Source organism: Oryza glaberrima, chromosome 4 (genome assembly GCF_000147395.1).
Source record: "Oryza glaberrima chromosome 4, OglaRS2, whole genome shotgun sequence".
Lineage (NCBI taxonomy): Eukaryota > Viridiplantae > Streptophyta > Magnoliopsida > Poales > Poaceae > Oryza > Oryza glaberrima.
In genome coordinates, this window is record NC_068329.1 from 11,857,839 (window position 1) to 11,929,927 (window position 72,089).

At 40.9% G+C, this 72,089-nt stretch overlaps 4 protein-coding genes, 2 long non-coding RNA genes and 2 pseudogenes across 7 annotated transcripts; 5 read left to right on the forward strand and 3 right to left on the reverse strand.

The window, feature by feature from the left end:
* Nucleotides 1-7,113: 7,113 nt before the first annotated feature.
* Nucleotides 7,114-9,464, forward strand: LOC127769415 (putative wall-associated receptor kinase-like 16). Its single transcript, XM_052295000.1, has 3 exons — nt 7,114-7,514; nt 7,981-8,130; nt 8,215-9,464. The coding sequence occupies exons 1-3, from the start codon at nt 7,235-7,237 to the stop codon at nt 9,462-9,464; spliced, it is 1,680 nt and encodes a 559-aa protein (XP_052150960.1). The 5' UTR covers nt 7,114-7,234.
* LOC127769416 (uncharacterized) lies at nt 7,367-10,605 on the reverse strand. 2 transcript variants are annotated; one of them, XR_008016787.1, is made up of 3 exons: nt 10,109-10,605; nt 7,968-8,367; nt 7,367-7,511 (listed from the first exon to the last, which is right to left on the reverse strand). It is a non-coding gene; the product is annotated as an uncharacterized LOC127769416 (long non-coding RNA). The 2 variants fall into 2 exon arrangements; XR_008016786.1 differs by having other exon boundaries at nt 7,968-9,225.
* Nucleotides 10,606-15,407: 4,802 nt separating this feature from the next.
* On the forward strand, nt 15,408-21,507 carry LOC127770770 (wall-associated receptor kinase 1-like). The gene is made up of 6 exons (XM_052296577.1): nt 15,408-15,486; nt 15,732-15,747; nt 15,881-16,818; nt 17,380-17,853; nt 19,158-19,307; nt 19,392-21,507. The coding sequence occupies exons 1-6, from the start codon at nt 15,408-15,410 to the stop codon at nt 20,639-20,641; spliced, it is 2,907 nt and encodes a 968-aa protein (XP_052152537.1). The 3' UTR covers nt 20,642-21,507.
* Nucleotides 21,508-25,616: 4,109 nt separating this feature from the next.
* Nucleotides 25,617-41,259, forward strand: LOC127770771 (wall-associated receptor kinase 5-like; annotated as a pseudogene).
* A 4,046-nt stretch (nt 41,260-45,305) lies between these two features.
* Nucleotides 45,306-50,147, forward strand: LOC127771138 (wall-associated receptor kinase 1-like; annotated as a pseudogene).
* On the reverse strand, nt 49,662-51,411 carry LOC127771139 (uncharacterized). The gene is made up of 3 exons (XR_008017092.1): nt 51,153-51,411; nt 50,955-51,064; nt 49,662-49,908 (listed from the first exon to the last, which is right to left on the reverse strand). It is a non-coding gene; the product is annotated as an uncharacterized LOC127771139 (long non-coding RNA).
* A 13,317-nt stretch (nt 51,412-64,728) lies between these two features.
* Nucleotides 64,729-65,915, reverse strand: LOC127772219 (23 kDa jasmonate-induced protein-like). Its single transcript, XM_052298229.1, has 2 exons — nt 65,431-65,915; nt 64,729-65,158 (listed from the first exon to the last, which is right to left on the reverse strand). Exons 1-2 carry the CDS (start codon nt 65,884-65,886, stop codon nt 64,958-64,960), a joined length of 657 nt encoding a protein of 218 aa, XP_052154189.1. The 5' UTR covers nt 65,887-65,915; the 3' UTR covers nt 64,729-64,957.
* Nucleotides 65,916-66,388: 473 nt separating this feature from the next.
* On the forward strand, nt 66,389-67,551 carry LOC127772117 (23 kDa jasmonate-induced protein-like). Its single transcript, XM_052298103.1, has 2 exons — nt 66,389-66,885; nt 67,136-67,551. The coding sequence occupies exons 1-2, from the start codon at nt 66,436-66,438 to the stop codon at nt 67,316-67,318; spliced, it is 633 nt and encodes a 210-aa protein (XP_052154063.1). The 5' UTR covers nt 66,389-66,435; the 3' UTR covers nt 67,319-67,551.
* Nucleotides 67,552-72,089: the final 4,538 nt, after the last annotated feature.

A 72,089-nucleotide genomic window follows, 5' to 3' on the forward strand; every position in this document is an offset into this window, starting at 1 on the left:
TGGTTGGCTCTCGCGTTCTGTGGGTTACACCGCTTCGCCGGCAGATATGACGCCGATCGCGTCGTCCCAGCGGTGCGAGCGAACGAGCTCGTGGAAGAGGAGGTCGAGGCGGCGGCGGTTGACCAAGAGGGTGGGGAGCTCCGCCAGTGCGGTTTTCTGAGGCTAGGTTGGGGTGGCCGGGAGACGAAGTCTCTTACGCGGCGGTGGACGGGGCATGTAGGCAGCCGAGACTGCGGCGGCGGCGGTGGCTCCATCGGGTTCTCGCTTGACGGTGATGACGGGTCAGGGAGACGGCGGTCGCGCTATGGGCGTGCGGCAGCGGCGGCGCACCACCTGACCGCCTGGCCGCCGCTCGCCCCGCTCCATCGGCCGAAGAGAGAGAAGGGATAGAGAGAAGAGGGGAGAGAGGATAGAGAGAGGAGGGAGGAGGGAGGATGACATGTGGGGCCCATGGGGTCCCACCATTTTTTTTATTATTTTGTGTGTGGAACTGACATGTGGGTCTCGTGGGTTTTATTATTTTTTCGGATCGAATTGCCACGTCAGATGAAGATCAAGTCAAATTAGCCACGTAGGCGCCACGTCAACCAAAACCGCCCTTAAAACAGCCGAGGGACCTCATCTGCACCGGTTTTGATAGTTGAGGGACCCGTTGTGTCTGGTTTTCCAATTGAGGGACGAAAATCGGATTCTTTAACAAGTTAAGGGATCTCAAATGAATTTATTCCCAGAATGAATAGCTACTAAGTAATTTGCGAGCGCGGCCACGGTGACGGCGGCGGCGACAGAGGAATGCTGCGGTGCAACAAGCGTTGCCATGCTCCTCCGCGCCCTGGTGTGTGGAGTCGCCGACTCTCCTCTGCATTTGATCAAGGAAAATATTCAGCTAGGATCGTGTCATGATGTAATTTATATATAATCACATTTTGTCGCCCTGAAGAATCTGAAGATTGGAAGCTTCATCAGCATTTGCCATGGCCCATAATCCATTCAAGCATAGAAGCAGTTGCTATGAAGTCAGTGCTTGGATAGGCTGTTCTGAATTTTTATTTTTCCATGATAGCTTCTAGAAATTGCAATAGCATATATCTATTGATTTTTGGTGCTTAACTTTATATCTGTAAGTCAGCCAAGAACAACTATCTATTAGAGAGACAGGATGTTTCGTGGAGGGGATGTCTGCAAGTGATCTGAATCATATAATTGGTGCATTTCACAGAGTTAGTTTAGTCTCTAATTGGAGATCAGGACTTCTACTGAGATTTTGGAGGAAAATTATTAGTGTTTATGAAAACTCTAAGCTTCATATTGTTAATGGAGTATAACACTACTAAAAAACGATTTTTCCTGGCGTCACACTAGAATTTTCGTTAGCGGCCATATGCTAAAACGACCAGAAAAAATATAAGGAGAGGTGGAGGGCTATGGACCACCAGCGAAAATCGGTTTTCGCTGGCGGACACGCTAAGAGGTCCGCCATAAAAAATAACCCTATTTTTCGATGTGGACCTCTTAAGTGATCCAAAATCCCTTTCTCCCTCTTCTCTCTCTGCCTTCTCCCTCTCCTCTCGATTCACAGCACGGAGCGGCGCGGGGGAGGGGGTGGCTCGGCGGCAGTGCTCGGCCGTAGCGGTGCAGGGGAGGGGGTGGCTCCAGCGGTGCGGGGAAGGGGGTGGCTCGGCAGCGGCGCGGGGTGGCGGTGCTTGGTCGCAGCGGCGCGCGAGGTGGTGGTGCTCAACAGCGGCAGCGGTGCACACCTGGCGCAGAAGTGGCGGCGACAACGGCGGGGAAGGGGTGGCGGCCGGTTGCAGCAAAGGATGGGGGCGTCGCGGCTCCGAGACGTCTCAGCGAGGGCGACGACTCGTGTTCTCCGCCTCCTCCAAGGCAGATCTGGCATCCATCGACTCCACCAACGACGATGGCGACGACGACAATGATGAGGAGGACCCGGTAGCAGGACTCAAGGCGGACCGCCAGATCTGGCTTGGCGGCGTTCAAAGGAGACGGCGGCCCTCTGTGGCTAGGGTTGCGGCCGGCTCGGCTCAACGACGGTGGTGGCAGCCCTCGGCTCGACGCTACGTCGAGTCCTCCATGGATTAGGGATTTTGGGTTTTTTTTTTCAGGAATGTAAAATGTGGATTTGGGATGTGAATTGGGGAGTAGATTTTGAAATGAGAACATGTAGTTTGAAATGTGATTTGGGATGTGAATTGTGGATTTGGGATGTGAATTGGGGAATGTGATTTTTATTTTTTTTTCTCCAAAATTATTTTCGCTGGCGGGTCTTCTTACTTGCTGCCAGCGAAACCAGTTTTTTGCTGGCGGCCTCCACCGCCAGTGAAAATATGTTTTCGCTGGCGGTCCACATCAGGCAGCCGCCAGCTAAAATAATCTTCGCTGGCGGTTGCCTTACGTGGACCATCAGCGAAAATTGAACTTCTCTAGCCGTTTTTCACCGCCAGCGAAAATGCTTCATCTTCACTGGTTTTTGCTTTGTGGCGGCTCCAAATACCACCAGTGAAAATAAAAAATGGCCACCACGAAAGATAGTTTTTTATAGTGTAACTTTACAGTATACTCCTACAGTCCTGCTATTACTCTCGGTAGTAGAGCATCATCACTGGAATCTGAATTTGTCTAAGGTTGTGAGTTATGACTTTCTTACGAATGGGGTTGTGCGTGCAGTCGTTGTGTTGCTGCCGCCAACGACATGGCGACTTGGCGAGGCAACTTAATAAGACTAGACTACGTATTGGCACAACATATAAGAAGTGTGTTTTTTTTTAAAGTAGAAGTGGTAAGAGTATTACCGAATATATTAAGAAGTATTATCCGTACAGCAATCTATCAGCACAAAATCAGCGGAGATTCGACGGCTGTCGCAACAGACAAATCAGATATTTCAGATAATTCTCTGATCAATTTTTCGCAGGGAGGGAGTGAAACGATTAATTATCAGGAGGCCTCACTGGCGAGCATGATTGCCTTGACATCGTTGCGATCCATCGCCTCTGCATACTTCTCCTTGAGCCCCTGTATGACTGCACAACGCACGGGGAGCAAAATCCAAACCCGAGCACGGAATCAGTGACCAACAACATAAATACTAATAAACTTAGGTTTGCACGCCAGGTATATAAATGGCTCAAAGTTTAACATTATACTACAAGTTTATCAGATTTGAGTAAGAGCTACTAGCACGGTTGCTATCCTAGCTAAATGTACAAAGAACAATACCGCATGCAGCTTACTGATCGCATAGCTGTTTTGAGAAAATTAGCAATTTGCCTCAACATTAACATACCAGCTTCAGATATTATTCTGCGTTATCTTGAACCAATCCATACATCAGTTTTGCACACCTAGGCCCTCCCGAATTGGCATTTCCTCAAGCAGGATGCCAGCGAGAAAATATATGCAGGTACCCGCATACCTGGGCATGCTTGATGTAGGTGGCAGTCTTGTCCCAGGTGATGGCCTCAAGGGAAGCGAGGGCGAGGGCAAGGGTGATGTCTTGCACTTGTTGCTCTATACAGCAGAGTTTGGAGAATGGAGTTGTCGAGCTGTGAAGTCCATGAAGCCAGAGGTTCCAGATTTGGTCTGTACAGAAAGATTCATCTCAACACAGTGCAAATTAAGAGAGAAAAATACATCATGACAGATTACCTGTTCAAGTGGGGAGGCAGTGTCCGTTGTGTTCAGGAAGAAGGCACGACTGGCTTCGTCTATGGTATGCCATCAAGAACTGATACATGATGTGATACTCCGTAGATCTTAAGTGGAAATAGCTAGAAGGATGCAAAGGTCATCTCTCGCAATTGCTTATTGAAGCGTATATTGAGGGTGTGTTTAGTTCACGCCAAAATTAAAAGTTTGGTTGAAATTGGAACGATGTGATGGAAAAGTTTGAAGTTTGTGTGTAGGAAAGTTTTTATTTGATGGAAAAGTTGAAAGTTTGAAGAAAAAATTTGAAACTAAACAGGGCCTAAATGGGAAATGCAATCTGAATCATATTTTCTATACAGTGCACTCCAAGTAAGAGGGTGAAACTGTAAGTAAAGACTATTTGAGTTTTCCCTCGGGAGAAAATGCAAGCATATACCCACAGATCAACAATCATGGATTCCTAAATTACCACTCTAAATTGACACTTGCCATCTTCTGTACCCCTTTGTTCCATGGATGGCTACAGTATCACAAACATACGAGCATCCCCCACGTCATCAGATCTTAAGAAAGAAAACTTTTGATGTGAACATACGAGCAGTAGGAAAAGGATCATAGTCAGTTAAACATATTATCCATGCACTACCATATCCTGCTACGTCTCTCCCCATTGGTCAAACATCCAATCTAAGCTAGACATATTCTTCGGAGTTAAGAACCAGCAAGTTTGCAGTAAAAAGGAAAAATTTTAAATGGGTACCATTTGTCAGTTAAAATGATGCCACGCCATTTCCATGTGGCATGCCACATCAGCGCCACATAGGATTCTAGAGGAGTTGTGTCGATTGGGATCTTAGATGATACACTTTGATAAGTTCTAGGATCTGGATATGCATTTTGAGAGTTTAGGGACCTAAATAACACAACCTTATAAATTTAAGGACCGTCTATGCACTTTACTTTTTTTTTTTAAAAAAAAGGAAGGCATTAAGGCCAAGCAAAACGAAGGGAACTCTTATTGCCCTAGATCAAATTGGTCTAAGCAGACTGTTCTCCCTTATGCCAAGCTTCTTGCAGTACTTCGTATTTGATCATGTGAACTATTTGACGATGTCGGCCGTTTTGGTTGGTTTTATTATCAGCAGAGATACAAAGCAAAAAAGGAGATGAAAATTGAAGTGACAAACTGCAGTGAGTTGGATTCTATGCCTCCGATATATATATTGACTGACCAAGAATACGTCAATAATTGCTGGTTCTAATTGGCTACTTTTGGCAAAAGTTAAGGAGATGCCGGCCTCGGGTACCAACAACCGCAATTTTTTGTTCAGACAAGGGAAAATTCGAAATTAATGTTCTGTTGTGTGGCTATTTCGACGAATTCACACTATCCAATCATGTGCTGGTCATATGTTATCTTAACCACTCTTTGAAAGAACTGGGATTTCCCACAATCATCTACTTTCTCGATCAGTCAATGATTCAGAGTTTATTTGTGACCTCGTTTTCCCACTTTCGTGGAGTGCTAATACATGATTGGATAGCATGAATTCTTTGAAATACGGTGTCTTGATTTGTACTTTATGCTCTTATAATTAAGTAATACGTATCAAGTAGAGATACGTACTGCCTCGTTGATTTGCCTAAAAAACGGCACTGATTGAAGTTCTCTTTGAATAATACGGAAGCAACAAATTCCATCCATTGGACCAGTTGTAAAAGTAGAATTACTACATAATTGGGGGATTGCTTTATCTCAAGTAAAGTTATACACTTATGTGAAACATAGACGCTTATTTTAGAAACACGCTACAAATTCAAGTATCCTCTCTTGCTAGTAAGAAAGTTACAGTCCACTAAATTCTAAATCTTAACATGTAAAGATGACATATCATCATCCACTAACAATCATTATATTTAAACATCATGCAAACATTTTATATTATTTATAATTTTATAATTTATTAAATTTTAGAGCTAATGCAAGCATGCTAAATCATCATCCCACATAGTTCACATAATATTTCAACATATATCTTTATTATGTTTTATAATATCATATATACATATATAGTTCATCCTAACTTAGTTAATATTATTTATCTCTTCTCTCGTTAAGACATATCACCTTAATTGTTTTTAGTGCTTAAATGATTAATATATGGTCTAAACTATCTCCCTACTTTTCCTCTCTTAAAAATTATATTACCTTACTTTTACATTTAAATTATCATTCTATATACTATTTAAATTTAAATTATTATAAACTACGTTAACTTACGTAATCTTATGTTGTCTAGCTATCTTACACATTTTTTTTATTTATTGTTATCATATTAAACTCCTACAGCAACGCGCAGGGCTTCATCTAGTATATATACACACACGTAAACTCACTCATATGAATAAACAAACGCAAAGTTTACTCCTATAAGCACATCCAAGAGATAGGGTGATATATATAGAGATTGGCAGTCATCACAGGTGCCTCTTTGTCATTTGGTACGTCGTCTATCACCAAAAGAATAATTAGCCGTAAATACAATTACACGTACCAAATTTGAACCCGAGTAGGCATGTTTCACAACAAGAATAATTAGTCCTTCGGAGGTGTTTAATAAGGGTAGTGTGTGCGTTTGTGTTTAAATGGGTGAGTGTGTAAGTGTGTATGCGAACGCTTATGTTTGTATTTGTATTTAAAAAATAAAAGTTTCACTTTGCTATATAAAATGTGGCTAATTTTTTTTATCACCCAGCTTTTGGCATGCTTGGCGAAGGAAATGTGACCAGAAACGTTATTATACGAACCAAAGAAGCCTGCATGATACATCCTCCATCCATATTGAGTTTGGTATGCACGCACTACATCTAATTCCAGCTATCATGCATGAACTCGCAATCACCTGGACGGCTGGACGGGTTATTTTACTTAGGTGTTGCACTTGCATCTCCTTTGTTCTGGAAGCCGGTAAATTGGCTTTGTAGGCCTTATGTTATTAAAGTTAAATTCTTATCATAGTCCTCTATGTGACTTGATTAGCCATCGGCCATGATTTCAGAACCTCTTGATCTAATGCTGTATGGATTTTACATCTATCATTAATTTAGTTGCTTTTAGGTAAACCGTGTCCTTGCACGCGTTTGATCACGCGGTTCATGGCATTTTTGTTTCACAGGTGGGTCACTCATCAACGTTGTGGGTGTTGACTAAGCAAATGAGCACAATTATATATGAACATCTGCCTGGAAAAAAAACGTGCAGAAATGGTGTAGACTGTAGAGGAACTCATGATTGCTAACCATTGTGGCTATTTTAACTTGGTATTTTTTTTCTAAGACTGCATGGGACCAACCTTACTACCTACCTTCACCTTTATACTGGTACATTAATAAGGTTGTCATTATACACCTCACAATGGAATAAATTCAGTCTTCCACTAAGCAGCACAACAGGTATAAAGTCACTCATCGACATCATCTTGGCCACCGAAGCCAAAGAGGTACCAGAAATCAAGCTTGAAATCAAGTTTCTGAGCACTGAAGATTGAAGAACTTGTGGAGTTTGGAGATGAGGATCTCTGATGCAGCACTTCCTCTGCTCCTACTTGTGTTTGCTGTGGCCACTCTCGTGCAAGCTTACCATGGAAACATGACCCTTCCATCCACCGCCACGCTTGCTGGTTGCAAAAGAAGCTGCGGTGATCTGACCTTCGACTATCCCTTCGGCACTGGATCATCACATTGCTTCAGGCAGCCCGACTTCGAGCTCATATGCGACGACACCACATGGCCACCGAGGTTGTTATTCAGGAATGGCACCACTGAGATCGTCGATTCCCCTGTTGCTGGTAAGATATCATATACTATTGATTCAATTCAGGATCCAACACTAACTTCAGATAAGAGATAATAAGCTATTGGGATGCCAACCTAAAAATTTATTGAGTTCAGATTTTAGTACTTCTGATAACAGATAACCCCCGCCTTTTATAGGAATAAACATGTTTAACACAAGGTAGGCCTGGGTTACATTGGTTATCGTTCCGAATGTAGGCCTGGGTTTCAAGGAAACCCCTATGTCCAAGATGGTTGTCAAGGTTATAATCTCTCTCTTTCTCAGACAGGAATTTGTTGCCTTTTCCAATAGTACAGGATTTCAATTCAGTGAAAGTAAACATGCATTCTCTATTCCCACTTACAATTCATATTGACTAGCCAATTCATATTGACTAGCCACTAGGACAGAAGACATGACATTGAGAAAGTTATCAATATTGTTTCAAAAACAGCTCTGATCTTACCAAGATGTTGCAGATATTGATGAATGCTTGACACCGGGAAAATGTAAAGGGGTATGCCAAAATACCATAGGAAGTCACCGTTGCATGGCCTGCCCTGATAGAACACAATATGATACCACAACAATGCAGTGCACCTCAACAAAAAGACAAAATCTTATATTAGGTGAGTCCTATACACTATTGATCTCAAAATACATATGAATAGAGCAGAACAGGGCTACCTGACTAATGAGCATATTAACTGCAGGTACTGTCATTGGGCTTAGCTGTGGCTTTGGCATCCTATTTGTCAGCTTAAGTACAATGGTTTTCATTCGAAGATGGAAAAACGACATACAAAAGCAACTACGAAGGAAACATTTTAGAAAGAACCAAGGCCTTCTCCTGGAACAACTGATATCTACACATGAAAACGCAAGTGAAAAAACAAAGATTTTCTCTTTAGATGAGCTAGAAAAGGCAACTAATAACTTTGACCCTACACGTATCCTTGGTCATGGAGGGCATGGTATGGTGTACAAAGGCATTTTATCAGATCAACGCGTGGTTGCAATAAAAAGGTCTAAGCACATTAAGGAAGGTGAGATCAGCCAATTTATTAATGAGGTAGCTATTCTCTCCCAAATAAATCACCGAAATATAGTAAAACTATTTGGATGTTGTCTTGAAACCGAGGTCCCACTATTGGTATATGACTTCATTCCCAACGGCTCATTATTTGATATCCTACATTCTGGTTCAACCAGCCATTTTTCTTTGTCATGGGATGATTGTCTAAGAATTGCCGTGGAAGCTGCAGGAGCACTCTATTACCTCCATTCCGCAGCTTCAGTATCGGTCTTTCATCGTGATGTGAAATCCTCCAATATACTTTTAGATGCAAACTACACTGCTAAAGTATCAGACTTTGGTGCTTCAAGATTGGTTCCAATTGACCAAACTCACATTATCACGAATGTTCAAGGCACATTTGGTTACCTAGATCCGGAGTATTACCATACCGGGCAGCTGAACGAGAAGAGTGATGTATATAGTTTCGGTGTGGTACTTGTGGAACTACTACTCAGGAGAGAACCTATTTTCACAACGGTGACAGGATCAAGGCAGAACTTGTCCAACTACTTTCTTTGGGAGCTGAAGGCAAGGCCAATCAAAGAGATAGTTGCAGCTCAAGTTCATGAAGAAGCTACTGAGGAAGAGATAAAATGTGTTGGTTCTCTTGCAGCAATGTGCTTAAGGCTCCGAGGTGAAGATAGACCTACAATGAAGCAAGTTGAAATGGCTTTACAGTTCTTGCGAACAAAAAGGTCTATGTCATGCCATGGTGCACCAGAAAATAGTGATGAGATGCAACCATTGCTACACAGAAGGTCTGAAGTTAGTTGTGAGTCATTGGCTATTAACTTGGGTGTCAATGCTAATCCTGAGACTGGAAATAGCCACAAATGCTATAGCTTGGAGCAAGAGCTCATTTCATCTATTGGACTGCCACGCTAAGTCGCTAAGAGCTGCTTTATACATAATCTGAAATCCAACCTGATTTGCGAAGGAAACAATGGATGTTTTTCAATTATAAACAGTTCTCAAATATGTGCATCAACTTCTGAATCAATGTGGCCAAGCATTTTTATTAGATTATAATCCCAATAAAGGATTTACATCTTATTTACGGAGTATCATATATGCACAGTAAACCACTTACGCTTTTGGTGTATTAGATCATAACATGCATGTACTTCTTTCTAGAGAAGATTGCATTTTATTTTATCATGTATGCTACAAAAGTTTCGTCCCCACAGGCAAATTGAGTGATGCATGCATCTATGTGTGAAATGGTTGGAAAATACTACTAAAAGTACTATATGAAATGAATTCAACACAAGAGTCTGGGTAACACTACTTATGCAGCTCTGCCACAGCTATCTGCAGGCTCCTTCAAGGTCTGACATTTTCTACCTCTAGCAATCTCCTCATTCTTATCTACATTTTCCACGATTTGAAACATCATACGATTACTAAAATTGACGAAATAACCAACGAACACTCTCCATTTGATTATTAGGTTCCATAAGAGATCAACAACTACATACGCCAGACCAATGTAAAGTAGACGGACAACTAATCAGAGAGGGTCAGCATACCTTGAAGTAAACAAGAAAATCCCATTCAGAAGGAACGCTGTGCATGATGGTGGCATGGAAGCAACCATTCCTCAATCCGGCAATAAGAGAATGTTCCCAAAAAAATCCATCCTCATTTCCCCACCAGCAGAAGGATGGGGGAACCGAATAAGGCACAGCAGGACGATCCGAGGGATCCTCGCAGCAGCCTGGGAGACATGAGGGCGAGCGATGGAGAGCGCATGGATGAGCAAAGGGCAGAGCGGCCACGCCCACATACTGGAATCGGATGATTTAGCAGGTGAAAGGGAGGGGAGGGAAGAGCGGTGGTGGGTGGTAGCCCATGGAGATGGTGGCCGACCTCATGGCGGCGGAGCTCGGGAGGCGGCGCCGTTCCGCCGGTGACCACGAGGGGAGCCCAGGGTCGGAGGAAGACGAAGGGCACCGGGTGGGCCGTGGGCCGAGGCCTAAGAGTCTGGTGTATCGCGAGAGAATGAGGTGGGCTGGATGGCAGTAGAGGGACCCAGATGAATACTAACTTTGAGATATTTAAGTGTGTGTTTGGTTCACGGTAAGGTTGGATGGGATATGGCGTCCATATTTTATTCGATATGGCGGTCTAGTTTTTTTGTTTGGTTGTGTGAATATAGCGATCCATTTTTTTGTTTGGTTATAGAGACGAAGGTGGATTTGGTGATCCAATTTTTTGTTTGGTTTGAGAGAGTAGTGTGGATCTGTAAGTGTGGTCACCTCTCACTTGAGATAGTGAATATATCCCCCATCAAATTAATACATAATACAATTTTACACCACTACCTCCATTATAAATACACATAGAGAAAAGAAAAAAAAAAGACAAAAAAAAGCAGGGCCAGATCTGGGGCTCGCCGCCTCCGCCTCCTCCTCCCGCCGGCCGTCGCTCGCCTCCTCCCACTGCCGCTTCCTCCTCCCGCCGACGCGGCGCTTGCAGCCCGCATCATCGTCGTCGTCGTCGTCATCGCCGGGTTCTCATCGTCGTCACGGCGGTGCTCATCTCCCGCTCCGGATCTCCAAGCTCGCCGCCATTCCCTGTTCCCGCCGACGCGACTCTCGCCACCGCGCCCTTCTACCGCCAACGCGACGCTCGCCGCTGCTCCCTTCTACCATCGACGCGGCGCTCACCAGCCGCAACGCCTCATCGCCATCGCCGTCGTCATCACTGGGCACGCATTGGCGTCGTCGTCACTTCTCTCTCCATAGACGTGACGCGACCGCTCATCCAGCTCGTCTGTCGCTCGGGCGGCTGCATCCGGCCGAGTCGGCCGGATTCCCCTATCTAGCATCTGAGGGGAAAATTCCCCTCCGGACCGTCCCATCCAGTCTTTGCCCAGCAACCAAACACCCACCAAAAACAGGCCACCATGTCCTATCCACCCAAATCCTCCCATCCAAACACACCCTAAGTAATGTTTCTTTTGGATGGAATAAGTTCACTCTAGGTTCCTTAACAGGACATCGAGTTTCAATTGTGTCCTTGAACCGCAACACTAGATATAATGTACCTCTCAACTCGCAAAACCAGTACAAACAAGTTCCCAAGGTGGATTTTGATGGTGGTTTCGGCTGATGTGACACCTACGTGGCTAGTTTGACTTGGTTTACATGTGACATGGCGTTTAATGTAGCACAAGCATGAAGCAAAAGTTAGCAATTTAAAATATAAAAAAATATATGGTCCCACATGCCAGTCAAACCAAAAGATTAAAAAATAGTAGAACCCACATGTAAGTGGCCCTCACTTCCTCCACCTGACCCTCTCTCTTCTCTATCTCCTTCGGGCGGTTGCACTTCCTTCCCCCAGAATGCGGGCGGCGGTGGATATCGAGCTTGAGCGTCGGCACCGTCTCCCTCCGGTGCAACCCTCCATGTGAGTGAGAGCCTGTCAACCCATTCGCAAGAGGTGGCAATGATGGTGGGTGGCCAGCAAGAAGGAGGTCACAGTTGTCCTTGGTAGCAGTGGAGGATAGGACACAAACGAGGGAAAGGGACAGGTTTGGGCTGCTTCTTCGTCAAGCTTGAGTTGTGCCACCTTGTTGCAATGTCGCTAAGGTCGAGCTACGACACCAGATTCAAGGGAGTGAGCGTCTTCGCCAATGTCGACGCTCCAACGTCTCTCCCTAAATCCTTCTCCCCTTTTCTTCAAATCGAGACGCCTCAATGATGCTTCTCCTTCTCCGGCTTCCACATGAGGGTCTTTGGGCTACTGTCACGGACAATCACCTCGTGGCTGGAGGAAGCGTCGATGAGAGAGTAGCTGAGGGGAGTCTAGCTAGGCAGAGCTTGCGGAGGAGAAGGGAGGCGCCACATAGGCTGAACCGGAGCAGGGACGACCGAATCGGTGGAAGAGTAGCTCCTCTCTTCTTTTTCCTCCTCCTCATCCTCCTCCCTGTCTCTGCACCGCAGGTTACGAGGAGGCGCTATTGCGGCATGCGGAGGAGCGTGACTTGATGGTGCGCATGCGGCACCGCATCCATGCCCATTTTGGGAACACCATACCAGCACCCTCGTCCTCGATTAGTTAGAGTGGCTTGGCCTCACGACCTATGCGGTCGCTGGCTCCGGCATCATCACTGACGTTAGCTAGCAGCTGGCTGGAGGGGGAGAAGCCGAGATTGTGAAAGGAGTGGAGTATGGCTAGGAGAAGCCTACTTAGATGCGGGCCCATGCTTTTCATTTGTTTTCCTGTGACTGAAATGCTGGTCCTGGTATGTTTTTTCTAATTGTTGTGCCACGTCAGATGAAAACCAAGTTAAACTAGCCATGTAGGTGTCACATCAGCCGAAACCGCCATCCAAATCACCTTGGGACCTCGTTTGTATTGGTTTTACGAGTTGAGAAGCGTGCTATGTCTGGTATTGCGGCTCAAGGATGCAATTCAGACTCGACGTAAAGTTGAAGGACCCTGACTGAACTTATTCCTTCTTCGAATTTTGTCTATTGCAGAATATTTGAAGGATTTGAATTGGGAATTGAATTCAGTTTTGAAATATGAATTCATAGGAAACAAGAGAATTTGATGAGGGAGCTTCATTACGAAATTTTTGGATCGATTTGGCATTATTGATTCCTAGCCTAGGGCACACAATGAATTAAGAATAGGAAAAAGTCCAAATACCCCCTAAACTTTAGATGGAAGTCCGTCTAGCACCCTGAACTTTAGAACCGGACATCCAACCCCTTAAATTTTGCAAACCGTTCATATTACTCGCTAAGGTGGTTTTGGATTGTGGTTTTGCAAAATTTAAAAGCTTAAACGAACAACTTTAAATAACTAATATAATATATTTGCATATCATCAGTTGTAAGCCATCAATTTATACATATACAATGATATCATACTATATTATTATGTTGGTCTTTATTATTAAGTGAGAGTTAACAACTAGTAAAAAGAAAGTTTTAACGGGGATTTTAATATATATGTCCAATGTATATGCCTTGTGATCGAACTTATCCAATATATATACAAATTAGATAAAAACAGCTATACAAAACCATCTTAGGGGGTAATATGAATAGTTTTGCAAAGTTTATGGGGTTGGATGTTCGGTTTTAAAGATTAGGGTGCTAGATGGACTTCTATCTAAAATTTAGAGGGGTATTTGGACTTTTTTCTTAAGAATGAACCAATTTTTGCAATTGAACCTTCTGTTTTTTATTGTTTATTTAACTATTATATACCCTGGAAACCCCGTGTTATTACACGGATGCTGCATGAAGACCTACCACTTAGTTAATAAATAAAAACCCTAGCAAATCTGCACACCAATATGCAGACATATTTTGATAATTTTGCTCTTGCAAAGTAACTAAACACCACACGTCAAGCGCGCACACCTGGAAACTTTGCTTCGCCATTGTTTTGATTACTTTCTGAAAACATATGTTTCGGCCTTGCTGCAATTATAATATCTTGGTTCACAAAAGAAGGGAGAGTTTTAGCTTAAATAATTAAGTTGGTTTGGGCACACATCAAGACAGCATTTTTTTTTTCATACTCTTTGTGTTGGATGGATGCAAAGTAATTGATGCATGTCAACAAAAAGTTTCTTCGAAAAAAAAAAGGTTGGAACAGGATCAATTCAGCCGGATGATCTAGTTACCGTAGGTTCTCAACCAGTGGTTAAACAGTGTGCACGCGTTGAAAGAGTCCAAATAAATACTCTATCCGTTTCAAAATATAAGAGATTTTGGGTGAATGTGATATATTCTGTGACTATAAATTTAGACTCCACCCACGGAGTCACGGAGGGAGTACTACGGATAATATGTCCACATAGACCATATTCCATGTGTAATACACCACTGACAAACTCCAGTTTCAGTACATCCTATTGGATAACTCGTTCTTTTTATTTTATATCATCACCATACAATCTCAGTTGCAACCTTCCTTTGTAACTTATTTTCCAGGAAAGTTAGAACTTTATTACAATCACTTAATGAGCACAAAATGTTGAATAGCCAAAGGGGCAGGGCATTCACCAGCCAAACCTCTGAGCCAGTGCATCAACAGGGGAACCGCTCCCATCAACTGCTTTCCATCGTTTGCACTGTTCAATTATCATAGCTGCTAGAGACAGGCCTTCACAGGTAACAAGCAGTGAACTCTCTTCCTCCACGGGATGAGCAATGCAGGAGTAATCTACTAGGGCCGAGTTTAGTTCCAAAATTTTTCTTCAAACTTCCAACTTTTCCATCACATCAAAACTTTCCTACACACAAACTTTCAACTTTTCCGTCACATCGTTCCAATTTCAACCAAACTTTCAATTTTGGCGTGAACTAAACACACCCTAGTTTCCAGGAAGACAATTTCACACTGCAGTCACTATCCTGCAGTATGACATGAATCCAATAACAAGCTTGCTATCTACATTTACCATTGGTGTTCCTTCCAGGCGACTTCCACGAGTTCGGAAATTTTATGTGTCTGTGAGCAATAGACGACACATATATAAAATTGCTAAGGTTGCTGTTCTATTAATGACTTTGTAAAAACTGCTAAAAGAATATTCTACAACATATTTCGGTAATCTAAACTAATCTTCAAATGTAAACATGTGTCTAGTGTTCTTTTTACCTGTCAAAATCATGTGCATGAACACTAGATCAGATGACTCCCACAATCAAACTATTCAACTCCCTGCTCCATGGGTTAGAAACTCAGAATACTTACTTTGCAGCTGGTTGGCACTTGGTTCCCAACACTGTCAGCATCCAACGGTGACATGGTGGAAAATGCGCTTGCCGTGTTCATTAGTTTGCTTTGGACGACTGAATGGCTTATATAGTAAGAATATTGACTGACCAGGAGACAGTTACTGGCTTCAATTGGCTACTTTCAGTGTTGGACAAAGGTGAGAAGATGCTTCCAATATAGAGCCATATATTTCCCAGTCAGTCAACGGTTGTGATTGAAAGAATGGATGCCAGGTGGAAAGAGACAGCAAAATTTTGGTTCACATGTAAAATTAATAGTGGAACTGATTGAAGTGACATACCTGATACCGATCCTCGTCGCTGTAAGTAGTCTTGCAGTAATCTTGACAATTTTCTTTAAAGACTTAGTATTGACAATCACTGCCTGTTTTACATTTCCCAGTGGCCGCTGTGGCCCCGTCCAGACTCCAGATGCTTATAAAGCAGCAAGACCATGACCAGATATGGATGAAAACCCATTGTTTATTCATTCGCAATGCTTCTCCGGTTCTCCCACATATTTCCACAGCTCAAGCTCTGAAACTTCTCTAGGGCAACAACGCTAAGCACTATCAAGATGATTGACATGAGCCCCTTCAGTTCAGTGGTTCCTCTGCTCCTATTCGTCTTGTTTTCTGCGGTGAATCCAACTGTGAGATCATCCAGCGTGCCAGGAAATCAAGGTATCAACAGCACCATTCTTCCTTCTGCGGCCACTCTGGATGGCTGCCCACGGAGCTGCGGCAACCTGAGCTTCGACTACCCATTTGGCATCGGTTCTGGCTGCTTCAGGAACCCAGACTTCAGCCTCACCTGTGACAACACCTCACAACCACCTAGGCTCTTCCTCCAGGGCAGCACCACAGAGGTTGTTGATGATATTGATCCTATTACATATGGTACCCCCTACTTCATGAGTGTCGATGTCGATTTTTCCCAAGCCATCTCCATGAGACCAGGTGCCAACACTTACAACATGTCATGGAATGCCCCTGGGAGATCTTTTGCTCTTGACTATGCTGTTCTAAACATCACGGGCTGTGACTTTGATATATACCTGATTGATCAAGACAGAAATAGAGGTGTTAGGCTTTGTACAGTTACATGCCCTGACAAAGAAATCACGGAGAAGGTGGCCAGACAGAACTGCAATGGTACAGGCTGTTGCACCATCGAGTTAGATACTAGACTCAGCGCCTTCCAATTCAAATTTGTCCACCACGGAAGAGGTGAGCTCGAGGCACGCACTAACAAAAGCTCCCTATGGGACAGGATCAACATTACAACTGTCGATGCAAGCCTTTTGTGGAGTATTGTGGATCAACCAACATGCGCCAGCACGAGGGATAATAGGACGAACTATGCATGCATCAGCAGCTACAGCAAGTGCTATGATAACCATATAACACCTGATCTTGGTTATCTATGTGGATGTGATAGTGGATATTCAGGGAACCCATACGTACGCAATGGTTGCCAACGTGATAACGGTAATTTACCCCACTTTGAAAACTATATGCAGCTGCACAAAAAAAAAAAACTTTATGCACATGAATAAATGTTCTTTTTTGTTGAAAAATAAACGTTAAATGTTCTTTTTTGTTGAAAAAAGTGTTCTTGTTTTTCTTTGGTTTTAGGTAAAGTTTTGATTAAGCATGGGGAGAGCTAGATCTAATTCAAAATGTTCTCCTGTAAAACAAAAAGATCTTGACAAAATTATATATTTAGTTATTTACAGCACATTAAAACATGTACCGACAAAAACTTGTGCATAACTACACCTAAGACAACTTCCTTTGTTCTTTTATGCAATACGCATAACCATATTTTACACCTTTTTCTGTGCACAAACTATAACATATTGTACAAGATTAGTTTTACCCAAAACTTAGGTATAGCTACACTCGTTGTATTCTTAGAAAGCCTGTAATCAGAAATATACACATAATTTTGTTATATCGACAATACAAGATAAACCATTTTCTTAGCTGATAGGACATTACCTATTCAAACAAATTTACTTACAAGCATGTTAATTTCATATAAAATAGGATATATTCCAGCTCAACAGAAGGCAAACTGCTCCCGATCCTGTGGGAACATCAGTGTTCCATTTCCTTTTGGCTTAGAAGAAGGTTGCTTTGCAAGGAAGCTATTTCAGCTCAACTGCACAAATGCATCATCCTCTAGCCTCCAATTTGATGATGAACATCAGGTGGCATATATAAATATCAGTGAGGGTCTTGTGGGCATTAGATATACATCTTGGTATGAACAGCTGGAATTTAAAGTGTATGTACCTAAGCAACCAGATCTCTATGTTGGTTCTGGCGAATCATCCTCTGTGAAATGGGCTGTTGCCAATCTAACGTGCCTAGAGGCAAAGCAGAACTACTCTGGATATGCATGTGTTAGCATCAATAGCACATGCTTGGGTGTAAACTCTACAGATGGTTACATTGGTTATAGATGCCAATGCTTGCCTGGCTTTCAAGGAAATCCATACGTCCAAAATGGCTGTGAAGGTACTCTCTCTCACACACACTCCAGTATTTACATTTAACTGACTAATATGTGTGCTTATAAAACTAAGAATGGATCTGCTCATCTAAAATTTTTAAAGGGACTTCAATAGTGGTACTGGTACAGAAAAAATAACACAAATTTCATGCCTTTATGGTAGATCTTGATTATAACAGTTTTGGGTATGCTATTTGGATATATTTTACATTGTACTGACAAGTAGTCCTAGGCAGCAGAAGCACCTAAGCGAGGCCAAGGCCATAAGGATTCCCAGCTTGGCTATATTCATGCATGAAACTTTTATGTTTTCTAATAACTTATACATTAAAATATTATTCTGGAAACAGTGTTTTTCCTAGAAAATATATTCAACATTCTAATTCAGATCCACGATCATTGCAGAAAAATACCGAGAGAAATTCCAATTCTTACGAACCCCTGTACAGACATGAATACTATGAAAACTTGTAGCACACATCCCTCTGCATTTTACAAACTGTAGTTAATAGCATTATACTGCTGTTTTTTTAGTACAATTCTCTGTCGCTTAAGATTCTGTTCCCACATAAAAGCAGAACATCTTTTTTTTGGTCCATATTTTCCAGGAACAAACAACAAAACTACATTCTGTCAAGCATTTTATCTAAAGTTCACTTGAAATAGCAAAAATATGATTTTTTTTTATCCTCCTCTCCAATTAGGGAACTCATAACTCTCTTGAGGTAATCTAGGAATGTTTTACTAGTCATCAACCCGTGCTCCTACATGGCTAGGAGTACTAAATATCACCTACTCCTACATGATATGTTTGAAGTTGTATTTCTGTCAGTATTTCCAACATTAAGGAACATATACATTCTTCAATCATGTTAAGTAAAATGCCTTGATCTACGGGACTTAAAAGCTGTAGCTATTTTCTATTATTTTTTGAAAAAAAACTGGAACTATTTTTAGGGGCATAGGCTGGGTTCCAATAAAACACCATAGTTGGTCTACATAATCTGTTTCATTGTTGCATGTGTTCTTTAAATAAATACTAATTTCTAATCCTACATTCCTACTGGAGTCCAAACGCATGCAAACAATGGTCTTTGCTGTCAGGATTCCAATTGGGTCAAATATGTATACACTTGGATTCAACCTATCATAAAGATATTTTCCTTTTAGACTAAAGTGAGAATCTCTGTATTTTTCACCTCACTAAGGTGAGCGCTTCAAGGAGGGCCTAGAAAGAAATATGTCTCCAACGCAGCTGTATCATGTTCCAAATTAACATCTGCCCCATCTTACTGAACTGTGGTTGCAGATATTGATGAGTGCAACACCCTGGGCATCTGTAAAGGAGTATGCCATAATACCATCGGAAAATACTATTGCACTGATTGTCCGTATAAAACACAGTATGATAGTATACAAATGAAGTGCACTTCAACAGGAAAGCAAAATATTCTGCTAGGTGAGTACTATGCGAATGTTAATTTGACAATGAATATGAATAAGATAATTCATAGCCAATTAAGGGGCATACTGCATAATACAGGTATCATTATTGGGCTTAGTGTTGGTTTTGCCATTCTACTTGTCAGCTTAAGTGCAACATTTATCAGCCGTAGATGGAAAAGGGACATCCAAAAGCAACTACGTAGGAAGCATTTCCAAAAGAACCAAGGCCTTCTCCTAGAACAACTTATACTATCAGATCAAAATGCAACTGACAAGACAACGATTTTCTCTTTAGAGGAGCTAGAGAAGGCAACAAACAACTTTGATTCTACACGTATCCTTGGTCGTGGAGGGCATGGCATGGTGTACAAAGGTATTTTATCTGACCAACGTGTGGTTGCAATAAAGAGGTCTAAGCACATTGAAGAAGGTGAGATCAGCCAATTTATTAATGAGGTAGCTATTCTCTCTCAAATAAATCACCGGAATATAGTAAAATTATTTGGATGCTGTCTAGAAACCGAGGTGCCACTGTTGGTATACGACTTTATTCCCAATGGTTCATTATTTGGTATTCTACATTCTGGTTCAAGCAGTGATTTCTCTTTGTCATGGGATGACTGTCTAAGAATTGCAGTTGAAGCTGCAGGAGCTCTCTGTTATCTCCATTCGGCAGCTTCAGTATCAGTCTTCCATCGTGATGTCAAGTCCTCTAATATACTTCTAGACGCAAACTACACTGCTAAGGTTTCAGACTTTGGTGCTTCGAGATTAGTTCCCATTGACCAAACTCATGTCGTAACAAATGTACAAGGCACATTTGGCTACTTAGATCCAGAGTATTACCATACCGGGCAGCTGAATGAGAAAAGTGATGTATATAGTTTCGGTGTGGTACTTGTGGAACTACTACTCAGAAGAGAACCTATTTTTACAACAGTGTCAGGATCAAAGCAAAACTTGTCCAACTACTTTCTCTGGGAGATAAAGGTGAAGCCAATCAGAGAGATAGTTGCAGCCTACGTTCATGAGGAAGCTACAGAGGATGAGATTAACAGTGTTGCTTCTCTTGCAGAGAAGTGCTTGATGCTCCGAAGTGAAGATAGGCCAACAATGAAGCAAGTTGAAATGACTTTACAGTTCTTGCGAACAAAAAAATTGAACTCATGCCATGCAACTCCAGAAAATGATGCGGAGATGCAACAGTTGCTACAAAGAAGGTCAGAAGCTAGTCGCGAGCAATTGGCTATTGACTTGGGTCACAGTGCTAATTCTGGGTCTCGAAATAGTCAGAAATGCTATAGCTTGGAGCAAGAGTTCATTTCATCTGTTGGGGTGCCACGCTAAGTTGATAAGAGCTGCTTTACAATTAATCTGAAATTCACAATGAGTCGTGGGCAAAAAGGATTGGATGTTTTCCCAATTCTTAGCAGGCCTCAAATTTGCACATCTACTACTCAAGCAATTGGGTCTACCATATTTATTAAATAATATCCCATGCAAGTATTCCTTATCTCCTTTTTGCAGAGTATCATTCACAGTAATGTACATATACAGTTATACTGATATTGTATTTGATCACTACATGCATATTTATCATACTGGTTACGAAAGTTTTGTTCCCATGGATAATAAATTAATTGATGTATGTATCTAGGTGAGAAATGGTTGGAAAATACTACTAAAAGTATTATATAAATGCAACACAAGAGTCAGGGTAACACTACTTATGCAGTTCTGCAACTACTATCTGCAGGCTCCGTCAAGGTCTGACACTTTCTACCTCTAGCAATCTTCTCATTCTCATCTACCTTTACCATGATTTGAAACATTATATGGTTATTAAAGCTGACAAAATAATCAATGAGCATACTCTATGTGATTATTAGGTGACATCTGAGATCAGTAACTAAATATGCTGCACAGATATATGTGGGTTTGTTTGGATCTTGCCATTTTGAACCTTACCAAATTTTTGGACAAGCCAAAATTTTGGCAATGCGTGGGCGCACGTTTGGTTTGTGGAAAAAAATTAGTAATGCTACACGTATTGTATTGTTTGTCCTTGCCAAAATATTGGTAACACCAAATTCTTTTGCCACAAATCAAATGCATGACCATTGTATTCCATTGCCCTTTTGTTTAGTGTGGTTCGTTTGGGATATGAACCAAACAAGCCCATATAGTAGATATAATCAGTTAATAAGAGAGGATCAGCATACCCTGATGAAAAAAGGCCGATTCCACACAGAAGGAACCCTATCCATGACGGTGGCATTGGCAGCAACCATCCGTCCTCGATCTGGCAATAATCAAATCTGCAACTGCGACTCACAAGAGCAGAGGGAAAAGAAAGGAAATTGGAAAGGAGTAATTAGACAAGGAGGAACCACAAAGAAATAGTGGACAAGAATCCACATCCACAACCGGACGGTGGAACAGGAGAAGGGACAATACCTGTACAAATCCAGGCCAGTAGGGATTGCTCGGCAGAGCGGTAGAGGAGAAGCTGCTCGCGAGTCGCGACAATCCGCCGGGCTTTGGGCTACCGGCCACCGAGAGATCTTGCAGATGAAAGGCCGGCGGTGATGGAGGAGAGAGGAGGCATTTTCCAGCGGACGACCGGGTGATGGAAAAGTCCGTGCGAAAAGAAAAAAAAAAGACGATTTCGATTAATATAAGAGAAGATTTATTTTAAATAGTACAGTTCATAATCGTGTAATCCAAGTTACAGAAAACCACACATAGTTTAACGCTTGACACTTAATTATATATTTTTGATATTAAAATTTCACAAAATCACACTGTTGACGAGATGACATGGTTCTTTATCTACTTATATTTACGATGTGGGTGTGACATCTTGAATATTCTTATCTATGATAAAGCCCTCAAGTCCACACCCTAGGATAAACAAGCACGTTATCTTGTGGGTAAATCCGTTCATTGATAGTATAGTTTTCGAATTTCAATCCAAAATATGTGTAGTTAAGTGTCAAGTCTCAAAGTGTGTATGGTTTTATAGTTTTATGTCACTTGGACCTTTGGTGAATTTTTTTTTAGTAAATTTCACAAAACTACATATACTTTGACCAAAATATCGCAAAACTACAGATTTAACATGATGTATCACAAAACTACAAATTTAACACTAATTTTATCACAAAACTACATATTTAAGGTAAAATATCATAAAACTATAGATTTAGTAACAAATATCACAAACATACAGGTTTAATGTCAATTTAACTTGGATATTTATAACTCAAACATTACATTAGTGCAAAGGATTTAAATCCTAAAATATGTAGTTTTGTGATAATTTTATTCTAAAATATGTAGTTTTATGATAGTTAATCTTAAACCTGTAGTTTTGTGATAAATTTGTTGCGAAATCTGTAGTTCTATGATATACGACCTTAAATCTGTAGTTTTGCGATAATTTGGTTAAAGTATCTGTAGATTTATGAAATTTACTCATTTTTTTAAAGAAATAAAAGAAAAGTGATCAAATGCTATTAACCGAATGAAATATGCTAAAAAATCATTTTATCGAATACACTCGATTAGGTTGCTAGATTACGTAGATTTTGTCACAACACAATTCTCCCAATATTTGAACAGTGATGCCTATTATAATTTTATTTTTTTCGTCTCCTATATATCGGTTCTCTACTTTTTACGGTCTTCCTATTTAATCTCTACTATTATAAAAATTGAAGATATTTTTGTCGATATTTTGGTACGTCATCCGTGTTTGAGTCAGTTTTTAAATTCGTTCCCTTTTGAAAATATAAATCTGTGTTTGAGTCGGATTTTAAGTTCGTTTGCTTTTGGAAATACAAAAGAAGTCATATAAGATATATCTTTAAAAAAACTTGCATACTAACTTGAGATGAATATCGAACTCCTAATTAATTGCAGCTCATTATTTTTTAGAAAAAAAAATCTAAGCGAATTCCCACAGTGGATTTCACCCTAGCCAAACCGTATAACAATAATAAATAATAAAATTAAAATAATATTAACCCGTTACAACGCACAGGTATCTTTTCTAGTTTACATAAAAAATTGCAATCCGTCACTTATTTTACCGTTAAGATAATTATAACGCACCTTTGTGTTGTTGACATTCTTTACATGTTCTGGTTTAATGGCTCTGACAGCAATGGTGAGAAATACCATGAACTTCATGCAATCATAATTAGACAACTATAAATCTTTCATCGACACTAGTCGTATAATGTATAACCTCATGAAAGCACTTGCAAAATGCCATCTTCTCACATATTAGGATGAAACTAGCTAAGGGAGGTAGATTCTTTAAAAGTAAATTGCGTTTATGGCCACATTTTATCACCAAAGTTTCACTTTGGACTACCCTTTAAACCATCTTTTTACTTTGGACTAGATTAATTTGCCTTTATTTCACTTTGAACCACCCCAAAAACTTTTTCGAGCACATAAATGACTTTAACCACATCGGCACCCGTAAACCGATAATCTTCCCGATTTACATGTAGACTATTCTTCGCAAGATTAGAGGGTAGAATGGTAGATACAACTAGAAAAGTAACTTGGGGTAGTCCAAACCGTAACAAAGATAATCTTACCTAGTCTAAAGTGAAAATATTAGTTAGAGGGTGGCCCAAAGTGAAACTTTGGTAATAAAAGGTGGACCAAAGTGCAATTAACTCATTTTTCAATTATCTCCTTCTTAATGCATGGTGAAGTTCTTCCGTGATTCTCGTCCTATCTTCCTATATAGTTGGTACCCACTAAAAGGCATTTACTCCTATAAAACAAGGCATGCAAGAAGTCACATCATCAATAATTTTAAGCCATCAGATCACATTAGCACAATGATAACAACTGTTGAATCAAGAAGCTACTTATTCATCCAATTCAATCATTTATTAGTTATCCAATCACCTCCTTTTGCTCCACCTCATAGTCACACATAGCACTATTATATATTTTATACATAACATCATGTTTTCCTAATACAACTCAAATTATTGTTTAAGATGCAGATTTTGTTTTATTATGTATGATTAGATAGCATATAATTATTAGGTACCGTAACCTGAATCAATTTTCAAAAAAAGCTTGAATGAAGCATAGAGATGCAAATTGTCTAACTACAACGATATGCATATTGCGTATGAAAATAATATTCATATATTATAACAATACACAATAACGCTTGGAAAAATAAAGCATGAATTGTATTGTAGTAAAGTAAGGTATATATAAAGCCACATTATCATATATTTTGTATATACATAGAGCTGCACTTAACCATTTAAAACTACGGTTTTGTTTGGCGATAAAACTACGTACAAAACCCACGGCAAGACGTGGGGTGCCAACTAGTATTCTGTAGATCAATGCCTTGATTCATCTCCGTTTATGGCTGTGTGGGCACAACAATTTCGGTCGTATGTGTAGTAAAGCTGCATTGATTTTTTAATGTCCATCATATCCTGCATATAAATGGCCGAATGGACCGTCCGGCCCAGCACAGCCCAAGCACGACCAGGCTCGGGCCACGATCAGTCGGGCTGACCTACATGTTGGGCTGGGCCAGGCCCGTCCATAGGTTTCACCAACGGCCCAGGCATAGCCCAATAAGCATGCCGGATCAACCCGAAGGCACGAAAGTTCATCGTGCTCTATTTACTACTACTATCTCATTTAACGGTAGTAGAAATGTGGACTGATATTGTCGTCATTTAGTAGTGACTATTTTTTTCTTTTTTTGGCTTTCTCGATGGAATATGAGCATGTCAACGGAATGAATGACCACAGATCGATCTAGAAAAACGTAAATAACAAAGTTACCTATTATCACTATTAATAAATTACTAATTTACCCTTAATTCTACTAGCAGTATTAGTATAATACTACTAGTAGAGAGCATCAGAGCATCGCTCATTAATTCTACTCATAGTATAATACTACTAGTAGGTCAGCCTGGGCCTAGGCCTTGTGACCGACAATAGTGAGCCGGCGGGTATTCTCTGCGACGGTGATGTCTTGAAGCTTGGTTGATCCTTATAAATCAAATTGTTGATGGTGATGATTCCGATTTAGAGAAAGAACATACTCTTTCTGGTCATATCTCTCAGAACCAAAGTCGTCAAAGAATTTGTCATTGGAAAATCCGCCTCTTCAACTCGACTTGTCGAAGCCTTGAAGCACCAAGTTTCCCTACTTGGCATACCACTGTCGACAGTTATATCCGCCTATGGCATTCGTAGAATATGGAAATCGTTGGTGCCGAGGTATAGCGAGATTGAGATAAAAGAGATGGGAGACATGGATTGTTATACAGGTTCGGACAACTTAACTGACAGGTAATAGCCCTACTCATACTGGCCGAAGCCGATATTGCCTTTATATATCAGTATCACACAAGTAGAATATTTTGGATGACCTACTCTAGTCTCTGCTTCCTTGAATATGAACTCGGCAAGATTGAAGTTGTCTTGTATTGGCTTGTTTTTGGCTCCTGTGTTGACGTGTCACCTCTCCTCCTGGAGGGGTGTTGACGCGAAAAACACACACTGCCCTAAGAGATCTGCTTAGCTCCAGTGCAGGACCAAATCTTGGTGAGGTGTGAGCGTGCTAGTCAATTTAATCTTGCAACTGACAAGATATATAAATAATAGATCAATGAGCCGATCGGCTGACAAGCCAATAGATTAAATCCAGCCGATGCCAATTCCAGCCAATAGCGATAGGGTTTTGAGCTATCGGCTATAATTCTGATGTAGGTTCTGACGCTTGATGTAAATAACAATATAAAGGCAATTGACTGATGATAATGCAAAAAAGCAACAATATAATCCAATAGAAACCAATCGGCTAGCAATGATATGATAGAACAAGCATTGATATGAAGGTTAAAGAATACATCGGCTGGAGGTCCGATGTCATAAAATCCACAAGATTAGATTAAACGGTGAAATCTCTGTTATCATCGGCTAAATCCAACTTATATGCAATCCTTGTAAGCCGATGCAATGTCTAGATACCTCATCGGCTGAAACCCCGATGAAACCCTTATTGGCAGTCAACTAGTAGGCTAGGGATTATGGTTCTAAGCACGACTTAGTAGATCAAACTTAACTGATGCAGCACTAAGTATGAAAAGAAACACAATATCTAGATAATCAAGCCATTGACTGATTTTTAGGGTGGTATGGCTTAGCTAATCTAATCTAGTAAAACAATTTAGCCGATACCGGTAGAAACCCTAAAGCGAGAGGCAACCGATAAAGCTAAATTGAGATACTAAGACATATGATAAATAGCCAGGCAAATATATCAACCAAACCAGAGCAATCCAAGATGTCAAATGTACTAATGCAGCCTTGAACGACGCCGACATAGAAGATACAACAGCCTGGAGCGGCGGAACATTGGACTTACCCCTTCGCCGGAGATCAAAAAGCGATGCAACCCTGCGTCAGGTGGCAAATCACGCCGGATGATAAAATAAAGTAGAAAAGGTAAAAGGTGGCGATACGCCGAATTGTATTGATCGTCATCCCTTGTTTACAAGGTGTCGGGCCATATTTATACCCGAAGTACATAACATGTCCTTGTTGGACATGACTCTATCTCTATTACAAGTTACTCTTTAAAATATGAACAAGTCCCGTAGGCAAACTCTTACCAAAAATATCTATAAGGAAACTAACAAAATATCCTAATTAATAGATAACTTGCCATGCCCCATTCTCTTTGAAATCGGTCACTTCTGGATAAGCTTCCTTTAATAGATTAATTTCCTTAACCGAATATAGCAGGAATCTGACTATTGGCGATGTGATAATTCTTAGGGGCTTACCAAATTTCACTGTTAACAAGGGGTCTTGCATTTATACCCTCTGGTATCCCTTTGTCTAAGTAGAACCAGGGAACCAAGTATGGAAACAATCTGAGTAATCTTTATCGTGCCCAGTAGGACTTTGTTTCTCTTTTCTTATCCGGAACACCTTTTGTATATAAGACTTGACTCCGTATAAGACTTGGTATATAGTGGGCTCCACCAATCCTAACATAGAATTATTAGGTATGCCTTATCTATAACACTGACCGAATGTGGCAATCCTCCCTCAACCCCCACCTCTTCTCCTAACTGACTAACGGCGGTGTTGGCAACGAGATGACAATGTTGGTGGCGATGTGGTGGTCTATGCTGATGGGGGGAGAGGTTGCAGTGCTCACTGAAGTGGTGCTAATGGTGATAGTTCTCCTCCACAACGACGAGCTACGGCACTGCCGTAGAATGCACTTGCCTCTTCCTGTGGATGGGACCTTCTGCATGGTGTCCCCCTAAAGGTGGGGTATTGGTGCGGTGATTATGTGTTGAAGGGGTTTTAAATGGTGGTGGCTGTTGGGAGCGATCGGGATGTGGCATGGAAGGGCAAGAGGTTCTCCAGGAGAAAGCCCAACCTGCTTTAGGGCCGTCAAGTATGGTGCTTTTGGGGCCGCAACCTCCTTGGAGGCAGTGTCATGGAATCTTCTTCCTTCACAGGGAAATTTTTTATATGGAAACTTTGTCCTGGTTTCCTAGGACTGACGATGGCGGCACATTTGGCATCACAACCTCATTGAAGACGTTGTTTGAAGGTCCTTTCCTACTGATCTCTACTCCGGACGGTTTGTCCTCTTGCGGTAGTGCTTGTGTCCACTAAAATGGCCATGTTGACTGGTCTGCGTGGGGAAAGCAGATCCATCCTTCTTTCTCACCCTCACTCTCACTCCTACCCAAAAGCATGGATGGATTTGAGTGCAGTGGGATGTTGGGCTCCTATCTGTCTCTCAGCAGTAGGCCATGTGTCGTAGACATGCAACGTGGCGTGTTGTTTTTCTTTCTTCATGATTATAGCCTTTTAGGCCATAGTCTTATAAACTTTTGTTTCCTATATTAATAACTTCGTAATGGATCATTTTAATAAAAAGACATAGCCAATCCGTATTTTTAAGTAGGTAAAGACAAGACATTATTCACGAGTTTGATTTGCATGTCTGAAGTGCGCCCTTGTTCATATTGACTATCGGTGAGATCAGTTCTTTGCCTTGGAATAGAAATATGTATTGACTAAACAAATCGCAGGTTCTAAACTTCTAATGATATACGTTGGACCAAAGGTGAGAAGGTGGCAGATAGTTAAGGTGGAAATGGCCATCACACATTTTCGTTCGATGCAAGTTTATTAATTTCCAACTGACGGCTGGAGAGATGCATTCTTTATTAAGAGAAAATGAAAAACGAAAGCCAGTAGGGCCACGCTTACAGTTCGTATAACCATTATTTTCTTTTAAAAACGCACTACAAACAAAGTCACCCACATTACACGAGAGCATTCACCCATATGAACATATTTTTTTTACCTATAAAAGACAATATGCATTAGCACCTTCGAAAGGCTGCTTATCATATCTTGAAGGCTAGCAACACAGGATACCCACCCCTATAAATACGGAAAAGCTAACTCACGCGTACACGCGAGTTAAGCAAGTCGCGTGCACGCAAGAGTTTTACGGGAGGGAACAGGTATATGGGAATAAAACATTTTTTTACGTATTTTTTCTTCCTTTTTGTTTGCTTTATTTTTTTAAGTTAGGCCACATCTTTTTTTCTTTTCCTTTTCTTTTGCACGTTTTGGGTTTTTAAGTTATTTTATATTTTGTGTTATTACTTTGAACTCAAATTTTTAAACTTTTAACTCATATTTGAAAACTTCCATCTTAAAATTTAAAACTTTTAACTCAAATTTAAAACTTTCAACTCATACTTAAAATTTTTTACCTATTTTTAAACTTTCAACTTAAATTTATAAACATTTAACCCGAAATTCAAAACTTTCAGCTTAAAAATTCAAAAATTTCATTTCAATTTTTTTTAACTTTCAAATCCAATTTCAAAACTTTCAACTAAAAAATTCAAAAATTTTAATTCCAAATTTTAAAACTTTCAACTCCAAAATTCAAAACTTTTAAGTCGTATACAAAATTTAAATTTTTAAGTATAAAAAATGTCACGATCGGTGCCTATTGTGAGGCAATGAGAGGATTTTTTTTATTGGTAACGCATAACAGAAAGCAGGGAAAACAAGTGGAAACTGATTCCCTCGCGTGCGACTTGATCTTCTGGCGCATGCGTGCGAGTTAGTAGCACCCCTATAAATGCACACAAACAAATCAAACACATAATGGTACTTTTGTTAAGGAGATGCCGGTCTCGGGTACGCGTATTATTTTTCAGATAACGAAAGTTCGAAATTAATGGTTCTGTTCAGATTATAAAATATACGTGTGGCTGTTTGGACGAATTCACACTATTCAATCGTGTGTTGGTCATATGTAATCTTAACCATTCTTTGGAAGAACTGGGATTCCCACAATCGTCTACTTTCTCGGTCCGTCAATGATTCGGTGTTTATTTGTGACCTCGTTTTCCCTCTTTCCTGGAGTGCCAATACATGATTGGATATATAGCACGAATTCTTTGAAATACGTTGTCCTGATTTGTACTTTATGCTCTTGTAAGCAATCTATTCTTTTTATAAAGTTAGATCTTTAGAGTTTAATATGCAACCATATCACATCATCACCCACTAGCATTAATTATATATTTAACCTTATACAAGTATGTAGCATCATCAAAAATGTATTTAGTTTTAGAAATCAACGTGCAAGCATATTCAATCATAACTTTTCATAATATTTAACATATTATCAATATGTTCCATATTAAAATGTGTGTATCATTTGTTTGTTTCATGATATATACTGATAAATATGATGTTTTATTATTATCTTTCTTTTTTACTTCTAACTCGATTGTTAAAAAATATATATTAAAAATTGTTTAGTAATTTTCGCAGCAAAACATAAGGAATCACCTTGTTTCTTGATTTTTCTAAAATATGGCACTGATTGAAGTTATCTTTGAATAATACGGAAGCAACAATTCCATCCACTGGACCTGCAGGTTGTAAAAGCCGAATTACTACATAATTGGGGATTGTTTTATCTCAAGTAAAGTGATACACTTATGTGAATATGGACGCTTATTTCACATGCACACTACAAACGCAAGCGCTCATACACACACTATACAAATGCAAGTGCTCATGCACACACGCACACGTACACTCACTAATATAACGCACCCACGCATGCACACCCTCTCCATATGAGAACATCCGAAAAATTGGGACGACATATTTTAAGATTAATAAAGTTGCGACACACCTCGCTGTCGACGAATATATCACCTATCACTAGAAAAATAATTAGCCGTAAATATATGCATCCTTGTCAAGTTTGAACCTGAGTTGGTAGGTTCCCCATAAAAAAACATAATTAACCAATTGAACTACGCTCATGCATTTTGCTGAACATGAACGTGTGATATATACACATCATTCACTTTCTATTGGCAAATGCATACTCGCTGGTCGCTACACAAAAATTGTGTTTCAAGACATGTCAGCAAGATTTTTAAAATTAGAAATATTCCACCAAGATCAAAGCTTGTAGCCAGCATGACAATATTTCTCTTTTATGTGAAGTGAGCATAACTCAACTAGTTAGGTTACTTGCGATGAAACTTGCCTATCTAGGTTCAAATCCTAGACTCAGCTCGGGTGTTGGCTAATTATTCTTTTGTGATAGTGTTGTCTTCTTCAATTTCAAGATACGTGGCCTAGTCTTTCGGAGATGTTTATAGGGATAGAGTGTGCGTGTATTTTTATATGGGTGAGTGTGCAAATGTGTATGTAAGTGGTTGCGATTATATTTGTGGTAAAAAATGGAAGTTTCACTTTGCTATATAGAGTCTTGCTAAGTTTTTTTTGTCATCCCAGCTTTTGGCATGCTTGGAGAAGGAAATGTGACAGGAAACCTTATTATACGAACCAAACAAGCATATATGCATCCATCCATGTTGAGTTTGGTATGCACGCATTACGTCTAAGTCCAGCTATCATTCATGAACTCGCAATCACCTTAACGGGTTATAGGTTATTTTACTTTGGTGTTGCATCTCGCCATCTCCTTTGTTCTGGCCTTATGTTATTAAAGTTAAATTCTTGTTATAGTCCTCTGTGAGTTGATTAGCCATCAGCTATAATTTCAGAACCTCATGATCTAATGTTGTATGAATTTTTTATATCTATCATCAATTTAGTTGCTTTTAGGTAAACCGTGTCATGACACGCGGTTCATGGCTTTTTTTGTTTCACAGGTGAGCCATCAACGTTGTGGGTGGTGGCTAAGCAAATGAGCGCAATCAGATATGAACATCTGCCCGGAAAAAAAACGTGCAGAAATGGTGTAGAGGAACTCATGATTGCTAACCATTGTGGCTATCTTAACTTGGTTTTTCATATGACTGCATGGGACCAACCTTACTACCTACCCTAACCTTTATACTAGTAGTACATTAATAAGGTTGTCATTATACACCTCACAATGGAATAAATTCAGTCTTCCACTAAGCAGCACAACAGGTATAAAGTCACTCATCGACATCGTCTTGGCCACCGGAGCCAAAGAGGACTGAAGATTGAAGAACTTGTGAAGTTTGGAGATGAGGATCTCTGATGCAGCACTTCCTCTGCTCCTACTTGCCTTTGCTGTGGCCACTATCGTGCAAGCTTACCATGGAAACATGACCCTTCCATCAGCTGCCACGCTTGCTGGTTGCAAAAGAAGCTGCGGCAATCTGACCTTCGACTATCCCTTCGGCACTGGATCATCACATTGCTTCAGGCAGCCCGACTTCGAGCTCATATGCGACGACACCACGCGACCACCGAGGTTGTTTTTCGGGAATAGCACCACTGAGATCGTCGAATCCCCTGATTCTGGTAAGATATACAATTAATTCAATCAGGGTCCAATATTAAATTTGGATAAGAGATAATAAGCTACTGGGATGCCAAGTCAAAAAAAATGAGTTTAGATTTTAATAGTTGTGATAACAGATAACCCCTGACTTATATAGGAATAAACATTGTTTAACAAAAGGTCCTTTGTGTGAGAATATTTATTAGTGAAATTTACCTCCAGTTATTGAAGGTGTTATTAAATGCTGGCTTTGTTATTTATATTGAAATTGTCTGACTGCTCTTCTGAAAACAAAAATGAACAACAATTGAATATTAGGAGCAATACGGATTGTCCTCCCCTGTGATCATTATGCCTATACCAGTACCCATTAATTTTTTGTTTGTAACTTCCTCTCCATTGATTTCTTTGTCTCCAGTGTTTATCAACGTTGCTTTTTCCCATACCATCTCTATGGAATCTAATGTAAGTATGTACAATATGTCATGGGACACACCTGGGAAATCTTTCGCCCTTGACTATGCCTTAATGAACATCACCGGCTGCAACTTCGATACGTATAGGGTATTGCATGATCATGAGGGAGATATGCCTGCGAAGCTTTGCTCCGTTACTTGTCCGAAGGAAGGAATCACAGAGGCCGTTGCCAGGCAGACCTGCAACGGCACAGGATGTTGCTCTATAAGTGTTGAAATTGCTGCTAACAGCCTCCAGCTTATGTTTGTCCGCCATGGCAAGGGTGATTACGAACCTGATACACACTCTAACCGAAGTTCCCTGTGGAACACAATCAATATAACAACTGTCCGAGCAATCATTTTATGGAGAATCCTGGATCAGCTGACTTGTGCCAGCGCCATGGATAACAGGACCCACAATGCCTGTGTTAGCAGGAACAGCACATGCATCGATGACCTCTTCATACCGGCCGTTGGTTACATTTGCTCATGTGATGGTGGGTACCAAGGCAATCCATACATACTTGATGGCTGCTTCCGTGACACAGGTAATTTAATTTACTGCAGAAACTACAGAACGATTCTCGATCCGATTTTCCTTTATCAGAATTAAATTAAAATGACATTATAAAAGGAGGGGACTAGGAGATTCTTCTGGAATGTAGTAAAAGATTGTGATCAAACTCAAGTATGTAACCATAAAAACTATCCAAAATTGAAAGCATATAGAAAATAACACATAATCTGAGAAAAATCAGGGGGCAACATGTACTATTCCCTAAAGCTAAATATTGTACTCAGCCAATCACATTTTGTAAGTAGTTCTAGCAATTTAGTTTTACTTCACAACAAGTTAATTTTTGTTTTCTAGGTAGATTTCTAATTGTTTTCCCATACATATTTTTCCATTTGGTAGCATTGTGATTATCAGCTCTTTGCTTTTATGAGATATTCTACCAGGAGTTAATCAATTTAATTACTACACTGTATATTTCGATACTTCCATAACAGCTAGAATGACATAGAGAATTAAGGGCCTAATATTTTAGGCATTTTATCTTACGTGACACATTGTAGCTAGCTAAAGTCTCAGCCCTATGTAACACCCAAGATATAAGTACTAGCAACTGTTAGCATAATCCTTGCTACTGTAGGTTCCTTAGCTAGTAAGAATGTACAGCTGCTTAACAGCTGGTAGTAGTAGTAAATTTAGACTTTACTTTAGCTGTAAACAGCAAGATGAATAGTATGTCGGTTACTGTAGCGTACTGTAGCACCGACTTAAAGTCCTATAAAAGGACATGTACCCCTCTTGAGTTAGTAAGCTTTTCAGCTCATTTTCAGTTTCAATTTCAGCTAGACTATTGAGTGTAGTTCAGAAGTGATCCTACCAACAATTGGTATCAGAGCTCAGGTTAAAGAAGTGTGAGAGAGAGATGGAGGGAGTACCAGCTGCTGGAGCCAATGCTTCCAGGTCGCCACAACACCGAGGCCGCCGTCACTCGTTATCGCCAACACCACGGCGAGGACGAGGTCGAGGCGCTGCTGTTCGAGAGGTTGTTGTGCAGCGGACTGTCAGGGAGGTTGGCGGCGCTGCTGCTTTCCCCACCCTCACGCGAACCAACTTCACCGAGTGGTCGCTGCTGATGAAGGTGATGTTGCAAGCCCGTGGCCTTTGGGACGCGGTGGAGCATGGTGAATGCGATGAGCAAGAGGACAGGATGGCAATGGAGGCCATCCTACGCGCTGTCCCCTGCTCGCCACCAAGGACTCCGCGAAGGACGCCTGGGATGCCATCAAAGTGATGCGCGTCGGCGTGGACCGCGTGAGGAAGGCGAAGGCGCAACAGCTGCGCCGGGAGTATGAATCCATCTCGTTCCATGATGGTGAATCGATCGACGACTTCGCTCTACGGCTCACAAGCCTAGTGTCTCCGCTTGGGACATTAGGAGAACGAATCGAGGAGCAGAACGTCATCGAGAAGTTCTTGCGCGTCGTCCCAAAGCGATTTTCCCAAATCGCTGTGTCGATTGAGACCCTGTTGGATCTCTCGACACTCACCATCGAGGACGTCACTGGGCGTCTCAAGGTGGCGGAGGAACGGCGACCAGCTCCAACGTCGACGACTACTCCAGCCGGAGGCCAGCTCCTCACGGAGGAGCAGTGGCTCGCACGGCAGAAGGAGCGACAAAAAGGGGAGGGATCCTCCAAGCAGTCGCAAGATGGAGCTCGTCAGCGACCTCGTTCCCATCGCAAGAAAAGAGGTTTTGGTGGCGGCGTAGGAGGCGAGAAAGGGAACACCAATCGGGACACGGCACCAAACAGATGCCACAATTGTGGCCGTCTTGGCCATTGGGCCAAGGACTGTCGCCAGCCCAAGAAAGAAGCCGCTCACCTAGCCCAAGGTGATGACGATGACGACGTCCTGCTGCTTTCGCGGGCATGCGAGCTTGAAGATGACGATGCCACTTTGTTGATGGCCCATGCTTGCGAGCTCAATGATGGCCTCATCATCGCACCATCTCCTGTCTCCCTCGTTGAACCGCGAGTGCAGGTGAGCCTGGGAGCCACGGACGCTGAGGACAAGGAGGAGGCGTGGTACCTTGACACAGGAGCCACCAACCACATGACGGGCCGTGGTGACGTCTTTGCTGAGCTCGATCGAAGCGTCACCGGCACCGTCAAATTTGGAGATAGCTCCATCGTAGACATCAAGGGTGCCGGTAACGTCATCTTCACCGGCAAGAATGGCGAGCACAAGGTTCTCAGTGGCGTCTACTACATTCCGCGCCTCAAGAGCTCAATCATCAGCATCGGTTAGCTTGATGAAAGCGGGACGCGTGTGCTGGTCGAGGACGGCATCATGTGTATTTGGGACTGCCGCCGCCGTCTCCTTGCCAAGATCAAGCGGGGACGAAACCGTCTATACGTTCTCCGCCTCGAGGTTGCTAGGCCGATTTGCTTGGCTACGTGACACGATGATGTTGCCTGGCGCTGGCACGAGCGCTTCGGGCACATCCACTTCGGCTCGCTAGAGAAGATGGGCCGACAAGAGCTCGTGCGTGGCCTGCCTCGACTGGAGCATGTCGAGCAGCTTTGCGACACGTGTGTCATCACCAAGCATCGGCGCGCTGCCTTTCCAAAGGCAGCCAAGTACCGCGCTCAGGAGCCGCTAGATCTCGTCCATGGCGACATCTGTGGCCCTATCACGCCGGCAACGCCAGGTGGCCGGCGTTACTTCTTGCTGCTGGTCGACGATGCCACACGATACATGTGGGTGGCGCTCCTAGCAGCCAAGAGCAATGCACCTGACGCCATCAAGAAAATTCAGATGGCAGCCGAGACTCACTGTGGGCGCAAGCTGTGTGTATTTCGCACGGACAACGGCGGCGAGTTCACGTCACTTGAGTTCACCGCCTACTGCACTGATGAGGGTATCCAACGTCATTTCTCCGCGCCCTACGCCCCACAACAAAATGGCGTGGTCGAGCGGCGAAATCAGACAGTGGTGTCCATGGCGCGCGCCCTTCTCAAACAGAGGAGAATGCCTGCGGAGTTTTGGGGGGAGGTTGTCAGCATGGCTGTCTTCCTCCTCAATCATGCACCAACCAAAAGCCTCACTGGCAAGACGCCGTATGAAGCTTGGCACGGCAAGAAGCCGATGGTCAGCTTCCTACGTACCTTCGGGTGCCTGGCGTTCGTGAAGGAGCTAAACGATGTGCGCAAGCTCGACGACCGCAGCACACCCGGCGTCTTCATTGGCTATGAAGAAGGGGTGAAGGCATATCGTGTCCTGGATCCAAGGACACGGCGTGTACGTCTCGCCCGTGATGTCATCTTTGACGAGAGCCGCGGGTGGGACTAGACAGCAGCAAGCGGCACAGGTGCTCGACCGAGCAGCGATTTCGCCATCGAGTACCATGTTGAGAAGACCACTGGGCATCCTATGCCTAGTGTGGGGGGAGGCGTGGTGACCCCATCAGCATCCCCAACGCCACTACAAGAGACTTCACCAGCAACCCCTGCCACACCAGCACCAAGTCCTAGCGTTGCCCCAACAGAGTTCGTGTCACCTCCCTCACACGACGAGGAGAGGATCGACGCAGTGCACTCCAACACCCCTGTCCGCTACCGCACAGTCGACAACTTGATCAGGGAGAATGCCCCGGCACCAGGGATTGCACAACGGGAACTCGAGGAGGCGTCTTTGCTCCTCGCTGGACCTGGTGAGCCATGCTCGTTTGCAGAGGCGGAGGGTGATGATGCATGGCGAGCAGCCATGCGTGAAGAGATGGACGCGGTGAATCGCAATGGGACTTGGGAGCTTGTTGATCTCCCACATGGCCATCGCCCAATTGGACTCATGGGTCTATAAATTGAAGAAGAACGAGGCCGAAAAGGTGGTCAAGCACAAAGCTCGTCTCGTCGCCAGGGGATTTGTCCAGCAACCTGGGATTGATTTTGACGAGGTGTTTGCGCCCGTCGCGCGCATGGAGTCAATTCGTCTCCTGCTTGCGGTCGCCGCCCAAAAAGTGTGGCACGTCCATCACATGGACGTGAAGTCTGCCTTTCTCAATGGAGATTTGGCAGAGGAGGTGTATGTGAAGCAGCCCCCTGGTTTTGTCATCGCCGGAGAAGAAGACAAGGTCCTCCGCCTGCGCAAGGCTCTTTATGGCCTGCGGCAGGCGCCAAGAGCCTGGAATGTGAAGCTTGATCATACTCTGAAGGAGCTCGGTTTTGACCAAAGCAAGCATGAGCACGCCATGTACCGACGAAACAATGGTGGCTCTGCTCTACTCGTCGGGGTCTATGTAGATGACCTTGTGATCACCGGGCCATCGACAAGAGCAATTGAACAATTCAAGGAAGAAATGAAGGCAAAGTTTTAGATGAGTGATCTTGGCTTGCTCTCTTTCTACCTTGGAATTGAGGTGAAGCAAGGAGATGATGGAATCTCCCTGAACCAGGGGCGCTATGCTCAGCGCATTGTGGAGTCGGCTGGCCTCAAGGACTGCAATCCTTGCGCCACTCCAATGGAAGAAAGGCTCAAGCTGAGCCGTGATAGCACGGCACCTCCCGTTGATGCAACAGAATATCGACGGCTGGTTGGTAGCCTTCGCTATCTTGTGCACACACGGCCAGACCTAGCATTTGCTGTTGGGTTCGTGAGTCGCTTCATGGAGCGGCCAACTGAGGAGCACATGGTGGCCGTGAAGCGCATTCTACGCTATGTCGCTGGCACGATGGAGTACGGACTTCATTACAAAAGGGAGAAAGAGGAGCAGCGGTTGATTGGTTACAGCGACAGCGACCTCGCTGGCGACATTGATACAAGGAGAAGCACAAGTGGCATGTTGTTTTTCCTTGATTCAAGCTTGGTGAGTTGGCAATCCATCAAGCAGAGAGTGGTGGCTTTATCTTCCTGTGAAGCAGAATATGTTGCAGCCACCAATGCTGCCACACAAGGAATTTGGTTGGCTCGATTGCTTGGTGAACTCCTTGGGAAGCAACCTAAAGCGATCGAGCTAAAGGTGGACAGCAAGTCTGCCTTGGCGCTGGCAAAGAACCCTGTCTTCCATGAGCGCAACAAGCATATTGATTTGCAATATCACTTCATCAGAGACTGCTTGGAGGAAGGAAGCATCAACGCCAGCTTCATCACCACCATGGACCAGCTTGCTGACATTCTAACGAAGGCATTAGGACGGGTGAAATTCCAAGAATTGCGAGCTAAGATTGGAATGGTCCAAATCAATCAAAATCTGATGTGCAAGGATTAGGGGGAGAATTGTTAGCATAATCCTTGCTACTGTAGGTTCCTTAGCTAGTAAGAATGTACAGCTGCTTAACAGCTGGTAGTAGTAGTAAATTTAGACTTTAGCTGTAAACAGCAAGATGAATAGTATGTCGGTTACTGTAGCATACTGTAGCACCGACTTAAAGTCCTATAAAAGGACATGTACCCCTCTTGAGTTAGTAAGCTTTTCAGCTCATTTTCAGTTTCAGTTTCAGCTAGACTATTGAGTGTAGTTCAGAAGTGATCCTACCAACAGCAACTTGGTAATTGGGAAATTAATAGAACCAGAGAACATACACAATATAGTTTCTATCAGAAAAAAAATAAACCCAATATGCTGTCCGGGCAATTTACAGACCAGATGATGTTCAAGAGAGATATGCAGTGGTGATCATATCACTAGGGAGAATTATGATTAGTTTCATATATGAGTTTCTGAGACATCAACTAAACAACTAAAATCAAATAATTAAACCCCAAAAGACATTTTTGGATGTTCCAAAACTTTGGTCCATCGAAACAAGACATAGGGACAGACTAAACACAAGAAAGTTTATATGTGTATATGCAATCTAGCATATGCATGGTGATATATTTTTAGAAAGAGCTCTTTTGGAATGTCGAATATTATAAAATTTCATTATTGAAAACAGGATATCATCCATTCCAACAAAAGAAGAACTGCACCAGAAAGTGTGGGAGCATCGATATCCCATATCCATTTGGCCTAGAAGAAGGCTGTTCCGCAAGGAAACTATTTCAGCTGAACTGCACGGACATGTCGTCATCCAGCCTCCAACTGAACGATAATTACCATGTGAAGTATATAAAAGTCAATGAAGGGCTTGTGGGCATTGAAGACACCTCATATTTCAAGCAGGATATGTATCAGATGCATGTGTCGAAGGAGCCTCAACTATATATTGGCTCCGGGGAATCGGCCTCAGTGCAATGGGCCGTTGCCAATCTTACTTGCCAAGAGGCATGGCAAAACAAATCTGGGTACGCTTGTGTTAGCAACAGCAGCACATGCTTGCCTGTGGACTCAAGAGATGGTTACATTGGCTATCGGTGCGAATGTACACCTGGATTTCAAGGAAATCCATATGTCCAAGATGGCTGTCAAGGTTATAATTTCTCTTTCTCAGACAAGAATTTATTGGCTTTTCCAATAGTACAGGAATTTAATTCAGTGAAAGTACACGTGCATTCTCTATTCCCGCGTGCATTTCATATTGTATCAACAAAGTTTGTTGCTGACTAGGCACTAGGACAGATGACATGACATCGAGAAAGTTATCAATATTTTTTTCAAAAACCTCTCTGATCTTGCCAAGATATTGCAGATATTGATGAATGCATGACGCCGGGGAAATGTAAAGGGGTATGCCATAATACTGTAGGAAGTTACCATTGCGTGGCCTGCCCTCATAGAACACAATATGATACAACAAAAATGCAGTGCACCTTAACAAAAAGACAAAATCTTATATTAGGTGAGTCTTATACACTATTGATTTCAAAATAGATATGAAAAGAGCAGAACAGGGTAACTTGACTAATGAGCATACTAACTGCAGGTATTGTAATTGGGTTTAGCTGCGGCTTTGGCATCCTACTTGTCAGCTTAAGTACAATGGTTTTCATTCGTAGATTCGTAGATGGAAAAATGACATACAAAAGCAACTACGAAGGAAACATTTTAGAAAGAATCAAAGCCTTCTCCTAGAACAACTGATATCTTCAGATGAAAATGCAAGTGACAAAACAAAGATTTTCTCTTTAGATGAGCTCGAAAAGGCAACTAATAACTTTGACCCCACACGTATCCTTGGTCATGGAGGGCATGGTATGGTGTACAAAGGCATTTTATCAGATCAACGCGTGGTTGCAATAAAAAGGTCTAAGGACATTAAGGAAGGTGAGATCAGCCAATTTATTAATGAGGTAGCTATTCTCTCCCAAATAAATCATCGAAATATAGTAAAACTATTTGGATGTTGTCTTGAAACCGAGGTCCCTCTATTGGTCTATGACTTCATTCCCAACGGCTCATTATTTGGTATCCTACATTCTGATTCAAGCAGTCATTTTTCTTTGTCATGGGATGATTGTCTCAGAATTGCGGTGGAAGCTGCAGGAGCTCTGTTACCTCCATTCCGCAGCTTCAGTATCGGTCTTTCACCGTGATGTCAAATCCTCCAATATACTTCTAGATGCGAACTACACTGCTAAAGTAGCAGACTTTGGTGCTTCAAGATTGGTTCCAATTGACCAAACTCACATTGTCACGAATGTTCAAGGCACATTTGGTTACCTAGATCCGGAGTATTACCATACCGGGCAGCTGAACGAGAAGAGTGATGTATAAAGTTTTGGTGTGGTACTTGTGGAACTACTACTTAGAAGAGAACCTATTTTCACAACGGTGACAGGATCAGGGCAGAACTTGTCCAACTATTTCCTCTGGGAGCTGAAGGCAAGGCCAATCAAAGAGATAGTTGCAGCTCAAGTTTGTGAGGAAGCTACCGAGGAAGAGATAAAAAGTGTCAGTTCTCTTGCGGAAATGTGCTTGATGCTCCGAAGTGAAGATAGGCCTACGATGAAGCAAGTTGAAATGACTTTGCAGTTCTTGCGAACAAAAAGGTTGACGTCATCCCATGCTGCAGCAGAAAATGATGAAGAGATGCAGTCATTACTACATACAAGGTCTGAAGTTAGTTGTGAGTCATTGGCTAATAACTTGGGTGTCAGTGCTAATCCTGAGTCTGGAAATAGCCACAAATGCTATAGCTTGGAGCAAGAGTTCATTTCATCTATTGGACTGCCACGCTAAGTCAGTAAGAACTGCTTTATATATAATCTGAAATTCAACCTGATTTGCGGGGGAAAAGGACTGCTACGCATGTTTTTCAATTATAAACTGTTCTCAAATATGTGCATCAACTTCTCAATGAATGTGGCCAACCATTTTTATTAGATTATAATCCCAATCAAGGATTTAGTATATATCTTATTTACAAAGTATCATGCACAGTAAACCACTTCTTTCTTATCTACATTTTCATAACATGCATGTACTTCTTTCTTGAGTAGATTGCATACTCTTTTATCATGCATGTCACAAAAGTTTTGTGCCCATGGGCAAATTGAATGATGTATCTATCTAGGTGCGAAATGGTTGGAAAAAGTAAGGGTGTAAGTGGCTAACCCGCAAAACCCACATATATGCCAAAATAAGCGACGAACCCACTTATTTTGACCTATAAGTGGGTTCGCGGCTTACCAACTTACATCCGTAGGAAAAAAGTACTAAAAATGGTACTATATAAATTCAACATGAGCGTCAGGGTAACACTACTTATGCAGTTCTGCAACTGCTATCTGCAGGCTCCATCAAGGTCTGACATTTTCTGCTTCTAGCAATCTTCTCATTCTTATCTACATTTCCCACGATTTGAAACATTATATGATTGCTAAAGTTGAAGAAACAATCAACGAACACCCTCCATTTAATTATTAGGTTCCATCTGAGATCAACTAAATATGCCACACAAATGTAAAGTAGACGAACAAATACTCAAGAGGGGATCAACATACCTTGAAGTCCATACAGAAGGAATCGTGTGCATATGGTGGCATTCAAGAAAACCGATTCGTCCTCAATCCGGCAATACACGAATCTGGATTTGCGATCTGACATTTGCTAGCGCTCACAATCTCCCCGTAATTCTCTACAGCGAATCTAGCAGTAGAATAAAATTCCAAAAAAAAGAGGGGGAAAAAGCATTGTTATCATCAGATTTCAGAGATGTATTTGTAACAACCAGACAGCGACCCAAAGTTGTAACCAGTCAATGAGGAATCGTAGAGACAAAAAAAAGAAACAGGAAAAAACATTCCTTAATTCGCCACCAGAATGGGGGAATCTAGGAAGGGGAAGAGCGGTGGTGGAATGGGGGCGAGGAATGTAGCCGGTGGCCGGTCTTGTGGCGGCGGAGGTGGGGGTGGTGGCCGGCGCCGGCCGCCGGGTGTGCCGCCGGTGACGACGAGGGGAAGGTACACGGGGTGAGCCGAGGCCGAGGTTGGGCAGGAAGGGGACTAGTGGGAAAGGGCCAAACTGGTACCGGCCGAGTTAAGTTTCAAACTTTTCAAACTTCTAACTTTTCCGTTACATAAAAACTTTCCTACACACATAAATTTTTAACTTTTTCGTCACATCATTCCAATTTCAACCAAACTTTCAATTTTAGCGTAAACTAAACATACCCTGTGTGTACATACCAACTTTGTGTCTCTCTGTAAATGTTTCTTAGGAAACTTTTCATTTCAGAATATTTAACGGATTTGAATTCGGTTTCTTGAAATATGAATTCAGGGGAAATGATGTGACGAGGAAGATTTGTTAGGGAATTTTTTTGAGAGTTGGCACTATTTTTTTCAACGTTATGTGTACGCCTGGAAACTTTGCTTCGCCATTGTTGTGATTACTTGCTGAAAAAATAGTAGCATTTTTAGAACAGTGATAAGTCAAACTTTCTAAATTTTGACTATTAATAGCAAAAATTTTAAAAAGATTAATCATGTAAATTTGATGTTACTATATTTATCATTAAACGAACTATCACAATATGTAACTCTCTTTATTTAAAACATATCTTACTTTTATAGATATTGTTAGTCAAAGTAGCATATCGAAGACCGAGCCGAGGTCCAAAAGTATTTATATTTTGGGACAGAGGGAGTATATGGAGAAAACTATCCATTGGACGGTCAAATGTTACAGTTGACCAACAAGAGTGAAATATTAAGTTATATATATGATGAAAAAAAAATAGTAACTGAAACATTTAAAAATTTTATGAAACATAGTGAAGATATACGTTGAAACATGTCACTATCACGTATGAAACAACAAGAGTTAACAGATTCAAACATATGTTTCTATTTTATCAAAATATAATCATGTGATATCTTGTTGTAAAGATTTAATTATAACAAATACAACAATATGATGGGATCGTATAATGGATAAGTAGTTTAGGAGAAAAAACTTTTTAAAGATTGCTAAAATGCATGCATGAAAGCATTGATGAATTGGAGACATGATACAGAGTTATGGCAGGTATTTCCGGTGAATTTTGTGGAACACGCTGAATATACACATTGAAACATATCACTATCAAATACAAAACAGACTTTTAGTGATTTGAAACACATTTTTTTCTTTTATCAAAATATAATAGTATGATATCTTGTTGTAAGAATTTAATTATAACGAATACAATAGTGTGATTGGATCATAGATCAGATAAGTATTTTAGAAAATAAATATTTTCAAGATTGAGACATACATGTATAGATAGATAGAGTAGGGAAAGCAGTAGGGTAATTAGTTTTTTTTTAGTTTTTGATGGATCGGTACTGATCCGGAGCATTCTCCAACCTATATGCTTCAGCCTTGCTGCAATGGTTATTATTAGCCAAATTTTGCTACAGGACACCCAAAATTTGTATAATTTGCTGATAGACATCGAAAAAACGTGTCATGGCTGAAAGACATTCTAAAAAACTGGTAATTTGCTAGAGGACACTTTCGGCTCAATTGAAGAGATGGATTCCTAAAAAAGACGAGAATGCCCCTCTAGCCACATGCTTCAAACATGGTGTTAGTAAAAATTTGGAAATTATGTAACTCTAAATTTACCATAGCCCAAAGTACATCACTAGCATACACCATTATTTTATTTTCACTTTAGTCTCGGCTCAAAAAAGCCTCAAAAAGCTTTTGACCCTAGGGTCATTCTGGTCTTTTTGAAAAATTTCTCTCTCCGATTGAGCCGGAAGTGTCCTCCAGCAAATTACCATTTTTTAGAGTGTTTCAGCCGTAACACGTTTTCACAATGTCTATCAGCAAATTACACAAATTTTAGGTGTCCTGTAGCAAATTTTGCCTTATTATTATTACATATCTTGGTTAACAAAAGTAGGGAGAATTTTAGCTTAAATAATTACTCCCTATATTTTGTACTAAAAGTCGCTTTAAATTTTTTCCTAGTTGAATTTCTTAAAGTTTGTCTAAATTTATAGAAAAACTTAGCAATATTAAACACCAAATTAGTTTTATTAAACTAACATTTAATATATTTTAATAATATAATATATTTTAATAATATGTTTGTTTTGTCCAAAATATTACTTATTTTTTTATAAATTTGATTAAACTTAAGTTTAAGAAAAATCAAAATTGAATTATGATATGAAACAGACTTACAATATGAAGATTAATAATATAAAACGGAGAGAGTAAGTCGGTTAATTTAGGCACATCAAAACAGCAACGGACATCAAGACAGTATATTTGTACATACTCTTGCGTTGAATGGAGTTAGAAACTTACGCTGGTTGGCACTCAGTTCCCAATGCTGTCAGCATCAACGGCATGGTGGAAAATGTGCTCGCCACATTCATGAGTTTGCTTTGGACATTTTGAATGGCTTAGAAAGCTAGAATGTTGACTGACCAGGACTCCAGGAATCAATTACTAGCTGCAATTGGCTACTTTAATGTTGAATAAAGGTGAGAAGATGCTTCCAATATAGAGCCATATATTGCCCAGTCAGTCAACGATGGTGATTGAAAGAATGGAAGCCAGGTGGAAAGAGAGAGCAAAGTTTTGGTTCACATGTAAAATTAATAGTGGAACTGATTGAAGTGACATACCTGATACCAACCCTCATCGCTGTAAGTAGTCTTGCAGTAAACCTTGACAATTTTCTTGCAGTATTGACAATCACTGACTTTTACATTTCCCAGTGGCCCCTGTGGCCCTGTCCAGACTCCAGATGCTTATAAAGCAGCAAGACCATGACCTAGATATGGATGAAAACCCATTGTACTCATTTGCAATGCTTCTCCGGTTCTCCCACATATTTTCACAGCTCAAGCTCTGAAACTTCTCTAGGGCAACAATGCTAAGCACTATAAAGATGATCGACATGAGCCCCTTCAGTTCAGTGGTTCCTCTGCTCCTATTCGTCTTGTTTTCTGCAGTGAATCCAACTGTGAGATCATCCAGCGTGCCAGGAAATCAAGGTATCAACAGCACCATTCTTCCTTCTGCGGCCACTCTGGAAGGCTGCCCACGGAGCTGCGGCAACCTGAGCTTCGACTACCCATTCGGCATTGGTTCTGGCTGCTTCAGGAACCCAGACTTCAATCTCACCTGTGACAACACCGCACAACCACCTAGGCTCTTCCTGCAGGGTGGGACAGAGGTTATCGAAGATATTGATGCTATTGTATACGGTAGCACCTCAAACTACCTATTTATGTATGTCATCGTTGATTTTTCCCATGAATCCCAGTAAGTCCAGGTACCAAAGATTATAACATGTCCTGGAAAGCCCCAGGGAGATCTTTTACTCTTGATAATGCCTTGCTAAACATTACTGGCTGTGACTTTGATATATACCTGCTTGATCAAGACAGAAATAGCGCTGTGAGGCTCTGTACAGTTACTTGCCCCAACGAAGAAATCACGGAAAAGGTGGCCAGGCAGAACTGCAATGGTACAGGGTGCTGTACCATCGAGTTATTTGAGGCTACTCTCAGTGCATTCTAGTTCAAATTTGTCCAACACAGCAAAGGTGGGCTCGAGGCACAAACAAACAGAAGCTCTTTATGGGACAGAATCAACATAACAACTATCTATGCTAGCCTGTCGTGGAGTATCGTCGATCAACCAACATGCGCCAGCACAAGGGATAATAGGACCAACTATGCCTGCGCCAGCAGCAAAAGCAAGTGCTGTGAGAGAGCTATGGATTACCTGATCTTGGTTACCTCTGTGGATGTGATAGTGGATATTGGGGAAACCCATACATACCCAATGGTTGCCAGCGTGATAACGGTAATTCACCCCGCTATGGAAACTATATATATGCAGCTGTGTGAGAAAAAAAAACTATATGCATGAATAAACTTCTATTCTTTAAAACTAAACGAAAAGTTTCAGTTAAACATGGATGTAGCTATACCTATTTCGAAATGTCCTCCTGTACACAACACTGCTGACAGCATTTATATATTTAGAGCAAGTTAAAACATGTACTAACAAAAAACTTGTGCAAAATTAGTACATATATGCTATACATAAAAAATATAAATAACTTGTACTATCTTTTTTCTAATTAGTACATATATGTAGTACAACATGATGTACATATATGATTTGTACTTCACCAATCATGTAGTACAACATGATTGGTGAAGTACTCACTGCACAGGAGTGAAATCCAAATCTTAAGTATAGCAACACTCATGCTTGGAAAATCTGTACTCAGATATATATGCATAACTTTGTCATATCAACAATAACCATATTTTAATTAAGTGAAAGAACTAGGAATTTATCTATTCGAGTAAACTTACTTACAAACATCTTATCATATAAAGTAGGATATATTCCAGCTCAGCAGAAGGCAAACTGCTCCCGATCGTGTGGGAACATCAGTGTTCCATTTCCTTTTGGGTTAGAAGAAGGATGCTTTGCAAGGAAGCTATTTCAGCTTAACTGCACAAGTGCAACATCCTCTAGCCTCCAATTTGATGATGAGCATCAGGTGACATACATAAATATCAGTGAGGGTCTTGTGGGCATTAGATATACATCTAATTATGAGCAGGAGGAATTTAAAGTCTATGTGCCTAAGCAACCAGATCTCTATATTGGATCTGGCGAATCATCGTCTGTGCGATGGGCTGTTGCCAATCTAACGTGCCAAGAGGCAAAGCAGAACTACTCCAGATATGCATGTGTTAGCATCAATAGCACATGCTTGGGGGTAAACTCTACAGATGGTTACATTGGTTATAGATGCAAATGTTTGCCTGGCTTTCAAGGAAATCCAGATGTGCAAAATGGCTGTGAAGGTACTCTCTCTCACACAAACTCCATTATTTACATTTAACTCACTATAACAAACATTTGAACGCTTATAACACTAAGAATGGATATAATTATTTAAAAAAATTTAATGTGACTTCAATAGTGGTACTGGTACAGAAAAAAAATCACGAATTTCATGCTTTTATGCTGGATCATGATTATAACAGTTTTTGGTATACTATTTGGATGTATGTTACAAAGTACTGACCAGTACTTCGAAGCAGAGGAGCACCTAAGTGAGGCCAAAGCCATAGAGGTTCCTAGCTTGGCTATATTCTTGCTTAAAATTAATATGTTTTCTAATAACTTATACATTAAAATCTTATTCTGGAAACAGAGCTATTTTCTAGAAAAATATATTCAGCATTTTAATTCGCATGCATAATCGTTGTAGAAAAATACCGAGAGAAATTCCGATTCTTACGAGCCCATGAATACTATGAAATCTTGTAGCACACATCCCTCTGCATTTTACAAATTGTAGTTCATAGCATTGCCTAGATGTTCATTTTATACAATTATCTGCCTCTAAGATTCTGTTCCCACCTAAAAGCAGAACATCTTTTTTTTTTGTCCATATTTTCCAGCAACAAACAAACAAAACTACATTCTGTCCATCATTTTATCAAAAGTTCGGTTGAACTAAAAAAAGTGTGATTTTTCCCCTGCGCTCCAATTAGGGAACTCATTACTCTCTTGAGGTAATCTAGGATTGTTTTTACTAGTCATCAACCCATGCTCCTCCATTACTAGTAGTACTAAATATCACCTACATGATATACTTGAATTTTGAAGTTTTATTTCTATCAGTATTTCCAACTTTAAGGAACATGCACATACCTTAATCATGTTAAGTAAAATGCCTTCACCTACGGGGCTTAAAAGCTGTAGCTATTTTTCCATTATTTTTTTAAAAAAAAAAAAACTGGAGCGATTTTAGGGGCATGAGCTGGGCTTCCAGTAAAACACCATTTTGGTCTACATAATCTGTTTCCATTGTTGCATGTATTCATTTAATAAATACTAATTGTTTCTAATCCTACTGGAGTCCAAACGCAAGCAAACAATGTTCTTTGCTGTCAGGATTCCAAACGCAAGCAAACAATGTGTATACTTGGATTCAACCTATTATAAAGATCTTTTTCTTTTTAGATTAAAGTGAGAATCTCTATGTTTTTCACCTCCTAAAATTAAGGTGAGGTCTTCTAGGAGAGCCTAGTAAGAAATATGTCTCCAAAGCAGCTGTATCCTGTTACGAATGTCTGTCTCATCTTACTGAGTTGTGGTTGCAGATATTGATGAGTGCAACACCCCGGGCATCTGTAAAGGAGTATGCCATAATACCATAGGAAACTACTATTGCACTGATTGTCCTTATAAAACACAGTATGATACTATAGAAATGAAGTGCACTTCAATAAGAAAGCAAAATATTCTGCTAGGTGAGTTCTATGCACATGTTAATTTCACAATGAATATGAATCAGATAATTCATGGCCAATTAAGGGGCATACTGCATATTACAGGTATCATTATTGGGCTTAGTGTTGGTTTTGGCATTCTACTTGTCAGCTTAAGTGCAACATTTATCTGCCGTAGATGGAAAAGGGACATCCAAAAGCAACTACGTCGGAAGCATTTCCAAAAGAACCAAGGTCTTCTCCTAGAACAACTAATATTGTCGGATCAAAATGCAACTGACAAGACAAAGATTTTCTCTTTAGAGGAGCTAGAGAAAGCAACAAACAACTTTGATTCTACACGTATCCTTGGTCGTGGAGGGCATGGTATGGTGTACAAAGGTATTTTATCTGATCAACGCGTAGTTGCAATAAAAAGGTCTAAACACATTGAAGAAGGTGAGATCAGCCAATTTATCAATGAGGTTGCTATTCTCTCTCAAATAAATCACCGAAATATAGTAAAATTATTTGGATGTTGTCTAGAAACCGAGGTCCCGCTGTTGGTATATGACTTTATTCCCAATGGGTCATTATTTGGTGTTCTGCATTCTGGCTCAAGCAGTGATTTCTCTTTGTCATGGGATGACTGTCTAAGAATTGCAGTGGAAGCTGCAGGAGCCCTCTGTTATCTCCATTCGGCAGCTTCAGTATCAGTCTTCCATCGTGATGTCAAGTCCTCTAATATACTCCTAGATGCGAACTACACAGCTAAAGTATCAGACTTTGGTGCTTCAAGATTGGTTCCAATTGACCAGACTCACGTAGTTACAAATGTACAGGGTACATTTGGCTACTTAGATCCAGAGTATTACCATACTGGGCAGCTGAATGAGAAGAGTGATGTATATAGTTTTGGTGTGGTACTTGGAACTACTACTCAGAAGAGAACCTATTTTTACAACAGTATCAGGATCAAAGCAGAACTTGTCCAATTACTTCCTTTGGGAGCTGAAGGTAAAGCCAATCAAAGAGATAGTTGCAGCCTACGTTCATGAGGAAGCTACTGAGGATGAGATAAACAGTGTTGCTTCTCTTGCAGAGAAGTGCTTGATGCTCCGAAGTGAAGATAGGCCTACAATGAAGCAAGTTGAAATGACTTTACAGTTCTTGCGAACAAAAAAGTTGAACTCATGCCATGCTACTCCAGAAAACGATGAAGAGCTGCAACAGTTGCTACCGAGAAGGTCTGAAGCTAGTTGCGAGCAAGTGGCTGTTAACTTGGGTAACAGTGCTAATTCTGAGTCTCGAAATAGCCTCAAATGCTATAGCTTGGAGCAAGAGTTCATTTCATCTGTTGGGCTGCCATGCTAAGTCCCTAAGAGCCGGTTTATAATTACTCTGAAATTCACAATGAGTTGTGTGAAGAAAGGATTGAATTTTTTCCAATTCTTAACAGGCCTTAAACGTGGACATCTACTACTCAAGGAATGCGGTCTACCATATTTATTAAATAACATCCCAAGAAAGTATCCTTATCTCATTTTTCCAGAGTATCATTCACACTAATGTACCTATACAGTTATAATGATATTGCATTTGATTACTACATGCATGTGCTTCCTTTTGGGAGAGATGCATATCTATCATATTTGTTACAAAAGTTTTGTCCCAATGGAAAAATTGAGTGATGTATGTATCTAGCTGAGAAATGGTTGGAAAATACTAGTACTAAAAGTACTATATAAATTCAACGGAAGAGTCAGGGTAACCCTACTTATCTAGTTCTGCAACTGCTATCTACAGGCTCCATCAAGGTCAGACACTTTCTACCTCTAGCAATCTTCTCATTGTCCTCTACCTTTTCCATGATTTGAAACATTATATGGTTACTAAAGCTGAAAATGTAAATCAGCGAGCACTCTCTATGTGACTATTAGGTGCCATCTGAGATCAATAACTATATGCCATTTTGAACCTGGCCATTTCTTTTGGCAATGCACGGGCGTTTGGTTTGTGGCAAAAATTTGTATTGTTTGTCCTTGCCAAAATATTGGTACCAAAACAGATACATGACCATTGCATTGCATTGACAATTTCTTTTGGTATGGTTAATTTGGGCTGTGAACCAAACAAGCCCATATAGTGGATGAACAATTAATCAGGAGAGGATCAGCATACCTTGATGCAAAATGGCCGATCCCACACAGAAGGAACCCTATCCATGACGGTGGCATTGGCCGCAACCATCCGTCCTCGATCTGGAAATAATCAAATCTGCAACTGCAACCCTACAAGAGCAGAGGGAAGAAAGGAAACTGTAAAAAGAAGTAATTAGACAAGGAGAAACCAAAAAATAATTAGTGGAGAAGAATCCACCTCAACACCTGTACAAAGTATCCACAAATCCAGCCCCAGGCCAGGAGGAATCGCGCGCGGCAGCACGGGGATGGGACGCAGGCCAGCACAGATCAAGGCAGGGCGATGGGAAGCTGCTCGCAAGAATCCGGCGGGCTGTGGTCTACCTGGAGATCTTGCAGGTGAAAGGCTAGCGCCTGGCGGTGATGGAACATGGAAGAGACGAGGGGAATTTTCCGGCGGACGAACGGGTGATGGGTAAGTCCGTGTGAAGAAAAAAAAAACAAGTTTGTTTAATGTGAACAATTTCTTTAAAGAAATAAAGGAACAGTGATAAAACGCCATTGACCAAATGAGATATTTTTTTAAAAAAAATCATTTTATAGAATATAGTCGATTCGATTTACGGAGTATCAGTGGTGGAGTTAGTGGCGTCGTCAAGCCCGAACAACTAATAGTGTTTTCGATTATCGATTAGTTTTTTTTATAGATGTCGACTTCTATGGGTAGTGGCAACCTGCCTTAGAGGTGGCTCTGCCACTATAGATTATAGATTATATAGATTTTGGCACGACACAATTCTCCCAACAATTTAAATGTTTGTTATAATATATTCGTAAAAACCAATAAATAGTTTTTGAACCACATCTCTACGTAATACAATTTTCATCCATCAATTCTTTTGATTTTTTATCCAACATAAATGGAAACAATGGTGACGACGAGGACGACGGCAACCACGAGCGGCTGCACAACGACGGCGATGATGACGGGAGCAGTGGCGGCGCAACAATGGTGACGACAAGGACGACGGTGACCACGAGCGGCTGCGCGGCGAGGATGACGGGAGCGGTGGCAGTGCAATGACAGCGACGACAACGGGAGCAGCGGTGGCGAGACGACAGCGGCGACGAGGACGACGGTGTAACACCCCAGGTAGCCACCTACCTACAGTGCCACACCAAAATACACTCACGCTGTGTTTGGAAAATGGGATAAAGAGGGTGGGAAATGGATATTATTTCCAGTTTTGGTATTTCCCTTGTTTGGGTAGGTTGGGATGGGATATGCAATCCTGCTGGATTGAGGAGTGGATATGTTGCTATGCGAAATTACTAAAATGCCCTCGCCACTGTGACCCTTCTATAATATGTTGTTTCATCTACCCAGCTCATAGCATCATCAGATCTGAGGCTATCTGAGGCTGCTCTTCGGTGTAAGCAGCTGGCAGCAATCCACCGAGATCCTCGCGTGGGACGAAGGGTCCCGAAGGTGGTGAGGGACCAAGACCACGGATCGTTAGGCACATTTCTTTGTCATCCTTTCTTCAGTTTTTTTAACTTGCGTTTTTCATTTGGATTTGGATCTGGCTGCTTTGATGGATGCAAGTTGCCTAGACCAGTATGAATGTTCGGCTAGCTCATGTTCTGAGCAGGGGACGTTCACCCCTTGGATGGTGGAACAAAATGTAATTTTTGAATTATAAAAGTTAACAAGTTTGGTTTTGTGAGTTTGTCCGTACGTTGGGATTCATGGCTGGATTCCTGAGCAACTTATTTCGTTGGGGACAGGGCATCAATAAATCCATTTATTTTTCTTTAAGCATTTCCCCCCTTCTTGTGAGGATTGTAAAACTTCTTTTCACCCATTTCCTTGGACAGGACATCAATAAATCCATTTTTTCCTTCAGTAAAAAAAAACTTTTCTTTTTTGTTACGACTTCAATTGGCTTCAACCTCCGATCCGTCTATAGGGCTGAAAAGAATTTATATAGGGATGTCATATGAGTTTCATAACATTGAATGTGGAACTGTAGAATAAGTACTCATATATGCATGTATGTGTTCCCATGGGTCCTTCTGTATGATTGTATCATTAGTTGTCTAACATTTGGATAACCTACATGCACAGCAAATGGATGGACGGTGTGTCAGCATCTTGATGCACCATGGGGGTGTTTTTTTAAAAGAAGGTGTTTTAACTTATGATGGAGGAAAAATTAAAATTTTCCGAGATATCGATAAGGATGAAATGGAGTACTCTCGTTTAGTACAGATGGCTAAGGATGTAGGCTACAAGGATGGTGACAAATTATTTTTTGCCATTCCTGGATGCTGTCTTGATAATGGTATAGATCAACTCATAGATGATGCATCAATTTCTCGAATGATGGAGCATGGAAAGTACTGTAACTTTCTTGAAGTTTACATCCAGCATAAGCAGCATAATATTTCTGAAAATCCAATGCTCAATGAAGCCATCAAATGTACCTATTCTGATGAGGTACTACATATGTTTTTCTATATAGTTTTACATTTTTAACTACAGATGTGCATTCGGCTAGATATGGTGGTTGCTGCTTTTATTTTATTGTCGAGTGCTTGCTTGCTCATGTACTGTGTGCATTTTATATGTTATTTGTCTTTTGGTTTTCAATATTGTTGTCTTAGAATACATCCAATATCAACACTTTTGAAAATTTATATATTCCTACATGACAGACATGGCTCGCCCTCCACCTAATAGAGATATCGAAGTATTCCGCCGTCAAAGGAGACAACGTAGGCTGAAAATTATAATGGCACTCCAGATTGTTTTGCTGTACTGGATGGTACAAATAAAAAAGCGTTATTCTAGGTTTATCAGAGAACCTTGTAGGTATGACCCAGCTAGTCGAACTAGAAGCTTGAATCAGTTAATATATGAAAGTGACATCCTTTGTATGCAACAACTTCGGATGGATAGGCGCTGTTTTTTGATTCTATGTTCATTGGTCAAGGATATTGGAGGATTAAGGGATACTAGGAATGTTACTGTTGAAGAGATGGTTGCTATATTTCTACACATATTAGCATATGATGAGAAAAGTCGATCCATGAGGTTTGATTATCAGCGGTCCCTGGAGACTATAAGTCGCCATTTTAATAAGGTTCTACGTGCAGTTCTAAAGCTTTCAACAATTTTGCTTAGAACTCCTGCACCAATCGAAGAAAATTGTACGATTAAAAGGTGGAAATGGTTTAAGATAACTTAATGAATAACCAAAATAACCAAAATCTTTACATAAATTGTCTTTTTCGTAAATGGACTTACAGTACCTTTCATATGTAGGGCTGCTTAGGTGCACTAGATGGTACCTATATAAAAGTAACAGTGCCAACCGTTCATAAACCACGGTACCGTTCAAGGAAGAATTTCATTGCCACAAATGTTTTTGGTGTTTGCACACCAGACATGCAATTTATCTATGTCTTAGCTGGTTGGGAGGGATCAGCTGCTGATGGGCGGGTACTTCGTGACGCATTATCGAGACCAAATGGCCTTAGGGTACCCCATGGTAAGGAGTTTGGAAAACTGTAGGTTGTACATTTTGATCAAGTATGCATTATTTTTGTAATTCCAAAATATAACCTGTCAAACGTAGGTTATTATTACCTTGTGGATGCTGGGTACAAGAACTGTGAGGGATTTCTTGCACCATATAGAGGACAACGTTATCATCTAAGAAAATGGAAGAACCCACCAAAAAAACAGGAGGAAATGTTCAACATGAAGCACTCATCAGCAAGAAATACCATTGAAAGGGCATTTGGATTGCTAAAGAAACGTTGGGGCATCATTAGGAATGGATCATACTACCCTATAGATACTCAAGTTGGTATAATTCTTGCTTGCTGCTATCTTCACAATCTCATAAGACAACAGATGGACTCAGATCCATTTGAGGCTGAACTGGATGCTAGTACGATCATCGAAGGCAACGACCATGATGTAATTGATTGCACTGAATCATCGGCTGAGTGGTCGCGGTTTAGGGATGACCTTGTATCTCAAATTTGGAATGCAAAGAAACAAAAACAGAAAAAGTAACTCTGAAATTTGTAATGCTATGTCTTTTGTTGTGCTGTTTGTCCTAACTGTATTAGCTAGCATGGTAATTATTGCCATATGTCCTTTTAAAGTGTGTTAGTGCCCATGCTGTATTTTCCCTTTCATTTGCATGGAACCATGGACATGTAATTTGGGTAATGTATTATAATATTTATTTCGCAGCTCCACAATTTTTTCATGTTTTTTGTATTATAATCTTTTAATGCGTAGAATACCAAGATTGGAAGGAATAAAAAGGGAAACAAGAAGAGATCTATGAGTCCTCAGGTTAAGAGAGATAAGAGGATCTGGACAGCTGAAGAGGAGAATGTACTAGTTGTTATTCTCCTTGAAATGAATGAGACTGGTTGGAAGGTGGATACAGGTCACAAGTTTGGGTACCTTTTACACATTGAGAAGGAGCTTGCTAAGAGGCTACCTAATTCCAAGATCAAAGCTGATCCCCACATACAGTCTAAAATTAAGGCACTTAAGAAGATGCTTTCTGCCATTATAGAGATTCAACAATTTGGGAGTGGATTTGGCTGGGATGATGAGAACAAAATGGTTGTTGGTGACAGAGATCAGTTCCTGGGCTGGGCAAAGGTGAATAATCTATCCAAACCTCTTGTTATATGTCTGTTGTTGCCTATTTACTTTTGTAATGATATCTAATGCCATGATTTCTTACGAATAGTAACTATGTTAGTTATTTTATCATGCTGTCAATGCTAATTATGTTAGTTATTTTGTCATTTTAAGTCAGATTATAATCAATAATTACTTGTTAGTACATAGTTTGCATTCTCTCTTTGATTTTTCGTTTTGTACATGCAAATGTATATTTTGTTTCATATCATGTTAGACTAATGCAGTAAGGACAAAACATTTTTTTTTTCCACAGAGTCGAGGTTGTGCTGCTCTTTATATGAAGCCCTTCCCAAATTTTGATAAACTCAGTGAGATTTATGCTAGTGACTTAGCTAATGGAGAAAGTGCTAAAGGTCCTGGAGACTACATTGAAATTTGTGAAGATGCAACCAGTGGTTACAACCATAGCAGCGATGAATCTCAGGGACTATCTCATAGTGGCAACCATTCAAGTGGAACTAAACCAGGAGGTGGTCGTAAGAGGATGTTTGTAGAAGAAGATCATGTTGAGTCAGCGTTCGCAACTGTCTCAAAATCATTTCAAAGCCTTGCAGATGCTGAAAAGGAAGCACTTGACCGTGAAAAGGAGGTTGAAACAATGAGGTCACAATTGTTTGATGTCCTGTGTGCCCTTCCTGGTTTCACTCATGCTGAAATAGTGAAGGCAGCACGTATTATTGGGACAAATGAATCCACGTTGAAGCTCTTCTTTGGCACTCCAGATAAGTTGAAAGGAGAGTTTGTTCATCAGGTGGTTAATAGCACAACATAGTATGTGAATCTTACTCCTAGTCCATCACCCTTTTGCTGATACACAGAACCACAGGAAATTAATGGTTGCGAATGTTGTTCGTGCTTATGAAATTTGGCCATGCTTGATATTTTGGTGTAATTTTATTTTGTATGTAAGTAATGGTGGGCTCTGTAAGATATCAATGCCATCATGTGTTGCATGTATGTATTATGTGATCGTTGACTGCATTTTGAATGTTATATAGTAGTACCACTTATTATAGGGAGGGGTATTTTGGTCATTTTTCTAGAAACTTCCATTTCCCATCCATCAAACCAAACAAGGGATATAACTTTCCTTCAAATAATCTCCCACCTCACACTACCAGTATATCATTTCCATTTCCCAATGAGCATTTCCCATTAGCCAAACGGAGCCTCAAAAACCACTAACTCCCAAAATTATTAGAAATTTCGGTAGAGTCTCCCCTAAAAATACGAGCATCCACGACAGGTAGTTATAAGATAACTTAATAACGATATAAACCACACAAATCCAACCCATCCTAGCTCCATAAATTCCACATGAAAATAAGGACCAGAACTTTAAATGGCATTTACAAGTTCTATGCAAAACTTACGCTAAGCAGAAACATAGTCTAAAACTAAATTTCAATAGTGTGCAATAATAATGCGTAGTTCAAGGGTGCTACTCCCATCCCATGCTGATCAATGTCATTAGGTACCTAAAAACCAAATTAAACACAGGAGTGAGTAAAGAATACTCAGCAACTACAATATTGAACTAGTAAAACATACACAGGTTTAATGCAATAAGAAACCAATATGAAAGGTTGGATTTACTTTATTCTAAAATAAAGAAGTCAAAAGATAGTAGTTCCCTCCCGGGCAGGTATGAATATCCTCTTAGCATTACCGATAAGCCGAGCAAGCGTGATTAGCGTTTCTCAAGGATCATGAATAAAGACCCAAATTGCACTCCCATGGCTACGCATGGTTCTTGAATAATGTAAACAGAAACATCCGGAATAATGAAACATGAATAACATCATAAATTCAAATATGGATTGAAACATGATTAAGTAGCACAACATCAGAGCCATACGATCAATAATATCAAGCAATTAAATAATAATTATGCAAGTAAAACCAAACAAAACAACTCAGTTCGTCCATCACATAAGTCCGTCTTGTACTTGCCTTAACTCCTTCGATACTCCGACTCAACTCCTCCAACGTTGGAACCCTCCACACATGTGGAGCAAAACTACGCATAAACCACTATATCCAACTATAATAGTTACAAGGGATATCTACTAAAATCGATAACCTAGAACATATAAACTTTTTATCGATTTGTATTGTATAACCTATAGCAGTTTCCTTACTGTTTTTTTTGTAACTCGCAAACCGTCTAATGGAATCTAGCAAATAATACAATTTTGGACATCTAGATAAAATTGTCTACAACTTTCATGTTGGGCGAAAAATCAGATTATGCCTCTGGAAATCCCAGATTAAGGAAAACAAATTGCTGTCCTGATTTCCGGACCCGGTCAGCAGTACTGTTTCTGTTGTTTCTCCTAAACCGCTTATTGGAATCAAGCAAAACCTGCGGTGTTAGAAAGATATCAACGATGACTACAAATTTTATGTAGGACAACTAATCTGAATCCGGATGGTTTAACACCAGAATTGAAAATACGGTTTCAGCCTATATTCAAGCACCTCAAAAATTGTGGCACGAGTAGCTATCAAATTAATTTCTATTTGAATCTTACACTTCTAGGGACTAAAGAGAAGCTGCCTATTGCAGGGGAGCAACACTACCTTGCGACAAATTCCCTAATTTGCGAAATCGATGAAATTCCTCAACGTTGCTTTGCCTTTTCCTTTCCTTCTTCCTCCTATACAATCTCTCTGTACCCTTCTCTCTGATCATGCAGCAGCAACATGTTAACAGCTCGAATTGGATGAACACTTCTCACACTCACACACTCACAATAGATTCAGGCAACTATTGGTATTACTTCTCAACCCAACAGGGCTGAGCCGCCGCCATCACCGCCGAGTTGCCAAGCCTGAGTTCTTCATCACAGAGTATTCTCCTTATATACAATTCACCAACCATTCGTCTTTGATTACGCTACTGCCAGCTGTTGCCAGCTATCTCAACTAGACTTAGTCATTTACATGGCCCAATATGGCCCAAAGTACTTATTGTTCAGTTTAGTGGGCCTTGTTGTACGCCTGGTCACAGCTGCGCCTTGTTCATCGTCCGGCACGGGCAGCTTCTCAGCCATCTGCTCCATCTGCTCTTCTGCTTCAGTTATAAGCTCACCATCGCCAGTAGCATCTGGGTCTTCAGGCTGCTTGACACAACAGCAGCAGGGCCACGCGTGAGGAGGAGGAGCAGCAGCAGCAGCAAGGAAAAAGGTTAGCAGCAGCAGCAAGGGAGCAGCAGCAACAGCAGATCGGCAGCAGCCGCAGCAGCAACAGCAGATCGGCAACGACAGAAGGAGCAGCAGCAGGAACTCATCGGGAAGAAGGAAAACGGAAAAGAAACATCGGTTGTGATGAATGACGATGACTGCGGCCTCCGGCTATGGCCATGGCGGCGGCGCAAAGACAGCGGCAGCGGCAAGAGCGCAGGACGGAAGGCATGGCGGCCGCTAGGGTTGGCTGCAGGAGCGATCCCCCTTTTTTTTCTTTTTCTTTTTTTCGTTTTTTTTCGTGGTTATATAGAGACTAGAAAGGAAATCAACAGCCCACATCGTTTCAATCCCGGGGACTTCGTTCGGACTCCGATTTCTATAAACTTATAGTCTATTTTGCACTACTCGGCGAGCTCTACGTATCCGCTGTTCCTGATCGCCTATTCGAACAACGGTTTAAAAGTTGAATTTTTGTGTGTTTGCTATAATATTCCCCGAAATATACTAATTCGAAATTCGGGGCATTACATTCTTCCCCCCTACGATTGAATTCGCCCCCTACGACGACAACGGGAGCAGTGGCAGTGCGATGACGGCGACGGCAACGGGAGCAGCGGTGGCAGGACGACAGCGGCGACGAGGATGACGGCAACCACGAGACGCGGCAACGGGGAGCAGCGGCTGCACGACCATGGTGACGACGACGACATTTTTTTGATTTTATTTTTTTTCATTTTTTTCTTTCCGTGCGGATGGTATAATTTGACCGCACGGGATAATCGATTATCCCGAGCGGATGGGCCGCCCGTAGGCGAAAAAATTGATTTTTTAGACATCCAGGTGCAGATGGGCGGGACCTCCGCACGGAAAAATACATTATGTAGTAGTGCCCATACATATGCAGCATCGCGCGGAGGCAACTCACAGTATGAATATTTTTGTGACTCAGTGTGATCAAATAATCGGATTGGGATCACCTGCAGTAGCTATAGCTACTGCAACTTAAGCAGTCCTATAACCACCATTGGATCAGAAATTGGTGTCCCAGATCTTTCCTAAATACTGTTCACAGAAAACAGTACAAAGCGTGTTCCTGTAGCATGTGTTGTAGCAGTTACTTTTAAAACTACTGTAGCATCTGTTTGGACCGTTGATTGTCTTGATCCAACGATGGAAAACAGTCCACAGTCCCAAGTCCCAACTGCCGAACTTGCAGTCCCTATTATGATCAGCTAGCATGAATGCATGATCTCATGAACAAGGGGGGAATTTCCCCAGGGAGATTCACCCAAGGGGGGGATTTGGTGAATACCCTCCCGCCACCCAATCCCCTCATCAATCCCTATCACCATGGGATTAGCATTAGATTTGTTTGGACAGGTAGGGGTTGGTGGGATTGGTTTGTTTGGACTAGGGACGAAGGTTTCACCATTACAAAAGATTTTAATATGCGGCGCATAAAGTTGCAGAAATTCAAAACACCACCCAGAAAAATCTAAAAATTCTGGGAAGGAAAGAAAAAATTACGAAAATGGTAAACTAACTAAGATTGGTTGCACAATAGTCTAGAAAGCATGTCAATTCAGACTTAAGATTAGTGCACATTGAGATTATAGACACACACGTAGATAGCTATTACAGTAACAAGTAGCAGGGATTAAATTGTACAAAACAAAACGACGTAAACTGAAGCTAAATCATTAATATCTAAAAGCTAATCTTGGTTGCTAGAAATTCCCCAAATTAATTGCACATTTCTCAGGTACATCACAATAGTAGAAGCGCGTTATTGCAAGGGTATTAGTACCTCCTCCGTTACCTGCAAAAGGAAAATAATGCATTATCTTCATATGATAATCAGGTTACATCATTCTCACTATACAGGTCAGTCTATGCCATACACAGTTGATGTATTATCTACACAATGAGAATATTGTGTCACTGACAGCAGAACAACAACATATAATAGCTACTTCTATAACCAATAGTTTGTAAACCACATGTTTAACCCCTACTGAAATAGCTTAACTAGCAGCAGTCAACAGAAACTATACAGGTTAATAGAAACTACAGGCCAATAGACAATTCATATATCCAAAATATCAATCTCCAGAAGAGATCCTACAATTTTCAAAGTTCACAAGAACTAAACACTACAGTATCAATCTCACATTATCCTAAATCAAGAATTTTTTTCTTCGACACAGTACACTCTTGATTAATAGAAGTAGAAAATTTCAGTTCCAAGACTGAAACTCTGAAGCATGACAAGCACCTAAAAAGTGTCTAATTGCGGGAATAACATCAACTGCATGATTTCTCTATTTATACACTTCTAAAGATCTGGTGTTGGTCTACGAATTAATCAAAAAATGCACATTGAAAGGAAAAATGGCACAATCTACAGTTGTACTCTTCATCAAAGTAAAAAATTTCAGTTTTAGAGAACTGATACTCCCAAACATGCACATGATCTGAGACTGAATTTTCTAGCTAAATTTCAGCAACCTGAACCATAATTTCAGAATTTCACAATTCAGAATTGAGCTCAATTTCAGCAGGTCCCCAACATATACACTGCAGTAATGCAGTCAGTGGGCAAGAAACACAAGCACATTTAGAGTGTATAGATGGAATTGATGTTCCTACTCTTGTTGTTTTTAAAACCAAAAGAATTGCATATTTCTGGGAAGCTGTTAAGAGGAAGATGTGATATTTCTCTGATCCATTTCCACAGTGAAGGACGCATTTCACAAGGGGCATCCTAAATTCCTAAAAATGATGGCATCCTTTACAGAATTACAGGGTCATGGGAATCAACAATCATCTTCAGATTTCGTGGAACACGTGTTGTATTAACAGATCCAATGGCCAAAGCAGTTGATAGACACTCAAACTACCAGAATTAAAGGAAAAAAAACAAAACAGAAACAAAATCAGAACAATATCAGATTCTATGCTAACTGACTGGAATATACTTGCTGTCAATTTCAGCTAATGACTCTGAACAAACACATGTCATTCTCTATTACGAATGCATATGTGCCATTCTCTAGAACTAATGCAGAGCAAATCTGAGCACCCAATGACAATAGTAAAACTTAGTACTATATAAATCTGAGCACTGTTTAACAGAACATTATCGAAACTCAAGAACAGTTAATTTAGGCAAGACATAAACAATAGAAACTTTACGCAGAACATACCTCACAAAAGCACCCAATCTCATGTATATCAACCCTGTCAATACAAGAAAACCAGGTAAGACAACATGCTCTGAAAATTCGTGTGAGCTACTTACTACACTGCAGGGCTTGCGTTGAAAGCTGAAGATAGCAATGTTAGCCAAAACTAGCCTAATTAATAGTGTGAAATTATAAGGGTAGGTTAGTTTAGTGTTTTGCTGGGTATAAAAGCTTCAGGTTGGGTTAAATTAGGATGCTTGTTGGGTGGATTAACACTTAACAGCCGCAACTTTAGACCTTAGACACGTCACAAATGTATCTTGAAGCTAATTGTCTGTAATGCTGATAATTGACAAGCATGCATGTGCCATCTTGAATCGTTGATGGAGTTCAGAAGAAGGATGGTGTTTGACATACCTAGATGATGTAGCAGAAGATGCTCCTCGTGGTTCTTGTTGGAGAAGACCCGGTGTCCGGACAGAGGTGACCGAACAGAGAAGTAATTGCCAGCGGATCTTGCATGGAGGGATGGCAGCAAAACATAAGCTTCCTCATCCACACGAGCAGCGACGGGGAGAAGAGTAAGGGGCTCACCTGATGTCTGCACTGGGGAAGTCAGTGGCGGCAGCGGATGTGTCTACAAGCGGCTGCTCCGGCAGATCAGATGTGAGGCGGCGGCGGTGTCTACAGTGAGAGGAGGCGGCGACGCGAGCGGATGCGATGGAAGGCGGCGACGCGAGCGGATGCGGTGAAAGGCGGCGGCGCAGGAGCCAGGAGGATGCGGTGGGAGGAGCCGGCGCGCGATGGGACGAGAAGAGCGGCACGGGAGGAACCGGCGCATGACGAGGAGAGGCGGCGCCTGGTTCTTGCAGCCGTTTGATCAGGGCTTCGCCTCGACAGCGTAGATTACCCCAATGGCGGTTGGAGGGTATTTCCAATCATTCCAACCGTTACAACCGTCAGTAGAAGGCTATAAAAGAAGCAGTTTCTCTGTATTTTTTCACACACCTTAAGCAAGAAGCTTCATTTATCTTTCAAGTTTAGTGTAGGCTCTAGAGTATAGTGGAATAGAAATAGAATAGAATCTTTAGTCCTCGAAGTCTTCGGAAGAATTCGGGTATAGCTTTAGTAGCTTTTCCTTCTTTTGTAAGACTTGTACATTATTTAGAATACTCTTCTTTGTACTATTTTGGTATTGTACTATTTTCCGAGTATATAAATATTAGCTTTATTATATATCCGAGTAATATTTATTATGATGCTAGCTTATCTGGGAGATGCAATAGTGTGGGTATAATGATCGTGTATACGATGACTCTATGTCATTACAATGATTTAGAGTAGTATTTGGTAATTTAAGCGTGGTGTTTAGATTACTGGATATCATTATTTGTGGTTATATGCCGCGCAAGCGAGGTGGGCCACTGATGGTGACAGCTCAGTACGGGTATTCCTCCGAGCGTGTATATAGTCCTAAGTTAATTTCCTGGGGAGGGTACTCCTCCGTATTTAGCCCCGGTTGGATGGTCATGACGGATTGTCGTAAGAAACTCGGCAATCGGGGATGGCTTCTCAAAGCACCATGAGGGCATCGAAAAGAGGGTATTAGCTAAGTAATTATATAAATAGGATGTATGTATAATTTGTATGTATACTAGAAGTATAGGAATAGGCTCTTTCTATTTTCTTCCCACTTGCCTAGATAATTATGAATGAGAGTATAAATGCTTCTGCTTAGTGTCACTCTACCCTTGAATTATATTAACCCCTGCCTAGACTTTGGTTATTACAAGTCATATATAAATTATTAGTACGGTTCTTTCTATTATAATCTTCCCACGGGATTAAACAAATACGATATCCTTGAATTACTCTCGGGTGAAATGCTACAATGGTATATCTCTGTGCTTATAGATGAACTCTGTATATTTCTGCACCATTGCTGGGAATTATATTTCTAGTAATGTTGTTAAGAAATATTAACATTACATCAGGATGTTGATGTTGGTGAACTGAGCATAAGCATTCAGTTGCCATTCTTGCGTCTGTGCTATGTGTCCTTCGAGGTTGTATTGGATCTCTCCCGTTTGTATATCACGGGTGTCCATCCTCCTAGTGATTTCTCCTAAGTCCCAACGAGAGGAACTTGAGCGCCACTCGTTGGGGGACGGAGGCATACCGCTTGATCTGGGGGAATAAGTGTTCATGTTCCCCTAGTGTATGCCATGAGGCGCCCGCCATCAGCTCTCGCTGGCACTTTCTCAAACCGAGCCTCCGATGCTGTGGTGTGGAGCTTGGGTCCATCCGGGTGCATCCCCAGTTGGCTTCCAACCAGCCTCGTACATCTGCACAGGTGTTGAGGATGTTGAACCTTCTTGATTCATTTCTTGCCATGTTGCGTGTGTCCCTGTATTGATGATATGGATCGAAATTGTTAGAATTGGTATCGAATATACTAGTACTATTTGGTTATTTGATTACAGTTGGACTTGGAGTAGTAATAGGTGTTAGGGGGTGGAGTCAGAGTCAAACTCTGTAACCCGACATCTCTCTTAAATAGAGAGAGGGGCACCACAATGTAACCGTGGCGACTACAATGTAGCGTAGACATGCAGAAAGAGGATGACGGCGAGGCCATGGACTCGTATGAATATCACCATTATTTTTTTTGAAAGGAGTCACCATTATTTATTCTGATAGATAAATGTCCCTTTTTATTTGCTGAAAACTAATTGTTACATCCATAACTGAGAAACCAAAGTCTCTTAAATAGATGTACTATGCACACGTACTTGCGTGCATGCACGAATTATTAAGAGATAATAAAAAAAAGATACTTGATCGATCATACACAGAATTCTTGAAAGTTAACAACATTATCGTGACTCCATGCATGCAGACGATGATTATTATTATATTTCTGTTTCCCTTGTCACTCCTCCGGGAGAGGGCCAAACTTGTGCTGCAGAACCGCGATGAATTCGCTGGAGGTGCAGCCACCAACGCTGACGGTTGATGCACAGTTCTTGTCGGTTTGGTCTGTGCAGATTTTGCCGGCCTTCTCCAGTTTCTCTTCTTTGATGTAACCCCAGTAATTTGGGAAGTGATCTTTCTCACGTACCTCGGTGTAAGCCTGCGACAAGAAAAGAAAAGCTTTAATTCAATTCTCTTTTAAGATTTAGATTATTGGTCTATATAAAATAAAACCCCCTGCTTATTAAGCTCGGTTGACCTTATTTAGTTAGTTAATTACTCCCTCAGGTTAGAAGTAATTGTTATTTTGGACATATTATAATATTTGATTAGAACAAGTTTTTACCAGTGTTTTATTGCAATATCAACAATTATTAATGTTGGCATGTTGCGACGATGAGTGGTCATACTTGCTGGTGGTGCAGTACTTACAGAGTTCTGCGTGGCGCTCCAAGGAAGGGACCATGCGACCATGAAGTCCCGGACCTGGCCGTCGACGTCGCGGCCGCGGAAGACGCGCGCCGCCTCGCAGCCGATCGACTGCGCCGTCGGGTGGGCGTGGAGGAACGCCAGCCACTGGCCGTTCTGGAACGACGCCGGCGGCTGCTCGTGGTAGACGTAGCCGTACCAGTCCATCGTCCCGCCCTCCCCGTCGACGAGCTCCAGCGCGGCGCCGGTGGCGTTGTAGACGAGCACCATGGCGGAGGCGCCGTCGCCGTAGGAGGCCTTGAGCCCCACCGCGTGCTGCAGCGCGTCCAGGTTCTTGCCCTCGGCGTGGATGAGGCGCATCGCCTCCCGCGCGCGGTCCACCTGGCTGATGCTCTTCCCGGCGTACCGCGACATCGCCTCCAGCGTCTCGTCCGTGATGGGCACGCCGAATGTGCTCATGCTTGATACTTAGTTGCTTTGTAAAGCTAGCTAGCTAGGATCGATGATCTGTTATGCTTAATATCCCAATGTATTTATAGTACTGGATTGCTAGCTAGTGCTCACCTCTTCTGTTTAATCACTAATTAAGTGGACTAGCTCTCTGTGTGAACTCTTACGTACGTTAATGAATTAAGGAGAAATCATACGCATGTTAGGTATATAGTCTCAGCTTACATGAATCACGTGATCATAGATAGGATCTCACAGACCTGCTGATACTACAAAGATAACATCAATTAGTGAGCCTGTTATTGTTTAAGCTATATTGCTTATCACGCCACAACTAATTTAACACGAACTCTCAACCTAGATTTTCCCGTTAATGTGGGAGTTCCTAGCTAGTATAGACACTAGCTAGACAGAGATCGTCCTCTTGGGGATAGAGTACTACTAGTACTACTATATAAGAGGGGGGAGTTGAGTTGGATCATGTACACATAATTAAGCTAGCAGATCGAGCTGGATTAGCTAGATCGACCGTATACTAATAGATCGATCGATCGAGAGATGGCGAACTGCTTCGGCGATGTGGTGGACAACTACAAGCTGGACGAGATGGAGAGGTACGTGGGGAAGGCCAAGAGGCAGGAGGACCGTGCACGGGAGGCCATGAACCTGGTGAACGAGGACGGCAAGGACAAGAAGGCGGCCAGCTACGTGCAGGGCGTCAAGGACTGGTACGGCAACGGCGAGTCGACGCTGTGCCTCGTCTACAACGCCACCGGCGCCACCCTCCGCCACGTCGCCGACCACGACTGGTGGGGCTTCATCGGCCGCACCCCGTACCCCACCGAGATCGGCAACGGCCAGTGGGCGGCGTTCCACCACGTCCACAAGTCCGGCGACTCCTCGGGCTCCGAGGCCGCCGTCGTGTACCGTGGCACCAACGCCGACGGCGTCGAGCGCGACCTGCTCGTCGCCTGGAGCACGCCATGGAGCTCTTTCTACCGGAACAAGGTATATTCATATCAAATTATTCTTCGGCGCCATTGCTAATTAAAATTGTGTCGCCATTTCGCAGTCGATTTTTCCTCGCTATTTTCCAATTATCTCCAAGATTCATGCTAGTATTCTTCGTGTTCATCTACATCGTATCAGATGTAGAGGCCGGATTTAATATCCATTATCTGGTTTCGGCTGTCGCGGTAGAAAACGAGAATATTAATAAATATATAAACGTATATATGTTTCTCTTTGTTAATGGCAGGCCTACTGCGCTGTTGGAGGTGTGGACAGCTTCCTAGGTGACTGGGAGAAGTTGTACGACAAGGTGAATAACGCAGCTTACACATGCAATGCCGACTCGGACGGGTTCAAGATAGATGCCAGTACTGCTACCGGTGACAGCCCCGTCTTCACGGCGACCATCAAAATCCATTTCAGTCAATGAAAAGAAAAACAAGATCGACCACATACTTGCATGGCATTCGCTCCTGTTGCACGGGGCAGGCCCGCTACATTCTATTGCTGTATCAGCCAGTCAATGGATGTAATGTTCTTCTCTTTCGCCAAATAATGTAGCTGTTACTATCGATCGTGTGAATCGATCATGTACACCAGCTCTCGTTTTATTACATATTATAATAAATGCGTTCAGCCATGTAATTTGCAGCATTAAAGCAAAAATATCAGTATTTACATCCTTATCTTTACTACTTAAAGAACCTTTTTTTTTAAAAAAAAGGTTTAAAGCAAGGTGATCCTTTATCTTCAATTTCTTCTTTCTATAAAGCTAATGCTCACTAAACACCTAAAGCACAACATGCAAGCATAGTATTTATTAGCACTCCTAAAACCTACATACAAGCATGCCACATTAACCCATTAAGCACATAAGCTTAACATGCAAGCATATAGTAATTATGTCTACAATTTATTTCATTCTAAAACTAAACAGACATATGCTAAATCATCATTCTCAAATCATTTTCATAATATTTCAATCCAAATCATTTTATCATTTCTCCAATATCTAACATATATCCCGTAGAAAAGCATGGGGCATCATCTAGTTTCTAATATTATCATAGACATGTTAGCTATCCTAATCAAGCGTTCAAAGGAGGATGAACAAATTGCTGGAGTAGTGCCACATTTGATTGATGATGGTTTATCTATTCTGCAACATCTAGATGATACATTGTTTTTTATGGATCATGACTTTGAGAAAACTAAGAATATGAACCTAATACTTTGTGTTTTTGAAGAGCTCTCTTTTCAGAAAAATGAAATATTCTGCTAAGGACAAGCTTAAGATAGTGAAGAACAATATTCTATTTTGTTTGGGTATTGTTAGGGATATATCTTTTCTGGTTAATTATCTTGGTTTTCCAATACATTTAGGAAGCTGACTAACAAGAATTGGAAATTGTTACGGGAAAGAATTGAGAAAAGCCTAAGTAGCTGGAAAGGTAAACATATGTATGTGGGTAGAAGATTGGTTTATTTAACTTTGTATTAATAAGTCTAATTATGTTTATGATTTTTTTTGTTTGATATTCTTAGAGGAGTGCTTCAAAAGATTCATTATTATAGATCAATTTTCTTTTGGCAACGGATAAACTTAAGAAAAAAAATATAGACTTACAAGATGAGATGTCATCTGTCAACCAAAAGAATAGGGTGGACTTGGGTTTTATAACATAGATATTCAAAACCAATGCCTTCTAAGTAAATGGTTATTTAAGTTAAAATACGAAGATGGAGTGTGACGAGAAATGCCTAGGAGGAAGTACCTTAATAATAAGTCAATAAGTCAAGTAGTGAAGAAAACGAGTGACCCACATTTCTATTCGATCAATGCACTCAACATTAATTTTTAATGGGCATGAGAGAAATAAATTGTTGTGAAAATTAAGATGCCTATCAAATAAAGATTTATTTGGTATTTACTTAAAGGGGTAGTGTTAGCCAAAGATAATTTAGCAAAAAGGAATTGGAATGGTGGTACAAAGTGATGCATTTGTTTGCATGAAGAGACTATCCAATATCTATTCTTTGAATGCCATGCTGCTAAATTTCTCTGGAGAACTGTTTTTATTTCCTTTGGGTTGCAAACACCACATAATTTTCCTCAAATGTTTGGAAATTGGCTGGTAACCATGAATTCTAAGGCCAAGAAATATATTTTGTACGAGCATCTGCTTTATATTGGGCTGCATGGCTAAGTAAAATGATATGTTTTTTTTGTTAAGACTCCAACTAAATGTTTTATGCAGATATTATTCAGAGCAATTTTTTGGCTTCGGATCTAGGGCCAGCTTCAAATGTGTGAAGAGGAAATAAAAGTCATATGTGCTACATGCCATAATTTAGATTCAGTAGTTATGCAAGTTTTCGATAACTTTGGATGGAGAATTAGCAATAGACTTAAACTTTGAATAAGTTTTTATTTTCGCTTGGTTGGTGTAGTTTTATCAGCTTTTTATTTATCTTTGTTTATTTATAGTGTATTTGAGTTTCGTGCTAACTTTGTAATAAGTGGCTATAGCTTCAATTGAAGCAAAGGCTAGGTTTATTATCCATTACCAAAAAAAAAACTTGACTCCTAAACATGCGGGGCCCACCAGCAGAGTCGTCGCCCCTCTCCACTTCCCCTTGACTGCTAAATCTCCACCAATACAAACCACTGCACCATCTCGAGCATGGCTTCCTCACATGGCAAGCAGGCATGCCTGCAGGCTACCCTGAACAGCACATATTATCTCAACTAATGGTCTAGAACAATATGTTAAATATCTAATGGTTCAAGAACAATAGATGCCACGAATTGAACTTAAGACCTCTCACTTTCAAGTGAGAGACCATTTATCATACAACCTTTTATGCATGTCTAAATGACTTGGCCGGGCTTTCTATTTGAATATTTAATCTCCACTTTCGTTCTCAGAAGTTACCATTTTTCATAATCTTCTACATTACATTTTTACATGTCTCGTTGTATAAGACCATTGAAATTATTTTGCCCAATAATAGTAATAAATGTTTCAGTTCCAGAAGCAATTGAGGATTTAAATAACAATCTACAAGTCCCTTTTAGATGGAGATAACAATTCCAGTGGCATGGAGCACATCTCTGCATCATGCGAAACAACGAGATTTTCATGAACATCAACCCTCGCTTTTCAAGTTGACGAGATCGTTTTAGATTTGAGTTTGCCATGGTTATTCATAGGGCATAACGAAAGTTACTTTTCTCACATTACACAATGGTTTGAAAACATGTAATAATATATCATTACACATTGTAAGTGTATATATTTTAGTAATATATTCACTATAAGAGCATTTCCTACTGCATGTAAGTTTAGCCTCATCTCCACATATATTTTATATAAGTGTCTATACAAATCATATCCGGCCTCTATGAATTTTTTGACTATGATAATAGAATATATAAAAACCTTACATTTTGTACATATGGATCTCATCAATATTCTTCTTCGTATTAGTAGCTGGTACTTCATCAGTCAAAAAAAAACCAATCTTGTATTAAGATGTGACATATCCTACTACAGTAAATCTGGACATACTCTATATTTAGATTTGTTGTACTAGGATATGTCATACCCTAGTACGAGATTGGCTTTTTTGGATGGAGGGAGTACAGTAGAGTAGTGGACAGTACATTATATATTCATTGATGTGAGATATGTTTATTTATTTACAGCAGGATGACAGGGAAAAGGGCCAGCGCTGCGACGTTGCCTCTCCATCAAGACTACTAATTAAAGCTTAATTTCTAGAGATTTGTATATACATAATGGCAGTGAGAAAAATAATCAACAAAATAACGGGTGAAATCCAATATGTCCTATATATTTATAAAGCTCATTCTCTAAGTGTAATTAATGCTATTTCTCTTTTATTTCATTAAGCCACGTCAACTTAATTAGTTTTAGCCCTTAAATGATTAATCTATGGTACAAATTAATTACCTCGTCTTCTCTTATGGAGTCATACCACCTTATTTTTACCTTTGGATAATTATCTATATTATCTCGTTTCTTTTCCTTCTCTCACTGAGCACAATCACCTTAGTTTGCTTTTGAATGAGCATTGTATGTACAATTTAAATTGTTATAAACAAAATCATCCAAATTTGTTTATACCTTTTTTTCCTCAATGGTCGATTAAAGATGAGAGTTATATAAAGTATATAAAGTTATGTAGTTAAAAAGCTATTTTACATGTGTTATTTCTATTATTGTCATATAAAATTCTTGTAGCAATGTGTGGGGTTTCATCTAGTATATAATATTGGTAAAGCCTTTAAGTGTTGTTACTTGCTGTAATGTAGGTAAGTGGTAAAAACTTCTGGCTCAGTACGATCACTGTATGTCTATCCTCTCTAACATATCACTGCAACAAATATGACATTATATTGATTAATTTCCTTGTGATGACGATGCAAAACGTCATTGGTCCATAAATTTTTTTTAGAAAAGCTTCATAAAGATTAGTTGGTCGATTTTAGTGACGAATCGAAAGAAGGGAAAAGTTGCAAACACATATATAATTAATGTCTTGCAAAATTAAGCTGTCTAACAACTAATACTCTCATAAATTTTAATTTATAGAGTTCACCACCGTAAGGCATAACTCGAGCCCTGAAACCTGCCCATCAATGATATATAATTCAAAGTACATTTTACACCCATCAACTATGCGTGCAAGGTACCGTTAATCAAGTGCCTATCCTACAAAGAAAAGACCATCATAGAGCGTACAACTATGACAATTGCTAATTAGGATTGTATTTTCTATACGTGCAAGAGAAGAATGAGATTGAGGGAGCATTTGGGGGATTTGGGTGTCATTGAAGCTAAAGGGGGAACATGTGACGCGCTGTGATGCGGAGGGGTTGAGCGCAAGAGTGTTGCATGCGTGGTGCGCCATGTTGGCGGTAATCCATGCTCAAAGGGCGATTGGACCTAGTTCACGGATCTATACATGTAATTTTTAAATTCACGGATCTAAGTGATACCACACCAAATGTTTAGGAACCAACCATGTATTTCACTTTGAAATCAATAAGGTATTTTAGGTTTGGTAATTAAGGGGGTGCAAGTTCTGATTCATATATAGCTGTGATTCACTGCAATAAATATAAAGCATAGTGATGATTGGAGATCTCGATATGCAATGGTTGCATAGTGCTG

Excerpts from the sequence above, each read along its gene's own strand:
- LOC127769415 (XM_052295000.1), top strand. The coding sequence starts at position 7,235 with ATGAGGATCTCTGATGCAGCACTTCCTCTGCTCCTACTTGTGTTTGCT. Across the intron at positions 7,515-7,980 it reads CGTCGATTCCCCTGTTGCTG|ATATTGATGAATGCTTGACA; the intron begins GTAAGATATCAT and ends AAGATGTTGCAG. Across the intron at positions 8,131-8,214 it reads AAGACAAAATCTTATATTAG|GTACTGTCATTGGGCTTAGC; the intron begins GTGAGTCCTATA and ends TATTAACTGCAG.
- LOC127770770 (XM_052296577.1), top strand. The coding sequence starts at position 15,408 with ATGGCTTATATAGTAAGAATATTGACTGACCAGGAGACAGTTACTGGC. Across the intron at positions 16,819-17,379 it reads TGGTTGCCAACGTGATAACG|GATATATTCCAGCTCAACAG; the intron begins GTAATTTACCCC and ends CATATAAAATAG. Across the intron at positions 17,854-19,157 it reads CGTCCAAAATGGCTGTGAAG|ATATTGATGAGTGCAACACC; the intron begins GTACTCTCTCTC and ends CTGTGGTTGCAG.
- LOC127772219 (XM_052298229.1), bottom strand. The coding sequence starts at position 65,886 with ATGAGCACATTCGGCGTGCCCATCACGGACGAGACGCTGGAGGCGATG. Across the intron at positions 65,159-65,430 it reads GGAGCGCCACGCAGAACTCT|GCTTACACCGAGGTACGTGA; the intron begins GTAAGTACTGCA and ends TTCTTGTCGCAG.
- LOC127772117 (XM_052298103.1), top strand. The coding sequence starts at position 66,436 with ATGGCGAACTGCTTCGGCGATGTGGTGGACAACTACAAGCTGGACGAG. Across the intron at positions 66,886-67,135 it reads GCTCTTTCTACCGGAACAAG|GCCTACTGCGCTGTTGGAGG; the intron begins GTATATTCATAT and ends TGTTAATGGCAG.